A 72,089-nucleotide genomic window follows, 5' to 3' on the forward strand; every position below is an offset into this window, starting at 1 on the left:
ACTAAGGTCCACGTCTGTGTGGGAGAAGTTGAATTTTCCAGCAAGACAACGCTGTGATGCACACTTCTCGACTAGCACGAGAATACTTTTCTTCACATAATATTGAATTTTTAGATCATCCAGCATGTTCTCCGAACCTCAATCCTATTGAAAATCTTTGGGGATGGATGGCAAAAGAAGTGTTCAAGGATGGAACTCAGTATGATTCGATAAAAGAACTTTCTGATTCAGTTTTCAATACATAGGATAAAATTCCTCCGCAACTGATAAAAAACTTAGTCGCAAGTATGCCGAAGAGAATGTTTTAAGTAATTCGTAATAATAGAAGCTATACTAAATACTGAGACCCTTTTTAGTAATTTATAATTGCCTTTTGTTAGATGAATTATCAGTGGTCTTATCATTTTGACCAGGTGAAAATGTTTGTTTTTTTAACAAATAATTATTAGATCAGGGTTAAGGTTTCAAATGAAGCAGATTTCATTTTTTTTTCATCATATTTTCCCTTTTGGCAATATTTCGACCATTTTTTTGATTAAAAATTCGATAATATGCGTAAACATTTACTTTCTTAAGTGGCCTTATAATTTTGACCAGGACGGTATATATATATATATATATATATATATATATATATATATATATATATATATATATATATATAATTATTTACGATAATAATTAAATACCCACAGATACTAGTGTTTAATACTTTCGGGAATCTTTAGTGAAGGGTCTCACGATTAACACCAGTCAATAGATTCGAACCCGGTAACACACGCCATCTCTGGATCGATTAGCAAAGACCGTATCCATTCGGCTACAATCAACCGCGAGAAGTTACGTTGAATTAAAACATTTTAGTATTACTTGTTTTTAACATCAGTCATAGTGATCTAATCGTTATACGATAATCTCTGCATAAGAGCTAAATTGACCGACTTAATTTAACTGAAAGTGCTCAACGATAAGAAACGAGTTTCTTATATATATATATATATATATATATATATATATATATATATATATATATATATATATATATGAAGTTTAGGTAGTTAATGGCGGAGAGGAAAAAGAATATTCTTCACTATTAATAATCAATGTATGGGAAGTAGAGAAGTTTGAATGAACAGTCGAATGTATCGGTATCTCATAAACTGGTGAAATGATTGCCCCATGGACAGGTCTCTATTTCCGTAGATTTATTGAAAACTGTATTGTTTTAGTCGACAGGATGACATATTTTCATTTTAGAAAAATAGACACAGTCAAAATTGTTTTCTCCTTATATACTGCCATCTGATTAACAAAAATCAACATATTTGCTTCAGGTCATTTTTTAGATAGAAAAGTTTAAGTGAACGTCGATGACCAAAAGAAATCTCAGTAAATGAAAGTCACGGAAACCCTGATCGGCCAAACTTCAAAGAGGAAAGACATTTTCTGGTGTATCGTTTTCAATGGATTTTTATTTTTGGGGGACTTTAAATTAAAATGTTTATGCAAACAATCCTCACAATCTGGACCAACTAAAGGAGAACGTTACTAACGCTATCAGGAGAATAACCAGAGAAGATCTTCAGGAAGTATCTGCAAACGTTGCTAAACATGCTCAGAAATGCATAGATGTGAACGGGAAACACTTCCAGAATCTGTTATAATGCTGCAAATAATTTAAACAATGCTAAAGACAATTTAAACAATAAAAGAATGTTCCTTCTCTCTACATTTTTCTGGGCTAATTTTCGTGGGCCACCCTGTATAATTATTACTAATAGAGATTTATTATCTTTCCGTCTGAATTCTTAACTAATATTTTTATTACTCGATCGGAAACTAAAACAGTACTATTAATATCTTTCACTGTGCAATTCGGGATGGGTGTGTAGTAGTAGTAGTAGTAGTCAGGTCATGTCATATGCTACTGGTACCATGTAACCTAGTACTACCTGCCTCATGGTCGGGTCACCGGCGACTAAACTGCTTCCCCCACCAGACTTGTTTGGTGAGGAGGGCGGCTAGTCTCCCTGGAGGATTAAAAACAAGACCTTCCAAAGGGCAAATGAACTCTTTTTTCTGGGTCAACGGCCAACTAGCACCGTGTATATTTGTGTGTGTGTATATGTGTATTTGGGTCGAGAGAGCTCCCGTAAGCCGTGGTGAAGGCAACCTTTCTAGGAGAAGCAAATCTCTGAATTAAAAAACAATAAAGCGGGAGACCAGTACCCGCATTAATCTGGTCTGCAGTTTAATTTGTTGCTGGCTATCTTGCTCTTGCTTGTTGCTGGATCTCAACATTTTGAACCGAGAGAGAGACTTAGCTGTCGTACAAAGCTAAGACTCTGTAACATCATCTTTGTATAGATACTCCCTCAGGCATTTGGGCTCATGGATTTTAAATGTCTGAGGGAGTGGCACTCGTCTGACAAGACGTTGCAATCATCAGTAGTAGTAGTATTGTTGAGATATCAGGATACTATCCTTTTCTTTTTTGTGTGGAATGTTCTAGAGTGATTATATCATCCCACTAAGGATGTCCTACTCTATTTGCGGGGATGCTTAGTGTAGTATCTGTTTTGTTATCATCAGATCCTAATCCCAAGGATTATTTCATACATTTTGGGAGTTAGTTAGACATATGTTTTCATTACACTATCCTTCCAGCAATTATATTGGTCATTTGGGTGGATAGTGTAGAATATATTTGCTCATCATGTGGAACTCTGTTCCGTCTGCCTGCTTCCCACCTGACTACAACTTGGATGTCTTCAAGTCCAACGCTAACAAATTCCTAATGAACCACCCCCTTAAGTAAACACTTCATCAAATCTCCACACTAACGTAATGTACTTGCAATAACCCTTATCCCTGAGTGGCTTCCGGGCCTTGATAAGTGGTGACCACTGTGTAAAAAGAAAAAAAATAGGCATATGTACGAATGGCTTGAAAAAGTACCTTCCTCCCTTTTGTATAGTTTAAAAGGTTGAAAATCCTGCAGGAATATCTATCTATCTATCTATCTATCTATCTATCTATATATATATATATATATATATATATATATATATATATATATTAGGTTGACAAATAGATTCTTACGTAATTTATAATTTGGATTTCAAATGATGTATTTTCATAAAAGTTTTTGTTATGATACCTTTTACTTTATTCATCGTTGTAAAGAGCGTTTTGCGTTTTATCTAATCGTTTCAATTAAAATAACTGTTTTCATTTCAGAACGTTGAATACAAGATGGAAACAAAGCAAATTCACACAACTTTATTATTTCAATTAAAGTTAGGCCGAAAAGCTGCTACAACAGCTGGCTATATAAACGAAGCGTTTGGTGCAGGCACCAACTACTAAACGCACTGCACAATGGTGGTTTAAGAAATTTCGTAACTGCGACGACAGTCTTGAATATGATGAGCGTAGTGTTCTGCCAGCGGATGTTGACCACGATTACGTTAGTCGAAGCTAATCCACGCACAACTGTTCGAGAAATTACTTCTTATCAGACCTAACGTATACAACAATTTCCAGCCACGTGGGAGAGATTGGAAAGACAAAACAAAACAAAAAAACTTAATAAATGGGTGTCTCATGAATTAAATGTCTACCAAAAGAAACGCCGTCATGAGATGTCATCTTTCTTTCTTTTAATCGATAAGAACAATCTGTTTCTCGACCCGGTTGTGACTTGCGATGGAAAGTGGGTTATTTACGATAACCAGTGACGTTCAGCTCAGTGGTTAGACGCTAACGAAGCTCTACGATATGGTGACTGTTTGGTGGTTTACGAGTTGTCTCATCCATTAGAGTTTTTTTTTTGAATGCAGGCGAAACCATTACAGCAGAGAAGTACTGAGAAGAAATAGGTGAAATGCATCAGAAACTGACAAGAACACCTAGCATTAGTTGAGAGAAAAAGTCCAATTCTGATCGCACGTTGCTAAACTGATCCTGCAGAAATTGAACGAATTGGCCTACGAAACTCTTTATTATCCGCCATACTTTCCAGACCGACTAAAACTTTTCAAGAATCTCGAAAACCTTCTTGCGCGTGAAATGCTTTAAAAACCTAAGCGATATAAAAAAAAAACGCCTTCAGCGACTTCATCGCCACCAAAAAACAAACTTTTTACGTTACTGGCATAAATCCACTTGTTTTGTGGTGGCAAAATTACTTATTTTGATCAACAATTATCTTTTGAGCCGAAATATATTAATCTAAATTTACAAGTTACAAACCGCAATGTGTTTCTTTGAACCCAATATATATATATATATATATATATATATATATATATATATATATATATATATATATGTGTGTGTGTGTGTGTGTGTGTATGTGTGTGTGTGTGTGTGTTACCTTGATTTTCTGTCAATTTTCTCTCTGGCTCTCGGTGTTAAAAACCGTTTATACAAAACTGCTCTGTAAATCTTTCGTTTACAGACTTGAACCGCGATATATACGTAATTCGGACCCGTAGAAAATAGCAGGTGAAAATAGCTGCTTAGTAATTAAGTTTGGTAAAATTGGAAACTGGCGAGCGTAAGTTAACTTTAAGAGCTTTCCTACGCATACTCAAGTTTAAGATGGCACGCCCCTCGCTCGATAGCTCGTCAATCCCAAGGTCATTTTCCGTGAACATATTGACCATTGTCTCACATTATTATGGCCGTATCGTTGTAGTTACTCACAATAGCGGCCATCTAGACGATCACACCACTCCACAAGTATAAAAACCTAATAAAAATACACCGAAACAAAAGAGAACACGAACTCCAACACTTTCTGATATCTCTCTCTTTCTCACCCCCTCTCCCTCTCCCTCTCACTGCGTGTGTGTATGTGATGCCATTGATTATCTAAATACTAAATTCCATACGAACGTTCTGTCGAGGCTGTGTTTGTATGTTGCTGTCAGTTCATTTCGTCTCCTTGCTCATAAAACCCATTGTTAATCCTAAACATATCTTAGGTCGCTAGATCGATACTTTTGTTACAGTCTGACCAACGATCCCTCCTTTTCCAGAACCTTCTCAAATTTTTTTAAAATTCTATCTTGATAAGTCTATTTAACTTTACATTCTGTTGCTTCTGCTGTCCGTGTCACTGAATTGCGACCGCACTTTGGTCCTCCATTGTCTGTGTAACGAACATATTTTGATCAATTTTCTACTGATAAACCCTATTTTAGCGTTTAGATACCCATCTGTTATGGGCTGAGATAGTAACGAATAAAAATGGAAATCTAGAACTTTTAGAGCTTATATATATATATATATATATATATATATATATATATATATATATATATATATATTAGCAAAAGTACTCGTCTTTGACTGGGTTCAAAACCAGCCTACAGAAAATGGACTCTGATTTATGAAAGTATGATAGTTTATGAAAAGGAAGGGTTGTAAAGAGATAGTTTCCAATTTGGGGGTATCAACACCAAAGCAAAATATGATGAAAGTAAAAACAAAATAGATAAAACCCATAATTTATTATACCATACCTGTTCACACTGCAACATTCTTTGTTAAACTTTGTGACATATTTCCATTCTATGGAGGTCAGGTGCGAACGAACACCCCATAATTTTATTATACCATATTTCTTCAAACTGAAACATAATTATCAAAGTATAGTTACGCAGATAGATATGAAAATTCTTTATGAAAGTTTGTGCCTATTTCCATTCTATGGAGGCCAGGCGCGAACGCAGACCCCACAATTTTATTACATCATCCCTATTTAAGTTAAAACATACTTATCAAAGTATTCTTATGTACATCTATATCAAAAATACTTGTAAACGTTTTTTTTATTTTTAAATTTTTTATTTCCATACTTTGTAGACCAGGCGCGAACGCAGACCCCACAATGTCAATGAACCACTATTCTGCCAGATCAAACATACCCATTCCTGTGTTTCGATACATATTCTATCATTGTATGTAATCAGCTTTATATTATAATATATATATATATATATATATATATATATATATATATATATATATATATATATATATATATAAATACTTCATTTACTCACATAAAATTACGAAAGTGTAAATTTATGCGTAAACCTTAAGTATTTACTTCAAGAGTGCTCTACACGTAGGTAGAGCAGTTCGTAATTTATAAAATATATATGGCGATTAAGTTGCACTGAATATTCCGCGTTTCATCCACTCTAGGATTCTTCAAGCTTATTCGAGAATTTTGTGGTTTGTCTCGCGTTTTTATATACGCACCTTCTATTGAGATTTTGTTAGCCAATCAGATTTCTAGTATCTACCGCGCCCTTCCTAATCAGCCAATGAGCAGACACTTACAGGACAAATGCATACTTGCCCTCCGGTTGACCCGTTCCTTTCTCAGTTCGTGTATATATATATATATATATATATATATATATATATACATGCACATAAAGTTATGAACAGTACATACAACCTGAGCAAAGCTGGCCTGAATTGCTAGTACATCTATAAAAGTGAAAATTACTCTGTGTGTGTGTGTGTGTGTGTGTGTGTGTGTGTCTGTGTACATTTCCCTACAAAAAAAACTGTCAATTTTCAGTCTGCACTCGAGATTTGACATACGGAGTACTGAGATTTGGGAAAACATAATTAGTTTTCGGACAAAAAAATTGACTTTCAAGTGGTGATGGTTCAACGATTTGACCTTTTGAAAACTCTACCAAACTCCTCCGTCAATTTTCGGTCTAAACACTTGGAATTTTAGATATAGGTTTCTTTGACATGGATCTAACTATTTAATTCGATTTGAGACCCAAAAAATAAATGTTAAGGGGTCAAAATTTGGGGCAAATTTAAAAAGAATTGACGTCTACGGCCTCTACCAATTTACTCCGCCAAATTTTGGTCTAAACATTTGAAATTTTACATAAAGTGTATTCAGAGACAGGACAAGCCTTTTAATTAATTTAGGTCGAAAATTTGATCTTCCGAGGGGTCAAAGTTTGAAGAATTTGACTTTTGTGGTGTCTAGCAAACTACTCAGCTAATTTTGTGTCTAAATATTTGAAATTTTTACATAACGGGTAATCAGACATGCGGCAAGCATTTTAATCAGTTTTGGGGCGAATATCTAACTGAAAAAAGATCAAAGTTGAAAGTGTTAACCTTTGCAGATTCTAGCAAATTCCTCCACCAATTTTGGGTCTAAAGACTTGACATTTTATATTAGGTAACTTAGACTTTGTATTTTGATTTGGGACTAAAAGCATATATACTAAGAGGTAAAAATAAGGATCAAAGTTTAAAAAAAAACAATTGACCTCTGCGGTCTCTTCGAAGTTACTCAGACAAATTTTGGTCTAAACATTTGAAATTTTAAATAAAACGTATTCACACGTAGGGCATGTTATGCACCGTACATACGGATCGAGCAAAGCCGGCTGAGCTGCTAGTATATATTGTTTGGCTGTGGAATTTATTATATATATATATATATATATATTACTTTTAGTCAGACGAAACATTGAAATTTACGAAACTCATTGTTTATTACTTAAATAGTGCTGTCTGTTGTTTTAATAATACTTATTTGAATTTTAAACAAGAGAAGATGTTATTAAACCTTTATACGCCTGCACTACATCTATGCTTTTACCACATAGATACATATACATAGATCAGTTACCAAGGTGATACTGATAAACTATTCAATCGCAACAACTTTTTTTATTTATTAGCAGACAAACAACACTAAAGCAGGTGCTTTTTATTTGACATACATTGAATACTAGTGGCAACATCCAACGTTAGCATTAAATAAAATAAAAGTATATTGTTTACGATAAACCGTTTTACATACATTTCGATAAAAATATAAAGGTGAAACTAAAAACATGTATACTTTAGTGGATTTGTATTGGTCTTGTAAGCATACGCACACAAATTTAGGTATGTTTATATATTTGTATGTATAAGATTCATTTCTAAACTTGTAAATCGTCTGCTCATTCTTCGGCTAACATTCACATCTGTGGTGACTTCAATGCCTACAATGTGGAATGGCTGACCCACTCAAACAAGACTGATGATGAGGGGAGGTTTTGTCATAACTTCTTCATTGCCTATGACCTTACTCAGATTGTTCACGAACCCACCCGTGTGACCAATACTTCCGGTCAGTATGCAAGCTTTCTAGACCTTTTTCTCACAACTTCCCTTGGGGTATGTTCATGTTCCGTTCTATCTCCTCTGGGATCTACCGATCACTCGGTTGTATCAGTTAAGATAAAAATGAAATGCAACAAGTCTTCAGACGTAGCTCTCCACCGTACAGTATATCGATACTCTATGGCTGACTGGGATAGTCTCTGCATTCCATGTTTAAAAATGATATGTCCTCTATAGTATCAGACCCGACCGAATGATTAATTGTAGGTATAGACCGATTCATACTATCGAAAAAATTCCTAACAACCAGTCATGTGCTGCTGCCAACGCACCCAGAAATTACTTTTTCCATAGCTACCAACGTAATAGATTTACTAAGACTAAAACTGCTTTCAGGACTGCCAGCAACCACTGTAAAATAGTAAGAAAAAATGCAAGAGAGCTATAAGCTCAGTCGGTTAAATCCAAAGTAGCTGAGCAGCGGCTTGGTTCCAACCAGTTTTGGCAAATAGAAAACAGGATCCTGAACAGAAGCGTGTATTTTATCGCAACCATCATCAATGGACCTGAGGCCATCTCGTCAGCATCAGACAAAGCCAAACTATTTTCTCAGAACTTTGCAGCTAATACTACCCTACGCGACCAAGCCCATCAACTCCGCGTAGTTTATTCTATAACAGACAACACACTATGCAACGTACAGATATCTGTGCGTGATGTCGCCAAGCTAATCAAGTAATTCCAGTAAAGTAACTGGCCCTGACGGCATTGCACCCATACATACAAAACTGTTTAATCGTTGTCTTAAGGAGAATTGCTTCCCAACACTATGGAAAACCTCATCAGTATGAAGAATTCAGGTGACAGGTCATCTCCCTCTCAGTACAGACCAATAAGTCTCCTGTGTGCCATGAGTAAGCTGCTGGAATCCATATTAAATAAAAAAATAGTCAACCCCCTCAGCAGAAATAAACTTCTTAGTGACATGCAATATGGTTTCCGTTCTGCCAAATCTAAAGCAGATGTGCTAACGGTTATATCTCATAGGATTAGTGAATTTCTCTTCAAAGGCTTCCTTTCTAGGGCAATTGCTCTTGACATATCAAAGGCCCTCGATAAGGTATAGCATAAGGGTCTACTTCACAAGATTTCCAGCTACGGTATAACTGAAAATGTTTTCTCAATTTTTTAAATCATTTCTCTCTGATAGGCTCAAAAGAGTAGTGGTTGATGGGCAGAAATCAGAAGCCCACAGTATTAATGCTGGTGTTCCGCAAAGGCAATCCTGGGCTCAACTCTCTTCCTGATGTACATCAATGATCTCCCAAAACACATACTAAAATCATTCGTTGACATCTATGCTGGTGACACGACCATCTATGGCAACACATCTAAGGCCGTAAATGACAAAGTTCTCTCCGATTCTCTGATCTTGAGTGCGTGGTACAATGGGGGAAGAGGTGGCTGGTTACTTTTAATGCATCTAAAACCAAGCTTCTATCTTAATATCATCAACGCTCTGATCCCTATCTGGCATCGCTTGAAATGGATGGCTCTCGTCTTGGGGAGGCTCCATGTTTTGACAAGCTTCTGAGATTGACGTTTACTCCTGATTTTAAATGGAACACGTACATCAAATCTAATTCCAAGGTCGCTGGAAAAATGGTGGGATCCTTCTACCGCTCGAGTAGATATCTAACTCCCGATGCAATTCTCTATGTATATAAACGCCAAGTAGTCAAAGAATGGAGTACTGCTGCCCTATCTGGGTAGGAGCTGCTAAAAACAGTCAATCCTGCCTTGACAGAGTACAAAATAAACTTCGTAGCCTAGTAGGGGGATGCCCTTTTCTCTTCTCTGCAACCTCTCTTCCACAGAAGGGACGTTGCGAGCCTGTCATTGGTTTATCGTTATTTCCATGGGAAGTGCTCGTCTGAGCTCCAATCTCTGGTCCCCCTCGCCAATCTTTCACGAAAAACACCCGTCTAGCTGAAAGCACTGTCAGTAATTTTCCCCATTCTTTATCTGTGCCTAAATCAAAACGTAGATTCCATGAACAAAGCTTCTTTCTTAGAAGTACACGCCCGTGGAATTCTCTTCCGTTTGCCTGATACTCACCTACCTACAACTTGGATGTCTTCAAGTTCAACATAAACAAATTCCTGATAAACCGCCCCCTTAAGTAAGACACTTTATCAGATCTCCATTACTTACGATTAATACGATCTTGTCCCATTGGGTACTGTACACGCAATAATCCTTATCCCCGAGTGGCCCCCGGGCCTTGATAAGTGGTGATTCCATGTAAAAAAAAATATTATTTAGGATCCTGGAAAACATATACTAAAACTAAGCGTAGGTAATGTGCGATGTATTGCGTTTAATTTCGTGAAAGGCGGAAAAGAGGGGTTGAAACCCGGTCTTGAACATTCAGATAGCTTCGATTTTTGTAAAATTTTGACAATATGCATTCGACATCAAATAATAAATATTTCCCAAATACCAGTACCTTCTGAGAATTTTAAATATGGACGCGATCTTTTATTTGAAAATTCAAATATTACAGATTAGTATTAAATTGAGGCAATACTCACCAGATTCGCATGATTAAAATCTGCTTCCTAAATTCTACTATTTTTTACATTTTTCCAAAATATAGAATGAACTTTGATCAAACATAGTAGGGAGTAGATTAAGGGTAATAGAATTCTATCTCGATTTAAATCTTCATAAGTGTACAAAAAGTCATGCAAAACTGAGCTGATTAGAGAATACATTTTTATCACAATATATGTGTGTGTGTGTGTGTACGTGTGTGTGCGTGCGTGTGCGTGTGTGTATGTGTGTGTGCGCGTGTGTGTGCGTGTGTGTGCGTGTGTGTGTGTGCGTTTGTGTGCGTGTGCATGTGTGTGTGTGCGTGTGTGCGCGTGTGTGTGCGTGTGTGTGTGCGTGTGTGTGTGCGCGTGCGTGTGTGCGTGCGTGCGTGTGTGTGTGCGTGCGTGTGTGTGCGTGTGTGTGCGTGTGTGTGTCGGGCGGTACCCGTTGTATCAAGTAATTTCCTAGATGTAACTCGGGCGATTATTAAAGAGTGCTCAATGCAGGACAGAGCTGGTATATAGTCTGTTTATTGTACAAACATCATTGGTCACATACATGTTTCAGTGGAGTCCCAATTCCGGGACAACATTTAATCGGACTAAAAAAGAATTGATACTGAAACGGGTATCAAGACCAAATTGGTTTTTATAATTTATTCATATATTTATTTATCATATTTGGTTGCGATCGACATTTCGGGGAAAATTAGGGAGCCTGCTAAGTGAATGTGAGCAGTAAGGCTTTTTGGAGCTGTTGTGGGAGAAGGAAGGATGCTGTTTCTCTTGTTTGAGTCGTAATTAGTAGGGAGGTAATAAGTGATGCTTTAGATTGGCGGTTATTTATTGCCTTTTATTAAAAATTTCCCATATCCTAAGTTTGTTTTTATGGTTGTATATCTTTTATTGAAACCCGTTTCGATATCAATTCTATTTTAGTCTGATAAAGTGTTGTCCCTGAATTGGGACTCCACTGAAACATGTATGCACATATGTAACGAATAATTTTTGTACAATAAATAGATTTTAACAATATGCCAATATCAATATCAATACAACCACACACACACACACACACACACACACACACACACACACACACACACGCATATATATATATATATATATGTATATATAGACGGAGAGAGAGAGAGAGAGAGAGAGAGAGAGAGAGAGAGAGAGAGAGATTTATAAGGCTATTTGTCTCTCTGTCTGTCTCCATATTTTCAAATTGAATCTTTTACGAACCGTTCTTTTATGGGTCTTTAGCCGGTAAAAATAGTTTTAAGGGGTCAAAATTAGGTGAACATTGAAAGGAAACATTATACATTTTGTACATTCAAATTAGTTTATTTTTAATGTTTAATTTTTATACAGTTCATATACATATCATGTTGGCTACTACAGTTTTGGTTTCGATTCTGACTGATGGAACCCCTCCATACTTTTTGTTTTACTTTTGAAATCACGAATTTATAATAATATATACTGAATCTGGGCAAATTAAAATATTATTAAAGCGTATTTTATGCCCAGGCAAAGCCGGGAGCTTCCCGTTTATATATATATATATATATATATATATATATATATATATATATATATATACTCGTACAAGGTGGAACAATAAAATTGTCCCCCTAAAATAAAAAACAAGACTAAAGCTTTATTTTAAAACTTTTATGAGAAAAAATCAATTCAGGTAACTTAATTATATATTAAAAATTACATCGGTTCAATGTAGCCGCCTTCAGCCTCGATACGGGTCCGAAACTGGGAGCATGAAATTTTCACAAGCGAATTCCGGCGATCAAGCTGGCTTTGGTGTTGTTGGAGGTCATGTTCATGATGTTCTCCACGTATGCACAAACAATGTAGTCAAGAGTGTTCAGGTCGAGGGAGAAGGGGGAGGCAGTGAGAAAAGTGAGCCGGAGCACTCCTTCTGAAGCCAGGCCATTGGCTCTTTAGACTTATGGGCCAGCGATAGGTCCTGCCACATCCACGGTATGCCGACGGTCACTTAATTGTACCAGAGAATCATCACATTATTCAGCACATCCAGGTACACATTAGTGTTGACTTTCAAGCCGACTTTCAAAATGTGAAATGGCATGATGTGGTCCGCACTTGAAGCCAGGCCAAAGGCCATAACTGTGGCCGGAAAGTTTGTTTCCATGACCCTGAGAACGTCCATGCAACTTGGATTTTCATTTTGAGAGTGCTGGCAATCTGTTGTCATAACTTTGATCCGTAGAGAGCATGAGTTGTACAACGGCGCATCTCGAACCTTGCTTGTAGAACATTGTGTAATATTCAGACACGATAGAAGCCTTCTATCGGTGTTGGGATTTGTACATAACTGACCAATTAGTAGATGGTCTGCAACAAAAAAAGAAAACCGTATTCATCAAACGGAAATGGAACGATTTCGTGGTTTCTAGGGCGACAATTTTATTGTTCCAGCCTGTATATATATATATATATATATATATATATATATATATATATATATATATATATATATATATACAGGGGTTGGGGAAAATAATGGAAAAACTTGTGAATTTTACATTAATTAATATGTGTTTTAAACCTATAAAATAAAAGAAAATTGCCAAAATATTGGTTTAATGTTTTCAGCAAGATACGAGTCATCTGACATGATCCCAGGAATGGCTACAAGCTCCCTGAGAAGAAATATAAAGTGCTGGTGCATATTTACTTAAATAGTGAGAATTATCATTAAACCAAAGTTTACTTAACTATAACCATGTGCCACCCTATTGTAGAACACCTAGAACTATGCATGCGTGTGTATGCATATATACACACGCACAGGCACACACATTTACACACATACACAAACACAGACAGACACACAGACAGACAGACACACACACATATATATATATATATATATATATATATATAATCTGACGTTGCTATTTTTCAAAGGTAAGGTAACCAGTGAAATAAAACGAGGTTAATACAAGAGTGCTTAATACCGAAGAAGAGCAAGTTACACTTTCAATTTGTCTTTACATAGGTAGTAATGTGTTGCTACACAGTCATGAGCATGTTTCTGTCGTCTAGTATTAAGTAACTAGAGATCTCTTCAAGCAACAACCCTTATATTCAAAAGCAGAATTCTTAATAAAGAACCTAATTTCATTAAGAATTCCGCTTTTGAATATAAGCGTTGTTGCATTACTGCTTATGTAAAAGCAAATTGAAAGTATATATATGTATGTATATATGTATACACTAGCGGCCAAAAAATCTTGGACGGTTTAGTTTTTTTCATTTTCTCTTAACTGGTGATCTCAAGACAATTTTATTCAGGCGTCTCGATGCTGTTTTACGAGACGCTTTGACGTCATGATAGGCATGTAGTCCATGAGAAATGCTAGCAGCTGTTTGAAACCTATCGTTCAGTGCCATCTTCTTAATCAATCGATCTTGTCTAGAAGAAGTTATTAGAGGTCCGTCATTTTTCTTTGGTGGTAGAATTTTCCTAGTATTCTTTTATAACTCTCCCAACGATACTTTTCAGCAGTTTCAAGTCATCAGCTACCTTCCGTATTACATGGTTTTCCCCATAAAGTTTTATAATTGATTTTTTGACGGAAGCATCAATCTTAGGTGTCATCATAATGGTAGAACCGACTGCAATGACTACAAAGTGGCGTAATCGACTTATTCGTCATTTTGGTGCATAGAAAATGGAACAACTGACTACACAATAAATTATTTTGTTGCTTTGTCCCACGGTTTTGGCCACTTCAATTAAAAAATTAAAATGCTCATAATGTTTTTCTTACTTTTTATAATGAAGCGTAATTAATACAGTGTATCAACATAAGGGATATTTTAAACGTGTGTAAGTTTAGTTGTGATTTTCTCCGAATGTTCTGGAGAAATTAAAAAAAAACAAAAAAACTGTCACAGATTTTTGGCAGCTAGTGTATGCATATATATATATATATATATATATATATATATATATATAAGTGAAAGTGTCTGTGTGTGTGTGTGAGTGTGCGTGTGTGTGCGTGTCTGTGTACATTTCCCTACACAATAACTCTGTCAATTTTTAGTCTACAGACTCGAAATTTTATATACAGGGTACTGAGAATTTGGGAAAATCGATGTGATCGGTTTTTAGCTAGAAATTTGGCGATTAAGGGGTCAAATTCAACGATTTGATCTTTGAGAACTCTACCTAACTCCTAACTCCTCCGACAATTTTGTGTCTATACACTTTAAAATTTAGATATAGGTTAATACCTTTAATAATAATTTAATTTTTAACAATAAATTTTAAAGGGTCATAATAGGGGTCAAAGTTTTTAAAAAATGACCGCTTTTTTTTTTTGCTCAACATACACCTCCAAATACCCGGGCAACGCCGGGCACCCATGCTAGTATATATATATATATATATATATATATATATATATATATATATATATATATATATATATATATATATATATATTATTGAGCAACAAAGATTTTTCATTTATTAAAGGAAATATATACATTCGCGGAAAGTATATCGCTAATAGCTGGCAAAATCGTAAAAATCTATATTGAATATAAACAGCTAAAAAAAAAAAACCTCAAACAAATACAAAAGAAACAAAACCAACGCTTTCCCCTAAGAAAAAATCCTAAGCAAATTAAATCTGACTTAATGTATCGCAAACATAACAACAAAAGAGAAAAGAGTTATCCAACATTGCAGCGCTCGGAGGGTTCGCTCGGTGAGTAAAGATTTCAACGAAACAAAAATCAGAGTAAGGAAATTAAAAAAGATGCGATATTTTTGCAACTCGAGAATACCGAACAAGCGGAGAAAAGTAAAAGAAAAGAAAAACAACATATTGTAAAAAAAAAATAAATAAAAAGCATGTGAAATGGAAATATCAAAAAGGCGAACTGATGAAATATGATAGGAAAAGTGAAACGAAACGAGCACCAAAAAAAGGAAGCAATTAATCATAGGATGAGCAGTAAATATGCATCGTGAAATAAGCGGGCAAATATTGATTGCTAAAGATGTCGAAAGAACGCTAACCCGAAACGCAACACTACAAACGAATTCTTGTTAGTAAATACTGAACCAAAATTTTACAAGTATACTCCCAGGGAAAGTTGCGTGATTGGCTTAATGGTTACATTTGCGTAGTGTATAATAAGATATTGTATTATTTGGTTCATTCGAATTAGTAATCTCAACCTGAACCTTGTTTTTAAAAACTTCGGTCGATATAACCTTCGGCCCTTTTTAAGTGCATTTTGTTGAACTCAGTAATCTTTATGTTCAACTTAGGAATCTGTTTTGGCTTTTGATTGAAACGCGTTATTTCATTCAATGGCATAGCGTGCTCTGATCCAGTCAACCTCGATCGGAGATATCTTAGATAAGTCTTATTTCTATTCTTTTTATCGCTTGCACTGAAGAATAAATATTCATATTTCGGAAGGATGGAATACTGTTGCCATATCTGGACAGGAGCTGCTAAAAACAGCCTATCCTGCCGTACACAATAGACTTCGTGGCTTAGTGGGGAATGCCCTTTTCTCTACCCTGCAACCTCTCTCCCACAGAAGAGACGTTGCGAGCCTATGCTGGTTTTATCGTTATTTCCATGGCAGGTGCTCGCTGAACTCCAATCTCTGGTCCCCCCCTCGCCAATCTTTCACGAAAAACACCCTTCTAGCTGAAACCACTGTGAAAAATTTCCCCCACTCTATATCTGTGCCTAAATCAAAACGTGGATTCCATGAACAAAGCTTCTTTCTTAGAACTGAACGCTTGTGGAACTCTGTTCCGTCTGCCTGCTTCCCACCGGACTACAACTTGGATGTCTTCAAGTCCAACGTTAACAAATTCCTAATGAACCGCCCCCTTAAGTAAACACTTCATCAAATCTCCACACTAACGTAATGTACTTGCAATAACCCTTATCCCTGAGTGGCTTCCGGGCCTTGATAAGTGGTGATCACTGTGTAAAAAAAAAAGTATATCGGTTGGAAGTAATTCTTAATTAACAATTGATCCGTTGCGCCAAAGGTGTAAGAAACTTCGATCGTCAGTAAGGACGACACTTAAAATCCCATTAAGAATCATGTATATCAGGTTAAGGCTGACGAACCAAGAACAAGCTAACCCCGTAAATTAAATTAAATATTTTTGGCGACATTCCGTATCGATTCTCAATTTTGGCAAAACGATTCTCGAGTTCAACTAGTGATAGGACACTTGAAAAAGGTTACATTGGCTGAAACGTTGTGAGGTAAACATTAAAAAAATCCGAATAATGCAGATTAACGATATTCATTTAGAAAAATTCCGAACCATAATATGAAATAAGCTATGTGATCATTCAAGCAATAAAAACGGCTTTGTTAATACTAAATACCATGGGTGTATTATTATTATTATTATTATTATTATTATTATTATTATTATTATTATTATTATTGGCGGCTTAAGAGGAGCTTTCGCACAGGCCACCAGAGATCTTCCCTTGATAATCACCTGTGTTGTTCCTGGAAGCTGAGTAACAACAAGTCTCCCTAGGTTTCCAGTTCTCTCCACCTCTTTCGGTAAAATTTGCAAATGGTTTTGCGTTATCACAACAACCGCATACCATTGATTACTCGCTGGTAGCGACAATTGGTCTTCACTGAAATTTGAGAGGCAATGAGCCTCCCTAAGTTCCAAGTTCTCTTCGCGCTTGTTCAGCGGAGGTCTAGTCTCTCCTCGGCCTTTCTATCTTCCTTGACCGTTCTCGGCTATTTATTATCCTTTCTTTTTTTAGGGCGGGGGGCAATGGAGGGGATGCGGGAGGGGATGGCGAACTTATGGATATGCAGCTTTAATGTTCTTGATTCCATGTAACGCTTCTTCATGTTTTGTTTCTGTTGCAGTTTGTCTAGCCCGCTCATGTGGCTCATGTGTCTTCGCATTCAATGGTTTTCCTTTATATTTGAGCTGTGTTCATTATTGTAATTCCTTGTATCTTTCTAGACATTCCTCTGATTCCAATTTCAGCGATTCTTTTTTCAAAGTGTTTCGCAATTGTTTCGAGTGTTCCTACTATTATAGATATTATCCTGATTTTCTTCTTCATCCATATCCATTACAGCTCTCTGGCTAGCTCTGTGTATTTGCTCCGTTTTTCCTTTCTTTGATATCACCCTGCGGTCAGCTGGAACAGCAAAGTCTACGAATGTACAGGATTTTTATTAATGTTATTGTTGGCACAAAAGGAGCTTTTACACAGGTCAAGGTTTGTAATATTCATTATTATTTCGTCAGTTATCTTTTTAAAACAATTTTTTTAACTCTCTTCAAATAAGCGTTTCTTGAGTTGTGACACTCTTCCAATTGATAGCGAAATTATCGTCTGCTTAATCGGCGACGCTCGGTTATATCCGGCTGTTGACGTCATGCGTCGGACAAAGCCGAGCAAATGCTGAGTTACGTCTGGTTCGTTAAATGCACAAGTACCAAGATCTCTCCTTGAGAACAACTTTTGGGGTTCCCTGGAAGCTGAGTGACTACAAGTCTCCCCAGATTTTTAGTACTCTTCACCTTTTTTCGATAAGATTGGCAAATGAATTTGGATTATCGAAACAGCCGCTATTGGTTTCCACTGGAATTCGAGCGGTAATAAGCCTCTCCAAGGTCTTTGTTCTCTTGGCTCGTCAACCGAAGGTCTGTTCAGCACTCTCTCCTCGATCTTTCCATGCTCCACGACCCTTTCGGCTATTTGGAATCATTCTTTTTTGGGGGGCGGTGATTAGGTAATGGGAGGAGATGGGGAGGAGATAGTGAGCTTATATGTATGCAGCTTCATTGTTCTTGGTTCCATATATCGTTTCATGTTTTGCCTCTGCAGCAGACCGTCTGGCCCGTGCATGTGTCTCGTGTATTAGTCTACATATTCTTCTGTTATTATTATAATTGTTATTATTGTTGTTTTCTTCTTATTATAATTGTTATTATTATAATTGTTATGTTATTGTTGTTTTGTAGTGGTTTTGTTATTGTTGTTTTGTTATTTTGTTATTGTTGCTTTGTTATTGTTTTTTTATTTTGCATTCACTAGGTTGGTTGGTTGTTTTTGTTTTACGGCGTATCAACCCTTTTCAGGTTATTTAATGCCGAATCCAAAGATTTTGAAGAAAAATGTTTTAATACAATATGTTTGCTGTTTTCAAGTCGGTTTCTATTTAACCCATAGTTGGGACCCTAACATGTACTACCACTCCGGGTCAGAGTGGACCTGGGAGCAATGGCGATTAAAGGGTGACTCCACACTCCCCAAAGCCCGCAAGCTGGGGCCTCACCACTGGATATACTGTAAGGTCATATCCAGGACCCATTTACTAGGATTACTCACACAGCCCATAATCAGATATCACTCACTGACAACTAGTGGTGTACTCTTGAGACCGGATGACAACACGTCTCCCCAGATTTTCAGCACTCTTTACCTCTTTCGATACCATTTGCAAATGAATTTGCATCATAGCAACAGCTGTTTGCTATAAACTTCTCGCTGTCAATGACAATTGATCATAACTGAAAATTAGGTGGCGATAGTCGTCTTCACACTCACCCAGTAGAGGACTAGTTAGTACTTTCTATGTTTGGTCCTTCCATCCTCTCGACCCTTCGACTACTTGGTTTATGCCAGTTTTTGCGGGCACTAAAATACTTTTTGGTGAGATCTAATTTTACGCTTATGCAGTTTCAGATTTTTTGGTTCCATATATATTTTTATTTCTTTTGCAGTTTCTATATGACTGGTTAGCGTTTGTAGCTAATGTGCGTTTATCTCCGCATTCAAGGGTTTTTCTTAATATTTCAGCCGTTTTCATTATTGTTATCCGTTGTATCTTCTCAGCCATCGCTCTGATTCCAAACTCGTTTATTCCCTTTCCAAAGTTTATCGGAGATAGTTCTCAATGCTTCTACAATTATTTGTGTTATCATGAATTTCCACATCTTCCGTATCCCTTTCAGCTCTTTTGCTATTTTCGTGTATTTGCTTCGTTGCCCAATCTCCTGGATATTCACCTTGCGGTTTGCTGAAACGGCAATATTTACGATCTGCCACGGCTTTTCCTTTTTATTTACTATCATGACATTTTGCTTTGATTGGTTTATCTCTTTGTACATTTTATGATTTCTGCTTGTTTGCGCGTGTAGCATTTACCTGAGTGTTCAAGATGCAGTTGTTTTCATAGTTCCCAGTGTACTATCTTTCTCGTCTAGTCATATTCTTATATTTTTTTTGGCGGGGGGACTAATTTTCTGCTTGTTATTTTTAATGCATCTAAAAACAAGCTTTTATCTTTACATCATCAACGCTCTGGTCCCCATCTGGCATAAATTGAAATGAATGGCTCTCGTCTTGGGGAGGTCTCATGTTTTGACAAGCTTCTGGGCTTGACCTTTACTCCTGATCTTAAGTGGAACACATACATTATATCCATTGCCAAGGCCGCTGAAAAAATGGTGGGATCCTTCTATCGATCCAGTAGATATCTCACTGTTGATGCAATTCTCTATCTATATAAGAGCCAGAGACGTCCAAGGATGGAGTACTGTTGCCACATCTGGGCAGGAGCTGCTAGAAAGGACTTATCCTGCCTTGATAGAGTTCAAAATAGACTCTGTAGCCTTGTGGGGGATGTTCTTTTCTCTTCCCTGCAACCTCTTTCTCACAGAAGAGATGTTGCGAGTTTGTCTCTGCTTTATCGTTATTTTCATGGCAGGTGCTCGGCTGAGCTCCATTCTATGCCCCCCTCGCAAACTTTCCCAAGAAACACCCGTCTAGCAGAAAATACTATCAGCAGTTTCCCCCACTCTTTATCTGTGCATAATCCTAAGCGTAGATTCCATGAGCAAAGCTTCTTTCTTAGAACTGCACGCCTATGGAATTGTCTTCCGTTTTTCTGCTTTCCAGCTGACTACAATATGGTTGTCTTCAAGTCTAACGTAAACAAGTTTTTGATGAGCCGTTCCATATAAGTTAACAAATTTACCGAATCTCCATTACTAACGGTTACTATATTGGCCAATTTCTACTGGACACTCCTTAACCCTTATCCTCGAGTTGCATCTTGGCCTTGATAAGTGGTGATGCCTATGTAAAAAAAATATGTAGTTTATTGTTTCGTTCCTTTGTTCACAGAGTATGTGTTTGTTTTTGTGCTTTGTTGATTTTTACTTTAATATAGTTTATTTTAATTGCGGTTTCCTGCGTGGCTGTTATTAGTGAATCAATGTATCTACTTGAGCAACCTTTTTTGAAGCAATGTTTTAGCGTTTTCGTGAGCTTAATCACAACAGCATGAGTTTTTTTACATTGTAGACGTGCAAGGTCAGCAGTTCTAAGACTATCCTTGCTAGAAATTTTCGAACTAATTACCCTTCACTGCGTAATCAAAAAACAAGATACACCCCAAACTTATGTAGTAACACAAATCAATGTAATCAAAACCTGCTAAAGATAAATGCAAAAAGGGTTCGATAAAATTGCCTCCATGCCAGGATCTGTGAGACTATCTATCAACAAAAGCATACAACCACACATTGTATGCACTTAAAATAACTCTAATTGCCCTGGAATAGAGCACACAAAATGGAATTTTATAAGGATTCAAAAACATTATCATCAAGAAACGTGACAGGACCAACAGACTGATTTTTTAACTCAGCATACTCACCAAACAGATGGCAATCTAAGAATTTGTTTAGACCCAAGGCATCTGAATGCAGCGCTGAAAAGACCACAATATGCAATTCCTACGATAGAAGAGACTACGCACAATTTTACATGTGCAAGCTATTTTCTAAACGATACTAAAGCTGATTATTGGTCTATACACCAGGATAGCAGATCTCAACTACTAAAGACATTCTAATCTTCTCATGGTAGGTACTTCTTTCAGAGATTACCCTTTGGATCGGGTGTATCACAGACCATTTTTCAAATGAAGGTGCATCAAATACGTATACAAGTTGATTGCACTATAGAAATCCCTGACGACATTGTTGTCTATAGCAAAATAGATTAATACACGATGATATTCGACACATACATATGCAAGTAGTTGTTGATAAGTGTCTTTTGTTTAATTATGTAATCCTAGACTCAGAAAAACTACAAGGAATTACAAAACATGCCTTGAACAACTTGTAAAAAAAGGTTACAAAAATTCCTAGGCCTTATCTCATACTTATCACTGTTAGTTCTTTACCTGGCTGACAGGACATATCCACTAGAACTGCTAAAGGACGCATTCTTCCTTTAGGGAGAATACTATAATGAATGTTTTAATGTTTTGAACAACTGAAACCAAAATTCGTAAATACTCGACACTAACATATTTTAACAAAAAAACAAACAAACAAAAAAAACAGTACTACAAACCGATCCAACATTGACAGACTTAGAGGTGCATTAATGGCCCCTCAAATATTGCATATGCATTAAAATCTTAAACAGACACCGAGAAGCGCTGCGCAGGCATAGAAAGAGAAGTTATTGCAATTGTATTTGGTGTTCAAAGATTTAATACAAACACATATGTACGTGAATTAAAAGTAGTTACTGATAACAAGGCACTTGCCCTTATACCACAGAAACTACTGACAAGTGCACATCTTAGACTATTACGGATGATAATCAAGCTACACGGATAGCAAATACAAAAAAGTCCATACAGGTACAGAAAATGAACATAGCTAATACTACGAGCTGTTAATCTAGCAGCAAAAAACGACGGACCTAAATGGAGTGAGATTGAAGTGTAAACGTCTGAATAAGATAAAGGAATCAAAAGCGGATGCAACCACAAGAAATAACAACAGGATTGCCAGACTGAATATCGCCAGGAATACGGTCATACAGAAATAAACTATCTCTTAGTAATAGTATCGCCATAGAGATGGCAATGTTTTATTATCCCTAAAATTCAACTAATATTTAGACCAGCTGAATTACAGTGTTGAAAGTGTTGTTGAAAAACACGTCTCCACGCCAGAGATACCGTACGCTGGGAGAAAATTAATGCTGATGATCAAGAAAGGTTAAATATTCCAGAAAAAGGCTTCCAGCATAGGAAAAGAAAATCTTGCAGCCACATGAGATCTCTAGGAGCATAGGAAGCTATTGGCACTGATTTTTGTCAATGTAATAATTATGAATAATTACTGATTACAACAGTAACTTTTCAATCATTCAAAAAATGATTGGCTTGATTACAAATAAGTTAGTCATAATAGCAAGGAAAGAGATTCTCTCTTAGGATAGTAATCCTACCAGTTATCAGTGACAATCGACTACAATATTCAAGTAAATTGTTCAAAGAATTTGCTTAACAATGGCAGCTTGATTCCATCACATAACATAAGCTCCAAATTTGAAGGAGTTGATGATTTTAATGAGCGATACATCTATACAGTCAAGTGAACATGAACTAAAGCAAAGCAAGAAGAAACCCTTAAAGTAGCAATGCTATGCCTACAAAGAACCCCAATCAATCACAAACTTCCAAGCCCAGCTGAACTTTTAAACAATCGCATTGTGGAAACGAACATCATTGAAAAACCTTCAAACCGAAGATTTCCTAACCCTGATTATATTTATGAACAACTAGAACATAGACAGGATACGTAGAAACTGTATCATGCTTACAGCTACGAAAAGAGTATATTAAATTATTTGGACTCTCGAGTGATATGGTTCTATGTTAATTAACTGTGTCTGTGTCGGATATATACTCCAGAGTCAAAACAATGAAAAGAATATTCTCTTATAATAGACCTAATCGTGACAAAACTGCTTATCATTTACTAGTACTTGCCCCTAGACTATACGTACCTACCCATGGAACCAGTAACGTCTCTAAGTAAATGTACATAAAGAAGATCGTCCATCCTTCAATTACCAGATCTTCAAAAAGACGAAACCGTGTTAAAATAAAAGAAGGTTCGTGTTAGTGATCACATCACCTCATCACAAATTGGTACGTATTTACATTGACAATATCTCACAACAATTAACCACAACATAATCAATGTATAACTCAATAAGAATTGCTTGTTAAATATACAAGCCAACAAATATAAGCAAAACGGGGTTGATGCACTTATTGATTCATGCTGAAATAATAACGTTATTATTTAAAACGATATTCTTAACATGGGGAGTGGAGGGTATTATGTACCCATTCTCAACTGTAACCATACAATTGAATAAAAAAACATATCATAAAACTTTAATTAAACTTGGAAATACGATTTAAAAATAGCGCGGATCAGTAAGTGTCTTAGCTCCAGCAAAACATATGCTAATATACATGACAGTTATTTGAACAATGTTTCCTTTTTTATCTAGTAAAAGTGATATAGTAATATCATCGAACTATTTTCTACGCGCAATAACTCTTACACTTGGCGTAGAAATAATGTAAACCGATTTTAAAAGTTGAGTCATAGGTTAAACAACATCCGCGTCTTATGCATATATGTTAAAAAATAATGAATCATATAACAATGTCTATGTTACAGTTTACTACGCTTCGATAAAACAATATTATTATATGTGGGATCTTAATCTCGACTGACGATTTTTTGGTCTTCATCTTAGCAAAACAGTTTTATTCTATTTTTCTATTTTAGTGTCGCTAGAAAAAGGTCACGCTTTAATCTAATAAGTCCTACAATGTAACTGTGAATAAAAACGGTTTTCAAAGATAGGATTTTAATTTTGTCATAACGAGGAAAGGCTTAAATAAACCAATTTTCAATACGTTGCGATGCCATTCGTTGTTTTTTCTAACCAAGCCGTGCCCCTTGCTAATTCTTAAATGGATGTGCACCTTAATTATATGGGTCTCTTGACGACATTTATATAATAGTAGGAGAATGAGGAGGAGAATGGTTCCCTTGTATGTTGACTGACTAATTTTTGTTCTAAATATCTTATCAATAGATATTTATATATATTTGAATTATTTAAACGTTGTAAAAGACTGAACGGAAATCTAGTAATTTAGAGAAAAACTGAAATAATAAATTAGCTCTAACTTGAGATACCATTCGTTATTGTTTGAGTCATGTCGTGCCTCTTGCTGACGTCTTAAATGGCTGGGCATCTTATATATTTAGGTCGCTTGAATATATTTGGGTGCGCAGAGGTGTGAAATGCAACGAAAGTACAGGATCTTACACCGATCACAAGTAAGAGGGAAGTCTAAACCGCGTATTTGTAAAACAAATCGGTAAAATTTTGTTAAACTTTCAAAACACATCGACGTAGCACAAATGGATTATATACACTGCTTCGCTAAATGATTGCATCTCATGGTGGTCAGACATGCAAATAATCCAGGCTGAGATCGAACCCTAATTGTTTTGACAACAGTTAAGCGACACATCCTTTATGAGATAAGAACCAGTTTACTAACAAAGACACACGCACATATGTGTGTTAGGAGAGAGAGAGAGAGAGAGAGAGAGAGAGAGAGAGAGAGAGAGAGAGAGAGAGAGAGAGAGAGTTCGTGTAGTAATATTATTTCGTGATGCAGGTATCTTTACGGATTCCAGTATCTTATTACTTTATATACGTTTCCGTGAACGTTTATCCCTTCTACAAATTAGAATGATTTCGCCGCTAAAGTAAATTTTCGGCGTCTCGTTCTTTGAGTTCAACAGGGGTTGCTACGTGTGTATCTATAAGGCTTGGTTTTTCAACCTCGAAGACGTGACTCGAATTGTCTACACAGGAAGACTTAAAAGAGTTCAGCCATTACGTGGATTCTGAAATCCAAAACCTGTGAGCGAAGCCATCCAAGGCTTGATAATGTCTCGAACGAGGCAAGGTGGAATATTCTGGAAAATGTTATTGATGAACGATGCCCCAAATCGTCAATGTTTTTGGCGTCGGTAAAGTTACTAATAGGATAGACGTGAGTCAGTCTATTCGCTGGACATTTCTCGTTTAGTTTGGAAAATGTTTGGCTTCATCTGAACCCATGTTTATTCTGGAGATAATGTTTGTGTCTATTTTTTTGTTTTAGTCTAATATAAACGCGAGGATAATATATAACAGCAAAACAATAAGTAAACTCTTTTCTCTCAATCTTTCAATGTTTCCTTTAATTTCATGTGCACACACAGGAATTAAATATGAACATTTCTTTTCTTGCTTAAACAAACATTGTCTGAGTATCCATATTCGAGTATTATAATTAGGTCATCAAATAATAATGTAAGTTTATATATTAGCTTTTATTTCGTTTGTATATTTCATAAAATGATTAATTGTTTAATAACGTTGACTGGATCTCATGGCATAGTTATAACTAGGGCTATGACAACGGCATATTCTTGTCATTGTTCTGACTCTCGAGTATATATTCGACACAGTTAAACACAGTTAATCAACTGAGTACCACATCACTCTATATAAAAGCATATAAGATACCAACAGATGCACACTTGAGAGTCAAAACAATGAAAAGAATATGCTGTTGTCATAATCCTGGTTATAACGCAAGATGATATAATAAACTTTTCGATCGTGTCACTTGGCGATTTTTTTATTTTAATATTGCTGCAGAAGTGCTAATGTTTAAAAAGTGTGATCTTACTGACAGATAATTTATTGCCCGAATATTACGATAGTATCGGACCATCTGATATGTTCTAGTAGGATTTTATTTCTCAGGTATTTAATAGAAAATTTTAATGTCCAAAGAGATTTCATACTATTAATATATGATTAGCAGAATACCCGTCGCATGATGAGTAATTGATTTATTGAACAGAAAATATTGACATAAAGTTTTATAACTCCTTGGCCTAACGTTCACAGGAAACATGAGTTGGAACAATTACATTGAAGGCATTGCCAGGGCCGCTGCAAGAAAGGTGGGCTCTCTCTACCGTGCTAGACAACTACTAACACCCGAAAGTATCCTGTACCTCTATAAGGCCACCATTCGCCCATGTATGGAGTATTGCTGTCACATTTGGGCTGGTGCATCTGCTACTAGTCTCTCGCTCCTTGACAAGGTTCAAAAGAGAGTCGCAAACCTGATAGGCCCTGAACTGGCATCTAAGCTTCAGCCTCTGTCCCATCGCCGAAATGTTGCATCCCTCTGCCTTTTCTACAAGCATTTTAGTGGTGAATGCTCTGACGAACTGCACTCACTTGTGCCCCCACGACGTGAGTACCCTCGACAAACCCGACAGGCTGCTAAATCCCACCCCCACACTGTAGAGATCCCTAGATGTAAAAGATCTTTTTACTCCAATAGTTTCTTCCCCAGAACCGCTAGACTCTGGAATTCCATTCCAGGTCCCTGCTTCCCCAACAGTACTGACGTGCAGAAGTTCAAGTGTAACGCGAACCGACATCTTGCTGCCTAAATCCCTACATAGTACCCCAGTAGTTGTTGCCCCTGATAGTAACCCCCTACACCAAAGTGGCAATTTGCCTTGTTTGGGGTGAAAATGTAATTAAAAAAAATAAATAAATAAAAATAAAAGTGAAAATCAGGATATAATGACACATTATCGCATATCTAAAATCTTCAGTTTAATTTTTACAACTTGTATTCTGGAAGAAAGTATGAAATTTCAGATTAAATTTTAAGGTGTTTTAGAAACAGAAATTCATGGAATCTTTTTTTTTTATTGATGTCGAATAAATTAAAAAAAAATTTAATAGAAAATGATAAATCCACTATGCCACATAAGCGCTCGTTAAATACTAGAAAAAATAGAAATTTGAGAAATATTTTTAAAACATTTTATCAAATAAAGATAATTACCTACGAAAATAAAAGATAACTGATCTTTCACGAACGAGTCCACTTTATACTTAGCTATGTGCATGAAATCAATAAAAACTTAAAATAACCCAAATCATGACACATATGCATAACAACTGTGTTACAAAATTCATAATCATAGCTTGTTAATTTTAAGATTTAATTACAATCGTGTATGTAGAAACACACACACACACACACACACACACACGCGCGTGCACGCGCGCGCACACACACACACATATATATATATATAGTTCTTATCATTTTTCTAGTTGGTATTGGGTCACACATTGCACCATGGATTTTTAAAAAAATATAAACTCTAACCCCAAGTCTAACCCTAACTCTTTAAATGGAATTGTTTGTATCTCTCATACACTTGATTATTCTTGTATACTTTCCAAGTAGTTTTTGAAATTAATTGTTCTGAGTCTTCTAATTATTGGAGTGATAGAAATCTTCCTAAGAGTTCTATTTCTTGTCATGTCATACGTAAGACCTTTGTAGTGCATTATCTAATAAAACCTAAGTATTTAGTTATATATATATATATATATATATATATATATATTACACAGTGATCACCACTTATCAAGGCCCGGAAGCCACTCAGGGATAAGGGTTATTGCAAGTACATTACGTTAGTGTGGCGATTTGATGAAGTGTTTACTTAAGGGGGCGGTTCATCAGGAACTTGTTAACGTTGGACTTGAAGACATCCAAGTTGTAGCCCGTTCGGAAGCAGGCAGACGGAATATATATATATATATATATATGTGTGTGTGTGTGTGTGTGTGTTCATATTTGGTCATATATAACTTTATAAAAGTTTTAAAAACATTAATTGATACGTCACAGTTGGAAGCCGTTAAGAATAAAAGTATCCAATGAACATTTGAGATATCCAGTGTTCTATAATGTTTAACATATGTGCGTAGCTGAAGCAAACGTATGGGATGACCTGACATCAGTTAAGCGACGCATGTAAAATCTTTCTAAATCAAAACAGGTCCTGATATTTTCGTAAACGGACTTTTAAAATAATGTTAACGTGCATATTTGCAGCATACTTGACAGGCAGCTCAATCAACCAATACTGACGTCATCAGAAACAATCTTAGTAAATTTCATTATTAATCAGCATCAATCACAACGAAAACGATTCGCCATAAACTGACTGATGTATTTAATAGCAGCGCCTAACGAAGAAATATATCTATTCACAAAAACAACTATTATTGTAAATGAAGAATATCATTGTTCAGGATTTTTTCCCACCAACTTACAGTCTTCTGTATTTAGTCCCGATCCGTCGTGTTTGAAAAGAAACATTCTTGACAAGTTTTCCTTGACTCATATCGGCCGCCAATCATAAAATGCTGCAGGATCTTAATCAGCTGGAGCAATGATTACGCTATATGCTTGGTGGGACAGACCTTTCACACAATTCAATTATTTTATCTTGTCCGGGGTTTGTATTTAGTCCATAGCGTCAATTTCGATCGACAGAGCGTTTTTAGATGGATTTTTGTATACCGCGCGATTGCCTTCTTGCTGATTACAATCTACATTTTTCTTTCAAATATAATGTTAGCAAATTTTTTCACCATGAACAGTCGAACGCATCCATATAATTTACCAATAATATTCTGTCATTTATTGATCAGTAATAATTTCCATCTCACTTACGCTTATCCTTGACTAGTTGTTGGCCTTGTTGGTGTTCATAGAGAAAACACGATTTCAACGAACAAAACTGGAGAATTCATCAATTTGATTAACGAATTTCTCCTTGTAAACATCAAAATTGGTAGTAGGATAATATCGAGCAAGTTCCATGAAACGAAAATTATTATCTTTTTTTTCAAACTATGAAATACGACGCAGTACTTTGCATAAAGTCATATCCACAAATTAATTTTGCGTCTCATATGCCGAGTGTTAGGCCTGGTTAAATTAAGAAGGCGCCGGTCAGGATTCGCCATGCGGACTGAAGCTCTACTTCATCCTTCGAAGATATATCCTTTCTTGTCACTAGGCATTTTGAAATAAGACAAGGTGATCCCTAGTGAACAACTATACTTTGATTCCGACATTAGTGAGGTACCCCAGTCACTTACTAAGGAAGACGTAGACAAAAAACTAACGCTCATGACGACAGAGATGACTAATAATTATTTTTGCGAAACCGGAAGCCGAGTTAAGGAAGAGTTTTGAATGAACTATAATTATTTAATGTTTGTTGTTCAATTATTTTAATGTTTGCTGTTTAATGTTTCTTGTTGCATTCCTGAAATGCTGTTGACGTTAGACATTTTCCCATTTTGATTGCTAGTTATAATCCTTGTTTGTTAGATGTTTGTTTATTTGTGCCCCATATTCTTCCCTTCCTTGGTACTGTCACCAATATAATCTCCGACCTTCTTCAGTTGCGTCTTTTGGAATTTGGAAACATTTAAGTCTAATTTGATAAACCTTTCGGAATTGTAATGCTCAGAAAAATGCCAAAGAACTAATTAGTAATTAACGCCTCTATCAATTGAATCACATGCTGACAAGAAAATTGAACGTTCAAAGCAAAAGAAATATAAGTAATAACTACTACTCTGATAAGTGTGAGAGGATGAGGTCAATCTACCAACATTGATTAAAGAATGGGTTCAGTTCGAAATTCCGTATAGGTTTTCATATTAGACATAAATAACCTCAACACGAATTACCCGAATAAAGTTGAGCGTTTCATCGGCTAAAACATTGTGGGAAATAACACTCATGATGCAAATAGCAATCCGATAACTCCAAATAATCTAAATTATCATCATCTAAACAATTATGAAGGATAAGAAAAATACTGGAACCCAAACTTTTACTCTTATTGGTACCGTATGATAATCTATAGCTGTGTCCTGGCGAAATAGGTGTAAAACAAACGTCGGTTTTTAAAGTAAGAAAATCCAGCTCCCTAAAATGTAGCACAACAGTTAATACACATATAAACATTGCTCAAGTTTAGCAAAACATCTTTTTCACTGAACGAGGTTACTAAGAATGCTACACTTTGATCCGGACCTAAGAGTTGACGTTTAGCAGGAGTTATAAACTAACTCCATGAATACAAAGCCTATTCACGTCGTGTTAAATGATGGCTTTCTTCATGATATCGACCAAACTCTATGAAGAATCATTAATAAAAAAATAAACTTTACTTCAATAACAAATTTATTAAGGAAAATAAATCAATATTTTAAACTTTAATAATTTTTCAGCTTTCTAAAGTATTTATTAAATTGTTTCATTTTTTTTTTATTCACTAAATTAAAATCCCAAGAGGAATGTCCTCTTTGTTGTTAGAATATCGAAACAACTAAATTTATGAGACATTTTCTACTCAGGAAATTAGCATTCTTTCAATAGAGGAATATTGATTTTCTATTATGTTAGACCAATTGCTTTTTACTGTGCGTTAAAATGCGAGATTTAGTTATTGGGGCTTGCGATTTGAGAGTTCAAGAGAATAATTTCGTGGATTTCATTTCTAAAATTGAAAGGTCACAAATTAGGATTTGATTTGTCAGGAATAAAATGTGGACAGTATACAAAATATAAAATTCAAAAGGTAGAAACTGCAAAAATATTCGAAATAGACGTATTTGATGAGAAATAAACGGACATTAACAGCACCTGAGAATATGATTTTTATTCCATTAAAAAACATAGAAAAGCTGAAGATGTGAAAAGTTTTAGGTGTCCACAACTATGTTGTATCTAAATATAAAAGTCAAAGTTTGTATGTGCTAAAGCAACTGATATATCCATACTCATATTTATTTGTTCTTGAAAATCCACTCTAATTTTTCTTGACATCTTGAACATTTCCTCTTCTATCATACTCTGAGCACTCAATTTTCTCAATTAAAATAAAAACGAAGTCAATTACCACATACCTTCTACAGCAGGTGGTATCGATGCTCGAGATCTGAAATATTTCTGAATTCCATATTAAAAATATTGTATTCTGCATCGCATGCATATATAATTAATCAGTTAATCGTATTAAAAGAGTAAACAACGTGTGAATGATACACCTGTAAATCTGTATTTCCTTCAGAAAGACAGTTATTTTTATCGCTTCTAACAGCATAGGGCTCTGAAACCTGTACACAATTACTAAAAAACACGCGAAATGTCCTGTACCACATCCATTTTATCCAGAGTAATTGAACAAATTAGTGGTTCCCATGAGATTTGGCAAATAACACATAGAATAATCAACAGATGTAATGCACTTATTCCAACCATCATGAATACAGACCAGTGTAAGTATTATTTTTTTAGTCACGTTCTCTCATAACAAGGCATATCGCCACTTGAACGTAAGGAGCTACAATTAGGGATCATGCCTAAGAACGATAAATAAAATGTTGGTTTACGTTATATTTAAACTGCTGCATATCAGTAAAATCAGGGAAGCAGACAGCAGGAAAGGAATTCCAAAGTGTAGATATTCAAGGGAGGAAACTATTAGAGTAGAAAGCTTTCTGGCATTCTGGGACCTCGGGGGTGAGATTTTGTTGCTCAGCTGTGAAGAAGTAAGATTTTGTTGCTAAACGGGTTTGTCGGGGATATATACGTCTAGGGAGCACAGGATGATATGCATCTGATAAAACAAAAAAATAACAACAACAAAAATGAAACAAAATTACATTTTTATGATTAGAGTCATTCACCTCCTGATTACATTAAATACTTTAAAACGACATTCATATTTCTGTGTTTAGGACAAACTAATATAACATTTTGATAACTGCATGACAAATACATTAGAACTCTAATACTTACAATAGAGTCTAACCGTTTCTTTAAGTAATATGTTTCTCATTACATTTAGAAAACGCTTTTCAGTCTACACAGTATATAAAAATACAATAAATCAAACTCCTGCGTCTCAGAGACCTTTCTGTCTCGTGTATTACAACTAAGTTGTTTAGATTTGTGATGCATTAGAACTTTGTCAAACATCCCCCCCAAAAAACACTATACATAGTTACCAACAATATGGCTTATCTCCAGCAAAATCAACACTTGACATGTGGACAGTAATATCGCACATGACAAGTAAACTTGTATATTTAATTAGTTTAAGTTTCCATTTTAGTCGTGAATTTATGATATGACTATTTATATTCTGGATTTGAATGAATCATTCAAATGTTTCGGCCGATGTTACCCTTGACCTTGTTCAAATGTACTTTGTCAACTTGTAACAATCATGTTTTATATTGTTCGTTCCGGAAAACACCGAGTAACTTGAACGATTATTATGAAGGTCGTTGTTCATATTTGTAAAATTAAATGCTGGAAAATATTTTCCGAGACGAATTAGGTATTTACAGATAAAATATTTATGTTAGAAATCAGGAATGGTAAATTCGGAATGTTAGAACAAATAGGAACGTTAGCTTAATAAACATAATACGTAGCAAACGTGTATCAGATAAATTGCCTCATGTGTTGCTTGAGTTTATTACGTAATTAGACAGAGGGATAGTTCAGACATACACCTAGAAACAGTGAGTGAGGGAGAGAGAGAGCGAGAGAGAGAGAGAGAGAGAGAGAGAGAGAGAGAGAGAGAGAGAAAGAAAGAAAACAGTCACCTGGATAAGGTTAAAGACGAGCTCGCGTTTGATGGTTAGAGAACAGTCTCGGAGACATTAGACAAGCAAGATAGTAATAAGCAACCCCCAAGAAAGGAACGGCGTGCCACTCGGGAATAACGAGTCGCAAGAAATCATAAATGTTAAATGTGGAAACAAATTGGTTGTCTGAGGAAGAAAATGTCTTACGTTTTCATGAGCATATTCGAAAAACATGTCGATGGCTGCCACAAAATGTATGTCCTTCCTTTGTCTGGGCAGCAAGACAAATATGTTATTGGTCCCGGTTGCCAATGACTGTTGTTAAAGGTATTTATGTCTGTTGTTATATGTTCATACACATTAGTATATCGACGCCTACCTACACTCACAACTGGAAGAAAATTATAGAAACTAGACGATCACAAATGCTAAAAAAATGTTGTATATATATATATATATATATATATATATATATATATATATACGAGCAAACAGTTAATAAAACGTGTTAAAACACTTTGAAATGAGTTTAAAACATTTATTTTATTATATATATATATATATATATATAGACAGCAAACATTGCTAGACGATTATAGAGACACTGTCATAAATACATATATATATATATTATATATATATATATATATATATATTATATATCTATAATAATTATAGACGATCACAGCACATTACTTATACAACGGTTATATACATTCAATATATAACATCAGGAATCTATAGGGAATTTTCGAGAAGAAATATTTAATCATCTGATTAATACAGTGTGCAGAAGTCGTAAGTAATTCGCAATAGTATTTTGGTGTCACCCTCATTGAAACTTACACTTTCAACCTCCAGAAGAGCGTCATTTATAACTGAATTTTGCTTAATACATTTTCTATTGCATGAATGGTACATGGCGCAAAGAAAACAAATACTAGTATGCTTTAGTTCAAGTGTTGACACCTTGAGAAATCATCTTTATCTGACAAAACAGTCCGGAATATTCATTTCACAACTCTTTTTATGCCCGGACAGTTTTGTTTGTATTTTCTCATTATCGTTTGATTATGGAGATGGAGCATCTATATATCTAAAGAGGAAACGACAGTATTTAAAAATATTGTACTATTTTTATTAGCTTAATTTAGTATAGATGACGTAATGTAGTATATAATGAAATAGTATAGATTGATTACTCTTGCATGCTATGTATATGGTAATGCATATACAAAAATTACATGCATCATTAATATTAATATAAATTTAGGGCGCATACATTTTTAAAATTTTATTTTCATCCCAATCAAGGCACAGTGCCACTTTGATATAGGGGGCTAATATCGGGGAAAGTAGTTGCAGGGATACTATGTAGAGAATCAAGCAGCAAGATGTCTATTCACATTACTCTTGAACTTCTGCATATCAGTACAGTTGAGAAAGCATGAACACTGAAGGGTGTTCCAGAGTCTAGCAGTTATGGGGAAGAAACTAATACAGTAGAAGGCCTTCTTACACCTAGCGATCTATACGGTGTAGGAGTGGATTTGACTGCTTGTCGAGTGTGCCGGGGGAATTTACGTTGAGGGGGGTACATCCACTACTAAAATACTTGTAAAACAGGCAGACGATGGAACAGAGGTTGAAACTTGGATGACAGTACAGGTTGGCGATTATCTTTTGAACCCTGCCAAGGAGTGAAAGACTAGTAGCAGGTGCACCAGCCGAAATGTGACAACAATACTCTATACATGGGCGAATGGTGGCCTTGTAGAGGTACAGGATACCTTTCTAGCACGGTAGAGAGAGCTCACCTTCCTTGCAACGGCCCTGTAGAATCTGTGTTGTTATCATGACACTGTCGTTATTTTTGTTACCTCCTCCATTGAATGTAGTATGGTGTCAGTTCAGTTTTCATAAGACAATCCTAGCACGAACAGCATGCATTATTTTATCTATTTTTCATAAAAATAGTGTCGCTTTGAAAATTTCCAACATTTTTTTTAATCGTTTCTCAATGTTTTTCATGAGGTCGTCAAAGTTTAGTATAATACGAGTATTTTGTTTTTATTATTTTTATTCAACACAAAGAAATAGCATTGCTACTAAGAATTAGGGACCATTTAAGTAAGGATACCTTAAGTAAAGATTTGAGCAGTGAGATGTTCGTTCAAGTTAAGTATTTCTATGGTATCATTACCAAGGAAGCAGTAGATAAAGAGAGAATGTCCAAATCTAGCAGTTCGACGAATATAAAAAACATTAGATAGTGTATTATCTGTGGTGTTAAATTAAGACATAATCCCTAAGCTTCTTTGGAAGGAAGTTTAGTGTATTATTCTGCGTTGGAATACCACCTGGCTATGTATCTTGTCTTGATAGTACAATGTAGTATATGTGCATTGGTCCTGATACATTCCTTCCAGACATTATCTTATTTAGATAGTAGTTATTATAGTATATATTATTGTGCTTCATAATCCCATACTTCCAGGCTAGTTCTGACATGTCGCTTATGCTAATCATTTAATGTCTATTAAATCTTAATTGTCGAATAAAAAAGAGCATACACCGGAGCGTCTGAAAGAGAAAGAGAGAGTGAGAGAGAGGAATAAAGGGAGAGAGAAAGTGAGAGAAAGGAAATGACTGAGAGGAAAGAATGATTCAAATCACAAAATGTATTTGATTGAGTTTAGGTATGATTACATGAAAACATCATCACATGAAATGAAAATACATTATTACAAACTTAATCAATATTTGGAGGTACGAATGGCTCGATATACGTACATTATAAGAAAATATACTTATCACAATATTGTATTGCATTGTAGTGCAATTACAGATATTCAGATGTGTACCTAACTAGTTCCTAACGTCTGGCTTTATTTTGCAATTCTAAACACCCACAACTTACTCGTATTACAAAAATAAACAATAATACATTACTAAATGAAGACATGAAATTATTTGTTTTGCTAATAAATTCTTGATTAAATTTAAAACATGATAAACTTAATGCAACTTGTAAAACAGTTACTCGGTTTGATATACTTTGAAATTAATCCGTGTTTTCTGCTTCTCTGACTAGACTAACTTGCAGAAGTATAAATGTAATGTATATGGGCATCTCACTGCTCAACCTCTAACAATCTCTTTATAGATATGATACCAAATAATATTACGTTACGTGTAAGTGACAGTATGACTTTTATAATGTTAAAAGGAATAAAGACAAACAATTAAAATTAAAATTCGTATTTGTGAAATTGATTACAATTGCTTAACTTGCTTTGTTTTAGAGCTTAGTCATTGATTACTGCTTAATGCTGATACTAATGAAATAGTATGGCTTCTTCTCGTGTCACGTATAAGAATATTTCCATTTTTGAGACCCATATTAATGTAAAATGTTAGAAACCAATTAAATACAATTCTAATTACAGGGTAATGCTGTAAAATTATAGTAACTTGCATATATAAGAACATTTAATTATCATAAATATATGTATACGTGTATATATATATATATATATATATATATATATATTTGTAGTAATCGACATACAGAGAAACTCATCAGTGCCGCTAGACTAGCACCTCTCCCAAACCGAGGATCGAACCGTCGTGTTGACAGTCGGCAGTTCTACTCCTCGACCACGGAAGCGATGCCCGCAACTAGTCTGTCCGAATGTATATTTAAATAAATATCCGTCCGCTACTTTTAAAGTGCTCAAACGCTTGTTTGTAAACAAACCGCGAGCTTCGCATTTTTCAGCCAAATTAGGTAGCGAATGAGATTATTTACGACAGTGCTCAACCCAAAGAGGGGGGCTTTTTAAAATATATTTGTAGTCATCTACATACAGTCCTGTTTCGTTGTATCACAACTCATCAGTGAAATTACTAGTTTAATTAAAATACAGGAAATAGAAAGTGCTCGTTGTAATTTAGATATATAATAAGCTCGATAGTTAAATGTCCTAGAGCTAATTCAATATTAAGTAATGTGATTTATAATTTAAAATTTAAAAATTAAAAAAAAATTTAAAATTTAAAAATCAAATTTTTATTAAATTAAAAATCAGTTTCATAAGAAGGAACAACAACAAAATCAATTATCTGTACGATCGTTTCGGAAATTCGTGCTTTTTATTGTGGTATACATGAAGTTATCACATTACTTAATATATATATATATATATATGTATACATATATATACATACATATATATGTATATATATACATACATATATATGTATATATACATATATACATGTATATTATATATATATTTATATATATATGTATATTATATATATATAAATATATATATATATATATATATATATATATATATATATATATATATATATATATATAATATGATCTCCATTTCCATCGGTTTGTTTTATTTCGGGGATATCTTGAAAAGTCAAAATAAAAGGATATAATATAAAATATGACACATTCTAATTTTTTACAAATTTCATCAAACGATTCTTCCAAATATGACATATTAGTCTGATGATCCTTTATACCATTATAAAAAATATCCTGATCCCCTCTCTCTCTCTCTCTCTCTCTCTCTCTCTCTCTCTCTCTCTATATATATATATATATATATATATATATATATAATCACATATATATTTTATTTGTTTTATATAAACATTTCGGTATCACTACACAGTCATGAATATGTTTCGGTCAGCTAGCTATAAATACCTGGAGAGAACATCAAAAGACGTTGTTTTTCAATCTATATATATATGTATATATATATATATATATATATATATATATATATATATATACAAACATGCACACACACACACACATATATATATATATATATATACAAATAAACTATATATATATAGTTTATTTGTTTTTATATAAACATTTAAGTATCAGTAAAGAGTCATGAATATGTTTAGGTCAGTTAGCTAGAAATAACTGGATACCACATCAGAAGTCGTTGTTTTTTTCCAAAGGTTCATTCTTTAATGTCGTATAATGATATCCCTAGTTATTTATAACTAGTTGACTGAAACATAATCTTGACGGTGTAGCGACGCATGCATAAAAACAAATAAAGATATACGAGGCTTTACTTCGTATTTAGCATTCTTGTATAAACCTCGTTAAATTCATTAGATATTTTACCTTAATGCAACTTGTACAACATATATATATATATATATATATATATATATATATATATATATATATAATTTGGGGTTGTTATTTACAAAGGTAAGGTAACTAGTGAAATATAACGAAGTTAATACAAGTGCTCAGTACCGAAGAAGAACAAGTTATATTTTTAATTTGTTTTTACGTGATTCCCTGAAGCGGTCTCTAGTTACTAAATACTAGAGGATCGAAACATGCTCATGACTATGTAGTAACACATTAATATTTATGTAAAAACAAATATATATATATATATATATATATATATATATATAGTATTGATTAATAAAGCATTCTCTGACATAACTTCCGGAATACTTCATTCAATATAGAGATACAAGATAGATACTGTTCTGCCATAAATTGACACTGTCAGACAGAGATATGCAGTCTCACGACTGATATATATGTCTATTAACTCTTGTCAGTAATTCCGTATATCATTTATGTTTCGAAATTTTTAGATGAGGATTAATAATTTGTATTCATTTTTATTATTATTTTTATTGGGACCACTTGTCTGATCTTGGTTTTTTGCACTCTTTCTGTTGAACCTAGGAATCTCTATCGAATTTCAAACAGAATCCTTTATTTTACCAGCAGCTTGTTTTCATTCTATTATCAATGGCCGATTTTTAGTATAAATGAATAATACAATTACAAATTACTTTAGATTGTACCCGGCCATGGCTGAGTGAATAAGTACCCCAGTGAATTCAATAAAGGCATCCATTGGATATTTCGTACGCATTTTTGAGTTCGAAAGAAAACTTCTCGAGTTCAACGAGATTCATCTGAGAGAAGGTCGGAGGTTACATCGCCGAAGCACTGTGAAAATAACATGTAAGAAGTTACATCGGCCGAAACATTATGAGAAAATAAAATCTAAAATGCGAACAGTATTTCGACTAATCGAAACAATACAATTTATCAATCCTCCTCTAACACTCTGTATCATTTTATAGCAATAGCTAACTTTTTTTTTTAACTGTGTAACTGGTGCTACCAGATCAGGCTGTCTAAAGATATTGATTTCCGTAGACGAAACGCACCTAACATTGATGCTTTTTGTTTGTTTTTGTATTTCCTTTTGCAAAACTTTATTATGGTCTACAGAACCAAAACCAAAAATAACAACCCACCTTTCCCCCCTATTCTTTCTTCCCCTTTTTCTCTTTTTCTTTCGATACCCCCCAACTTCCTGACTGGTTTCCTATTATAAAATGTACCAAACATTAATGCTGTAACCCTTTTCCCCTCTTCTACTGCAAAGCTCATGTTTTGTAAGGCAGAGAACAAAAACGATAAAATCCACTATAAAACAACCAAACCAAACACTAGAAACTAGCGATCGAAGATACAGAGAGTTTGGAGAATACAAACATTCTACAAAAAAACTGGATGCAAGATCAACACTATTTCCAAAAGAAATGGATTCGGCATTAAATAAGCCGAAAAGGGTTGATATTCCGTAAAACAACCAAACCAAACCAATCAAGTTGTTAAACAACCAACTCATATATTGATCACTAGAACCAGAACCGTGACGCTAGCATTAATATTGAACCCTGTACAGCAAACATAAAACTTGCTGTAAAATTCTACATAACCAGCGCAGTAATGAAAACACCATCCCCCCCCAAAAAAAAAGGAAAAAATGGAAACGGTAAAAAAATATAAATTTAAAAAAAAATGGAAATATATATAAAAGAAGAAAGAAAAGTTGCTAAGCTAAGTCTAGTAGATAGAGGAGAAATTCCAATAGTCGTTCAAGACAAGTGAAAATAGCCTAATCGGGAGGAAGGAGACAATCGAACGCTAGTTGAACAACCATTGTTCGTCTGTATCTCATGAATGCACGATAACCACTTGAATCGTCCCCTCTTCCTTCTGGTTAATCTGCTTCTCCTCCGCTCATGGATTATACATTATTCTTTTATTAATTCTATGTCATTATATTATATTTTTATGATCACGCCTCTATTTGATCATTTATATTTTTTCCCCAATAAGAATACTTATTTTTGTCTACTTCATACGATCCTATTGTCTGTTTATCAGGAATTCTTTCTATAGCTGTCAAGTTCTCAAGATATGGCGTTTTTTTCCAAGTCAATTTAAAAATAGAGAAAAAAAAAGAATATGCATTTCTATATTATGATATACAAGGCTGTACATTTCAGTGCTGTTTTTCTAGAAACTGCTTACTCATGAATGCTTCTTGTCAATGAGCTATATAATAACTAGTAGGGAGACACGGGTTTTCTCATGATTGAATGATAATCAACGAGTGTTTCATACTGCCATAGTTTTATTGTCATCGATATCCTTGAAATCACTCATTTGTTATTCAAATCGATGGATTGCTTACTCTAGGTAGTAACCCACCGAAGTGTATCGGGAGGAAGCTTAACATATCCCCCACCGTGAATTAGTCCACAATACATTATAGTGTACATTGCACTGTAGAGAACCTGCTGTTGATTTTATAAAATTATTTTTCATATATAATTGCTTGAATTAAAGATTAAAATACAGTATTATGCTTCAATTGTGCTCTTATAAGAGACATTTATTTCAAACGCTCCCCTGTCATATCAAAGAATCCACTGTTGATTATATATGCCTGGCCTTACTACTTGAATTTAAGTTTAAACTGAAATAGTCAAGTATCATGATGAAATTGTGCTAAAAACGGAAACATTCATTTCGAACGCGCCCCTGTCATATCAAAGTACCTACTGTTGATTTCATATGCTGGGCCTTTTGGCTTGTGTGGTTATAAGAATTTTCAACTGCATTTGTGATATAAGGGTGTATAAGGTGTTAATAAGTAAAAAATTGCCGGCGCCTTTTTTCATTGATTTTTTTTTCGATTATCGATTATCGATACTTACCGATAGGATTCTGTCACGAAACCCATCTAATATCACAGTCAGAGACAGAAAGTACCTTCATGTGAAATTCATAACAATTATCCAAGCGGTTTTCAAGTCCATAGGGAACGAGCTCAAACACACAGACACACACAAAGGTATTTTGTATGATAGTGTACGTGTATATATATATATATATATATATGTATATGTATATATATATATATATATATATATATATATATATATATATATATATATATATGCGGTCGCTTCAGAAAGTTTCCGAACTTTTTCGTATGGCCAGTTTATTGATAGTACACATATGAAACTCTGGTGCCCTATGAAGTAATCTCCCTCGATTGCAATGCTCTTGTATCTTTTCAACAAATTCTGGAAGGCTTCATGGAAGTTCTTTGTATATGAGCGTATCAATAACCCTCGTCGCTGTCTCTTTTACATCCTACGACAGCCTCTACGGTTTTCCTTGAGCTGAGTGAATAACGAAAGGTCTAAACTATAGGGACGATGAGGGACTGTCTTGATGCTCATGTTGGTCCAATAGTCTGTGATCTTTTCTGAGCAATCTCGGTACAAACTTCATAAACATTTTTTGCATCTATTGTATTTTGTGTATAGTTCTCATGCTGACATAAAACTGTGCTCTTATTGTCTATATAGACACACGGCACTTACCGAAGAAATTCCGATACAAAACCCAAGAACACTGCCAGGAGCATAAAGTATCATCGTGTGAAATTTCATAAAAATCGGTCCAGCTGTTTTATATTCCATAGAGAACAAACTCACCCACACACACACTCTCTCACACACACACACACACTCACACACATACACTCTCACGCCCACACTTACACACGCACACACACTCACACAAAGACACACACATGCCGTTTACATAATTATAGAGAAAGAGATGACACTAAGTCATTTCATGTTTGTATATAGGTTATTAAATTTCATACTGAGAATATTGATATAATGATTGCTGGCAAGTAATTAAAGTAAATTTTTGAACTCATTTAGTTTACGACGCAATCTCCGGTAAGTTCGATCCGGCATTTTCCAACAACTTAAATAAATATAAACAGCTGGTAGATGCCGAAGATCGCGAAAGTATTGATCCAAAACGCGGCGTTCACCTTTCTTCTCTTCTATGTTAGGGATAAATCATTATTAGGAATGCCATTCTTAACATGATAAAAGAAGTGGTTTCACGCTGATATCGCTCGTTTAAAGTCATTTTCGATTTTAAAAAGATTGGTTGATATAATGAATTTCACGTGTTCATTGACATTTCTTTTTCTGACAGCTGATTGGCGTACAGCTTCGAAATCTTTTGGCTGTTTGCATACCCCCGCCGAAAATGCCACCGTGAGCTTGCTGGAGTAACAGGTAGATTTGAGAATAATACGTAGATTAACCTTCTTATAAATTAATCGAAACATTTTGTTTCTAATAATCTAGTATGATATCAAGCCTTCAGCTGAAATCTTTCGTCTTTCTTTTCTTACTTATTTAAAAACATCCACATCCACTTTATCTGAGAGGGTTATAAAAGTAGTCATTACCAGGCAGAAGTCATAAGCACGTCCTATTGATGCCAGTGTGCTTCAGGGTTCCATTATTCTTTTCGATCTTCACAAGAGATCACTCAAATCACATTTTAAGATCATTCATTCGCATGTATGCGGATTATACATGCATTTATGACAAAACTTCTTATTTGTTCCCTTTCGACCTAAAGCACGTTACGCAGTGGGGAAAAGTGTTTAGTTATTTTAATAGATCTACTTTTGTCACTAATGTTCCGATTCTTGCTTAATTCCAATTACAATGAATTTCCCTCTCCTTGACGAAGATCTCCTATATCAATAAGCTACTAAAGATAACTTTTACAATAGATATTAAAATTCTTACTAAAGTCGCTAGAAAAACGGTTAGATCATTTTACCGTCCCGGAAAATACTTCAATTTTGACGCAACACGCAACACGTTTTAAAGTCAAATACATTCTAAATTGAGTCCTGTTGACATATCAGGTTAGGTTATGCTCAGAGCAACTTTTCATGCTTTGATGAAATAAAACACATACTTCAGAAATCACTAGGTTATACCCTCCTTCTTTTCCTACAGTCTCTTACTCATAGAAGAACAATTGTTTGTGTTTTTAATTTATTTGTAATTGCTCAACATGCGAATTTCAGGTGCTTCATGTGCTCTCTGCTTATCTCGGAATTGTTTCGAGTCATCGTATAATTCTCCTTGCCACTCGACTCAAACAGTGCCGATTCGGTAGAAGTGTGGTTGAGGAATTGTGTAACATTTTCCCCACAATTACACGTGCAACCATCCTTACAGAGGGTATTCATTCTCTTTCGAAGGTAGATGGAGGCGTGTTGCCTAACTAATCCACGTGAAAGATTCACAATAAAAATATGTTAACCTGCAACTGCTGTAAAGAGTTGTCTGTTTTCCTCTGTGTTCCTAAAACAAAACAAGGTTTATAAGGAAATGTTCTTTCCAAGAAATACCCGTTTGTCGACCAGAATTGCACAGGACTGCTTTCAAGGGTGCAGTACAGCATGGTCATTTTTAAATCTAGTTTTAGCAAATTAAAATATAAATTAAATAATAACATTCCGCTCAGTTTACTAATTTTCACTAACTGTCCACTTGGCAAACTGATTAACCTATACCGCAGGGTGGGTTTTGAAAGGCTGTGTCTTATTAGAACATACAAACAAAAAATGCTTAGAAATTTGTTGCTGAGATATAAAAGATACAGAAGAAAAAAGATATCATCGAGGTTGTAGAATTGTTATTCCGGAAATCAGATCAATAAAGTAAATTAAAACTTTCGCTACGCTGAACAGCAGTGGATTCCGAACAGACAGTAACCTAACCTCAATTACAAGCTAACAGTATTCTGTTGTACTGCGAGAGCAGTGCACTATAGGACATATCTATCTATCTATCTATCTATCTATCTATCTATCTGTTTCTTTCACTCCTTGTCTTAGCCCGCTCTCTCTATATATAAAACATAATAATAAAACTTGATAATCTCTTCGATATATATATATATATATATATATATATATTCATCTGTAATTTATGTTAAGCTTATGTGTAGCCAAATAATGTCCGTATATATATAAATTATAAAAAAAGAATGAGATGCAGGTAAAATATTTTCCCATGTTTTTCCACATTAGGAAAATGGACTCCATTTTGTTCGTTGTTAAAAGGTTTTTATTCTATACGTCTGACGAAAGCCTGTCCTTGTGAATATTTTAAAACGACATAATGTTTGAATTTGTCCGAATAGTCTTGAAACAATTGTAACTTACAATGAAATACACTATTTGTTGCTATCAATCTATTCCTTCATGTCTTGATTTTGTTAAACAATATATATATATATATATATATATATATATATATATATATATACTGCGTGTCAAATTATTAACGAGATAACATTTTTTTACCAGTTCCAGAAACTTACCGGTAGTTTCGTATCAAAAGAAACGTTGACAATGCTGAGCTGCGCTTACTGTGGAACTTTCGTACTATTTTGCGCAATGTAAACAACTTGCCATCGTAATTGCTGAATCTACGGTATTTGAGGTGTGTCAAATTATTAACAAGACAGTTTGTTTAGTCAATAAAATGGGTTGTAAAGGTGGATTGAGTAGTTCTAAAAAGAGTCCTATTACAGAATAGTTAGCAAAAGTTAAAACTACCCTCGAAATATCGAAAATGATAGGAAGGTACCATCAAACTTTGAAAAACTTTGTCAAGGACCCTACAAAGTTACGTAAGAGAGCTGATAAAGGTAAATCTAGAGTAGTTTCAAGCCGTTCTCTACTCAAAACTTAATGTGAAGTTGTTAAGAAGCCTGGGCAGACAAGTCTAGAAGACTTTGACCAAGGCGGATTGAAGAATGTCTCAAAAAGTACTCGATGTCGCCTTCTGAAATAAGTGGCAAAGTCTGTTAAGCCGTGACAATGGCTCCATTAAAGCAACATCACATACAAAACCGATAGAAATGGGCAGAAGACAACATGAAAACGGATTTTTCCAACTTTGTTCACGGATGAAGTGCGTGACACTCTTGATGGCCCAGATGACTGGAGCAAGGGATGGATCCTAGATGGATGAAATCGTCATCAGCGTTTAAGGCGCCAACAAGGTGGTGGTGGGATAATGATTTGGGCTGGGATTATTATCGGAGAGTCCCAGAAGGCGTAAAAATGACACCAAATACTTATATAGCTTTTCTGAAGTAACACTTTGTACCATAGCTGAAGAAGCAAAGGTTGACGTTCAGAAGAACCATTATTTTTATGCAGGATAACGCTCCCTCGCATGCAGCAAACAAAGGCAAATAGTATTTGCAACAACTGGGGTTCTCTGGGCGACGGAAGATTGAGTGGCCTGCAATTCTATAGAGGAGGCATAAATGAGAAAGTCTTAATGGCGCAAAGGTCCGTAAAAACTGATGGAATGAAAGAAAAATACAAACGCAAAAAATATCAAACGGCGAATCAACTTCAAACGGCAAGAGACGCTCCCCACATTGGAAGAAATTTGAAAGTGAAAATAAAGTTAGAAAAAGAAAAACCTCAATTTTTTAACAACGTAAACCGTCGGTCAGTGAGGAGGAATAAGAAGAGAAAAAAATCCATGGCTGAATTTTATTGATGATAACGTTGGTAAACCCACTTTTTTTTGTTGGCTATTTTTGCCACACTTTTCATTTATCGTTTGAATTATATACTCATCTGAACTACTGACATTGTTTAAAATGCGTACGTTTAAAATCAAACCACATATTACGTCCTTTGTTACGATAGCGAGTGCGGAGTCTTTCTTGTTTTCTTCCTACTCTTCCTGATAATTGCTTCTGATTGACGACATATCAACCTGCTGAGTGAACTTTCTTTCTTTCAACAACGACGTCTCCCGACACATTCGAAGTTGCCGGATACGTACATCATCTTCTACTGTCTTTTTACCTAACGACGTAGAGTCCAATCAAAAAGCTGTTATTTTGTGTGTGTAACCGTATAGCTAAATACGTGTCATAACCTGTAGAACTTTCTTGTAACCACTGGTCGTAATTATTCTTACCTTTTACTATTAGTTCCAATGCATACATATATATATAGCTACACCAGAACTTTAACTATTTGAGGTCCTGTATATGACCTTAAACTATATCTGATTTTGAGGTCCCAGCTTGCGAGCTTTGGGGAGTGAGAAGCCATCCCTTAATTGCCATTGCTCCCATGTCTACTCTGACTCGGAGTGGTAGTACTTGTTAAAGCCCCAACTATTGGTTAAATAGAAACCAACTTAAAAAAAAACAAAAACAAATATATTATATTAAAAAAAAAATTCTTCAAAATAACTTGATTTGGCATTAAATAACCCAAACGTGTTGATATGCCGTAAAACAAAAACAACCAACCAACCAACTTAAACATTTGATTCAATACTTTGCCATTTTTATATTAAACTGTTATAAAATATGCGTAAGCGTAGTTGGTAAGAATACTTACTGAAAATGTGCTAAAATAGGAATTCTATTTTACGAAGAAAATAGCAAAAAAATAGAAAATAAAAGTTTATTATTTATTCATAGGCAATTCAATAATCTATTGTAACACCATTATAACTTATTTTTATCAAAACATTCCTTATGATGATGGACAAGCGTCTTACAAAGACCCAAAAAATGTTTTGTTTCATTACCTCCCCCGAAAAAAGCTTCTTACTATTTATTATTTGTTAGTTTTCCATGCAGTTATTGAAAAACACCCATGAGTTACCGATAATATTCCAATCTGTATTTGAACATAAGCCACTATAAAATTCTTATAGTGTTTTATTACATTAATTTTAAACATACGTTGGATACACATTGTTTGACACATTAATTTAGTTAAAATCCGTTTGTAAGCCCATTTAATATGAACGTTTACATGCAGAATGTGTCATATTATTGGCATTTTCATCTTACACAGGTGCAAAGAAATATCTCAGTTGACTGTTTCACGTTTTTACTTATTTCCGTAATGATCGTGTTTTATGACCCAATAAACAATAGTCAGATTCCCATTTACATTAGCCGAGAAGTAACCTCGAAACTTAAAATATCAACCAACATCGTTTACAGTTGAAATTATTATTTCAGTTTGAGAGATTCACCCTTTATTTGCTAAACAAAAATCACATTGCGATGATCAAAAAATTTCTTTGTCTTGCACGACGAAACTAAAGATGGCCTTATTTGGACGATATCTGGCCAAGGAGAGACAGGTTTTAACACATTCACTCTGTTAGAACGATGTTTTTTCTTGGCCTGCAACGATGAAGTTCCTCTTTCTCGCTGCATTATTAATGATCTCTGAAGTATAGATGTTGAAATGAGATTGGTTAAATTATAATGTGTGTCATAGTTGCGCGTCTTTATTTATTACTGATATCATGCATTTTTTTTCTATTCAGTCCTTGTTTAAACTATGATTTCTTTCTTCCATCATTCAAAGTTTTTAATAGTGTGGGCATTTCTATATCTTCATATTAATTTGAATATCTCCTGCAATAAATAGTTCCAATATTGTTTAGCATCACTTGTAATTTCATTATCATCAAGAATTCGTAGCTTTAATGGAAGCTGTGCACTTTCGTCCTCATCATATTTGTTAAAACGTTACAACATAGAGGGTGATGTTGTTTAAGCTAGCTACAAGTGTAGTAAGATATCAAAACCATTCTAGAACAACATACACTATTTCTTGGCTGATTGTTCGTCATGTGTCTTATACCAGTATTATTTTCTGCAAGAGAAAATAGTATTTAAACTGGTAGCTAATTTGTTGGAAAAGGTCCAAGATCCGGTAGTTCACTGTCGTCAGGGGTTGCAAAGAATGCTCTCTGCGCCCCTAACCAATGGGGACAAGTAACAGATCAAAAGAAAAAGGAATCAAAACTCTAGCCTCACTCGCGTAAACTTACTCAGCGAAGTGACAAGAGAAGAAGAAGAAGAAGAAGAAGAAGAAGAAGAAAAAAAAAGAACAATTAATGGGAATGGTTGTAGGTTGCCTTTTATAACCAATAGGAACAAGCCTCCCACCACTCCCTTAGTCTATTTAGGCAGTGAGACAGATCTGTTCATTCCCCCCCGACGGACAGCAACACCCATCCGTAAGTAGCCTCCATTTTTTTTCTACAAATTAGCAAAGCAAAAATTTGGAGGCGGATACCATGTCTAGCATCATATTGTCTTCATTCTTTTCTAATGAAACACAGTTTTATTCTCGTAATAAAGAAAGAATTCTGGCGAGTGTTAAGGTCAATATTCACATTTCCGAAAAAAAAATCGGTGGTCATATCTCAAGAACCCCTTGACCCTGCGATGTGTAACAGGTGCCTTTTATTGTCTCTCATGTGTAGCAAATTTTAAAATTAAATGCGTGTCGGACATGGTTTAATCTTTTAATGACACGGAATGATTAAAATGCTAAGCATTATTAAAACATTCACACATTCAAATAAACAAAACTACTTACATAATACTAAAACTTTGAAAAGCTTGTTCAATTGCTTCTTTACACGTTGTTTGTAATAGATGATGAGAGGAAGAGAAAATAAAGCGAGAACATGTAAAGAAAAGAAATAATGGGTGAGAACAATGTAAAGTTAATGGAATAATAGGTCGACGGAAACAAATAAATGACGATATTGTAGCTGAATCTAGTAAACGATCGGATATTTAGTCAGTCACCATGGCAACAAGAAATTTCATTAGATGACGTGCATAGAAATCTATTCAGCTGTATGGAACACTAATCTAATCTCGAACCTAACCCATCGAGATTGGGGACAGTTATTATGCATGTGCTGGAGATACCCTACTCATATTGTTCCAATGAAAATGCATTAGGCATTACCATCAGTATACGTCGTACTCTTGTCGTTCCTGTCTCTATGTGTGGCAAGAAAAGATGTGCCTCGAGCGGAACCGCAAATCATTTTAGTTAAAGTAGCAATGGTGTATCTGCACCATTCCTTTACCTGTAGCAAATATTGTCAGACTTCACAGTTAACTGTTGAGCCTTATTGCTCGGGAGTATAACCCGAAATGCCGTAAGTTCATGAATATATGCAACGAACGAATAATAGAATGGCACTGTATATTAACCACAGAACCCTGAACCAGCCTTTGTGAGTGAAAGAATACATCAATTAATACCTACATCAACAGCAGCAGCGTTTTTAACAGTGTTCATAAAATGTTAAATTACAAAAAAATGATACGTTTATTATAAACTAGTTGGATTATGTTTTGCCATTTTTGAAGTGAAGATTGTAACTTCGTATGATCTGAATTCTTAAGACTATTTTCATTTTGAGTGTTATTTGCACAACGTTTTGTTCAAGGTAACCTATTATCTTCTTCAGCTCATTTTGTCAAACGGGGATATCTTTCGACAAATATATGTGGCGTAGCGAATGAATTACGATTAAAAAATCTGGTTCTAAGTGTCGTCAAAGCTAAAGGTTCAATCCCCAGTGCATGAGACACAAAATACTCGGTTGCAAATTGGTTAAAAATTATACTTGATCATGACTGATGGAACGAGTGTATTCTAGCTCCGTGTCTTAAATAAAGAGTTTCGTTCAAAATTTTATAAAGATTCCGGAATGTTAGAGTTACATCTGCGGAAATGTGAGAATAACACTCAATATGAGAAAATAAGTTCGAATAATCTAAACTAGCAGAACCTGTGGAAATTTCATGATTGGACAGGGGTTGTGAAGCCTGAGGAAAGGGCATAGGATTACCTGCATATTATCAGGTTGAAGAACAGTATTTGTTAAAAGCACCTGAGTGGGCGAATGACCAATTGACTAACCTCACTGACCTCTGGGACACCGCCATATACCCGACTTAGGCTACCAAAAGCTATGGGAGGAGTAAGACGAATAGATTTGAGTGAAATACAGGCCCGATTAAACGGTCTGGAGAATACAGAAGCTAAGGATGGGCTTCATAAGGTAGTGGTTACAGGAGCACGAGTGAGCATGCTAGTAACGATAATTGTGCTGTTGTTGGTGGTTGTATGGTGCGAGAAGAGAGCGAATATGGGAAGAGAGAAAGGTGATAAGCATCTCGGGCTGATTGCACGGACGGCGGAAGGGATCCTTGTGGTTCTGGAAGATGCAGTTGCTGATACTGATGAAAACGAAGTGCAACCCAAGAACTTCCCTGATGCTGAAATCCAGAGGAACTGAAGAGGACTTGAAGATCTTCTTTTCTTTTTATTTCTTTTCTTTTCTCTTTGTTTTATCTAGAATTCTTCCAGGGCGCTGAGCTGAGAACCGTCGAAAGTCCCAACGAAACTTTGAATGGCCGTCTATTGAGGTGAGAAGAAGTCATCAGAGAAAGAAAATCTTACAAGATGCTTATAAAGAAGACTTGAACTGTGAAATAAAAGGTGAAGGTTCAACTATAACTGCTTAACGTGAGAAGATTCCCCTAGCTCAATAAAAAGCGGGTCCTTTGATAACCCTGATTAGGGTTGCATACCCTGTATTACGAGACTGTGCTATTGAGAGCAGCGAAGCGGAAAAAAACCCTTGTAAATTGTGACTGTGACTCTGTGAGAAAATTTGTTTTGAACTATGATAAGATTGATGAGAAGAAATTAGAAAAAGGGGAATAACTCTTATAAAGCCTTGAAGAAAGTTGAGCAATGTTATTTGAAAAAAAGGGGACAAAACTTTTAAACAAGGGAAGTAACTCTTACGAGTAATTGATAAACTTAATGCATTTTATGGAGTGACACTTTTTTAAATGATGATTATCTTATCTTTGAATTATTTATGTAGATAAAAAAGAATATATAATCAAGGAAGAAAAAATTGCATGTGGAAAAAAAAGAAATTATATTAGCCCTGACGAACTTTGAACTTTTTCCATTTTTGATGATTTTACTTTGAACTTTTACATTTTTGATGATTTTACGAACTTTTTTGAATTAACTTTCTTATGAACTTTTGAATGAAAAAGGGGGAGAACCCTGCATAAAAAGGGTAGATATGGGATTGTGTGTATGTTGTCCTGTTGACGCATAATTTGAGGATGGAGAGAGGGGTCGGTGGAAAAAAAATCTGACGGCGAACTGTAAAAAGGGATGGAGTGGTGTGTTAGGGAATTAGACTCCATTGGTTCTCCGAAGCAATATAGTCTAATGGGGGCGAATGTAACGTAATCCGCCATTGAGGAGCCTTAGAACTACGCTGAGGTAGCTTTGTATTTTCGGGTGACGCCAGATAACCTAAGGATTAAAGATAGAGAAGATAAATATAGATATATTTTAATTAACTGTCAAAATGGATACTTTTTTGTTGGAAGACCTGAGATATTTTTTTATTTGGGAAAAATCCAACAACAGGAAATGCGAAGATGTTAGACGAACATATTGTACTGGCTGAGTGATGGTTGATGACCTCGAGGTTATGGGATTTTTTGTCTTGAATGGGGTCTCAGATCATTGGGGCTTAGCGTGATTTGATTAGCTGGGGAGACTTCCACCCCACCCACATCGGGTCGATGCGCTCTAAAATTAAATAGATTGCTTGTTGAATTCGGGAGAACAGGTCGTATAAACCCGCCGTTCCCTGGAGAGGGGCCCTCTTCCCACCTCATCCATCCGTCTGTCGCTGTCTGTGAAGAGATTTGAGACTTCGAAAAGAACTTACAAAATCTGAATGAGAATTGTAAAAACATTTTTGTACATAATTTTGTGAAAATTAAGCTTCTGTAGATAGCCTACAATTATTTATCTTTCTTCCTGCCTGTCGCTTCGATATTCGCTTTCAGCATACCAGATTTCATGCAACAACCTCAGAGAAGTCTAGAAAACACGAGCCAAGGATTCTAGAGAAATAAGTGTCCTTAACCACCTTCTCGAGTGAGGCGTTACATTTTACATATGTATAACCACTTATCAAAGCCCATAGGCCGCCCGAGGATAACAGTTAAAGAGTGTACAGTAGTTGATTGGACAATATAGTAATCGTTAGTAATGGAAATTCGGTAAATTTGTTAACTTAAGTGGAATGGCTCATCAAGAACTTGTTTACGTTGGGCTTGAAGACAACCATATTGTAGTCAGCTGAGAAGCAGGAAAACGGAAGACATTTCCATAGGCGTGCAGTTTTAAGAAATAAGTTTTATTAATGGACTCTACGTTTAGAGTTAGGCACAATGTTAATTAAATGACCGAAACATAGATTAATGTAAACTGAATTGTGAGTATAATAAAGGTAAGCATACGTAAATTGCATGTTGCTTCACCATTGTTCAAACATCAGGGATTGAACTTTCGTTTCTTCGAACTCCTGAAATGCAGATGGCAGGAAGGTCTTTCTTAATATTTCAACAGTATTCAACCATAATAACTGCGTCGCAGCGACCATGATACCTGGTCTCTATCTCTTTCAGGGCCTGAACGCAGTTTCCTAAGAACTGATGTATATGTAAAAATGGGTGGTGCATCATGACGCTCATATAGCCTTTGCGACTTCTGAAAACAGTAAGCCTGTTGTTGACATTATTTGCGTAGTTTGTGGCCTTATATTCCAAGGAAGATTTTTACAAATGTCTTCCACACTTCAGTTCGAATTGGTTTATTGAGTTTCGACTTCTGAATATCTGATGACCAGCCTGATCTGAGGACCGTCAATGATGTCAGCTTTTAACTTCTTCATGGTCAATCCTGAAAAAGCCTGGCACAAGTAAGTGAGGCAGTCACCAGAGCCTTTCGGAACTGCTTGATTAAGACGAGCTTGATCAGCAGTGATAGGAAGACCATTCTGTCTTTATATAGCGGAGAGTAGTTGATGGCCTTCATTTCTTTGCATGGCAGAAATTCCTCCCGAAAAGGCCAGTCGTGTATGCTGGTCACTAATTTTTCGAAAATGTCGAGGTTTTATGGCTTCAAACTGATATTTTTTTCGCATAATCGCCCAGAACTCTCGGAGTCTATACTTCTTGTAATTAAAATATTGATTTCCATTCAAAAGAATTATTCGACATAGAATTTTACTCTTAGCAACTTCTCAAATGCTCCATACATGCGTACACGTCAACAAAACGTAAAGAAGATGCAGCCATTGCTCAAAAACTTGACGTGTTTTTGGATTCGTCGTAAATCAGCGATAAAACGCAGGCAACAAATTTTTCATTGAGCAATGTAATTTATATTGTTACTACACTATTAAAATATAAACGACAAAACGGCTTATCTATTAGTATGCGCGAAGTGTTAGGAGTCTAGAATTTTGTCGATCTGGAATTGTGATTTAGAAATTAAATCTCTCTATTAAACAAAAATAAATTAAATGGCTTCTAGCTAATATTTATATGAGGCATACCAGTAATCATCATTCTGTGGCACTCTAATGTACGTTGGAACAGTAGTTGTGAACTACGGCGCTTAATATTTACAATGCACACACGTTTAGCTAGTAAATCGTCTAGTACTTATATAAAATCTTTAGAAGGTATTTTATCTTTAGTTAAATAATATGCAATCGGAAAAAGTATACAATAGTATACATGTGTGTTTATCACACTCCAAATAAAATGTGTAGTTCTCGCTTGTTAATTTCCTAACCTTTCAAAATGTATAAGAAATAGACTAAATGCATTTTGAAGCTATATTATACATGTGCGCATTATACAGGCATAAATGAAGTATATGGATAACTTATTATCATTCTGATGTACGTACGTAATGTAATACAGGGTGTAACGATAAAATTGTCATAAAGAAAGCAACACTACAGCTTTATTCTAAAACTTTTATTGAAAAAAATCAATTTAGATAACTTGATTACGTAGTGGAGCTGACATCTATTCAATGTAGCTGCCTTCAGCCTCAATCGCCGCCTTGATATTTGTCAGGAATTAGGTAGCATGCCTTTTCCACAAGCACCGGTTCAGGTCGGGAGATAAGGGGGCACTGAGAGAAGGGGAAAAGGTCGTAGCACGCCTTTTGAGGCCAAACCTTTTTTAACTTGTCGGCGGATGTGGAGTCCTGCGACTACACATCAGTGACCACGTGATTGCACTGGGTATCACCACACTCTTCAGCACATCCAGGTAAATTAATGTGCTGACTTTCCAGCCGACTTTGAAGACGAGAGGTTTCATGATGTTGCCCTCACTTGAAACAAAACTAAAGACCATGACCTGATGCGTTGCCCTCAAGCGTTGAACTGTTCGGATTTGCATTTTGAGTGTGCGGCAATGTTCCTGTTGTGATAATTTGGATCGATAAACAGCATAAGTTGTACACCGGCACATCTCCGATCTTGCTCGTTGAAAATTGAGTCACATTCAGATATGATAGAAGGCTCCTATCGCTATTAAAATTCATACACAACTGACCAAACAAGTCGATGATCTGCAATAAAAAAGACAACCGGTTTTCATAAAACGGAAATGGAATCATTTCGTCTTTTCTATGACGACAATTTTATCATTCTACTCTGTAGTAATTTTTTCCGTTACTACGGAATTGGATAGTGAAACAGTTTATAAGAAAAAAATGAAACCCGAGGTTTATAACGATTTGATGTTCATTAGGTCCTTCAGTTTCACCTATAAATATGTCTTTTCTGATAAGCCGAATATATAACGCTACTTTGTACCGTGTCATACTAGAATTGTGATATAGAATAGATATATTGATATTAGGAATACAATAAAAGTTAGTTGATAAAAATATCGGTATTGCAAACTTGTATATACTTTGTATGGCTTCAATTGCTGGCCGTCGGCAAAGGAAGCAAAGACTTAAACTTGTATGGATTACTTTTTGTTGGGTGTATATTTACTTAGTTCATGTGTGTGTATTTTATCTTGTTCAAAGTAAGGATAAGATTATTCGATTTCCGTTCGCTAATGACAAATATAGAGAAAAATACGTTCTTTTCTTTTATTATATTTATGATTTGAAATTATAGAAATTAAAGCATAAATAGAGAAATAAACATGTTTTTTTACAGGTGTCCATTGGGGTCGTAATAGATTCACGGGTAACAAAGACGTGTGGGAACATTGTGAATTACTATACATTTAAGCGGCATAAACTTACACTCATTGTATTGTGTTTATAACCCTTATTTCAAGTCAATGCCGAAAACACTCCTCAGTCACACTCTTAATATTGAAAAATGTAAAAAAAAAGACAAATAAAAAGATAATATGTGGTTAGTAGCTAGTTACAGAACAACTTAGGATTTCTCATGCAATCCCTAGCAACGTCAGGTATTCTGGCTAGTATGAAATAAAATTAAAAAAAAAGTAACTGACATTGACATTGAAAATTTGTTCGGTATTTCGCTTTTATTCAATAACACAATTCTTTGTCTGAAACGAACGAAGACAACATAACATGAGTCGAGCAATTTACGAATAAAAATGTTGCCATGGTAACTATTTTTTTGGTAACTTGATAAACTGAATCCATTTTGTCTGAGCAGGTTGAGTTTTAAACATCATATATATATATATATATATATATATATATATATATATATATATATATATATATATATATGTGTGTGTGTGTGTGTGTGTGTGTGTATGAATAAAAAATCAATACGAAAAATACAGAAATGTTTATATCTTTTCTGTATTTATTTCCTATGTGTTGACGATCCTTCTTAATGAAGCCAGAGATGGCTTCTGTCGCCGGGTTCAGAATTATCGACTAGTTTTAATCGTGACACCCTACACTGATGATTCGCAAAAGGATGAAACACTAGTGTCTGTAGGTATTTAATAATTATTGTTGTAAATAATTATGTTAGCCCCTTTAAGAAACTCGTTTCCTATCGTTGACCACTTTTAGTTGAATTTAAGAAGTCGGTCAATTTAGCTCTTATGCGCAGATCTTCATATAATGACTAGATCACTGATTGACTTTAAAAAAATTGAATGAAATAAACGTTTAAAATTCAACAACATCTCTTGCGGTTAATGGTAACCGAATGAATATGGCCCTTGCTAATGAAGCCAGAGATAGCTTCTGTCACCGGGTTAAGATCTACGACTAGTGTTAATAGGGACACCTTGCGCTGAAGATTCCCGAAAAGATGAAACACTAGTGTCTATAGGTATTTAATAATTAATTTCGTATATATATATTAATTTCGTATATATATATATATATATATATATATATAGATAGAGAGAGAGAGAGAGAGAGAGAGAGAGAGAGAGAGATAGATAGATAGATAGATAGACAGATAATAAAGCTGGGTATCTGTGTGTTTGTCTCTCTGTATACGAATAGGCTTGTATATGGCTTACTCTTATAAAAGGCTGTCCACATACAATGATAGAAGAGATATCAAGAACCGCAAATGGGTATGTTACATTTTTAAGTTGTGATTTATTTCCATTATGGGGTCTGCGGGCGCGCCCGCCCCAAAGTATAGAAATAAGAAAATGAAAGTAACTTTTACAAGAATATTTTTTATATAGATGCGCATGAGAATACTTTGATAAGTATGTTTCCGCTCGAACAGGCATGGTATAATAAAATTGCAGTGTCTGCGTTCGCACCTGGCCTCCATATAATAATTTTATTTTAAATGGCGATTCATTTAATATTATTAAATAAATAAAGCAATTAGATAATGTGGTAGATGCTGTAGATCAAAGTAAAAAACGAGGTTGATTTGATGATTTATATTTGAAAATTATGAGAGGCAAGAATTACCTCAGCTGAAAAGGAATTGTTCTCCTCTGACTGACGAGAGCAGAGCAGATACTGAATTTTTAATTATTCATTCGAAAATAAAATAAAAATACCCTTTTCTTTGATAGATACTACACTTGAAGTTATTTATTAACAAATAAAACACATTTTACTAATAGCTATTTTTAATGATTTGTCGAACATTTCAAACGCAAAGAAATGGAATTTCTTTGCTTTTCGTAGATATTTTAATATTTATATATTTTTGTATTTATATATTTTTATATTTATATATTTTTATGTTTATATATTTTTGTATTTATATATTTTTATATTTATATATTTTTGTATTAATATATTTTATATTTATATATTTTTATGTTTATATATTTTTGTATTTATATATTTTTATATTTATATATTTTTGTATTAATATATTTTTGTATTTATATATTTTTATATTTATATATTTTTATATTTATATATATTTATATTTATATATTTTTGTATTTATATATTTTTGTATTTATATATTTTTATATTTATATATTTTTGTATTTATATATTTTTATATTTATATATTCTTGTATTTATATATTTTTGTATTTATATATTTTTATATTCATATATTTTTATATTTATATATATTTATATATTTTGTATTTATATATTTTTGTATTTATATATTTTCATATTTATATATTTTTATATTTATATATTTTTATATTTATATATTTTTATATTTATATATTTTTATATTTATATATGTATATATTTATATATTTTTATATTTATATATGTATATATTTTTATATTTATATATTTTTGTATTTATATATTTTTGTATTTATATATTTGTGTATTTATATATTTTTGCATTTATATATTTTTATATTTATATATTTTTATATTTATATATTTTGTATTTATATATTTTTGTATTTATATATTTGTGTATTTATATATTTATATATTTTTATATTTATATATTTTTGTATTTATATATTTTCATATATTTTTATATTTATATATTTTTGTATTTATATATTTTTGTATTTATTTAATTTTGTATTTATATATTTTTATATTTATATATTTTTGTATTTATATATTTTTATATTTATATATTTTTATATTTATATATTTTTGTATTTATATATTTTTATATTTATATATTTTTATATTTATATATTTTTATATTTATATATTTTTATATTTATATATTTTTGTATTTATTTAATTTTGTATTTATATATTTTTATATTTATATATTTTTGTATTTATATATTTTCATATTTATATATTTTTATATTTATATATTTTCGTATTTATATATTTTTGTATTTATATATTTTTATATTTATATATTTATATATTTTTATATTTATATATTTTTATATTTATATATTTTTATATTTATATAATTAGTATTTATATATTTTTATATTTATATGTTTTTGTATTTATATATTTTTATATTTATATATATTTTTTATTTATATATTTTTATATTTATATATTTAGTATTTATATATTTTTATATTTATATATTTTTGTATTTATATATTTTTATATTCATATATATTTTTATATTTATATATATTTTTGTATTTATATATTTTCATATTTATATATTTTTATATTTATATATTTTTGTATTTATTTAATTTTATATTTATTTATTTTATATTTATTTATTTTATATTTATTTATTTTTATATTTATATATTTTGTATTTATCATACATTGATCGAATTTAAATTTAATTCATGAATAAAAATATATTGTTTGGTTATGGTCCTTTTATTACATCTCGGTAGACCCCAAATCATTTTTAATAGATGTGCATGTATTAGAATTATGATTTTATGTAAACACCCCGTTTTACGTTCAGCATTAATTTTCAACATTTGTTGGCTCTTTATTGCTGAGGTGATTTGCATATGAGGCGAGAATTAACCGAGGTTGAGAGAGAGAAAGAGAGAAATAAAGAGAAAGAGAAAGAGAAAGAGAGATATGGTTTTCTAGACAGTAGTTTGTAGAGATTTGGATGTTCAATTTATTTAAAAAGAGTTAGCACCTGCTTTTTTATTTAGTTTTCCGGTTTACTTAAGATTGGTGCTGAATTGCTTTTTTTAGTTCGCGTCTGGATATTCTTTTACCGTGTTTTCCACCATGAGTTAAAACCACGATTGAATCTTTGAGTTATTATATTGCATGGAATTCAATTATATCTAAATAGAGTTTCTTGCTTAAATGCTTTATTTTCTTGTTTGTTATATTTTTAATTTGAAATTGTCATATTCCAGCATAACTTTTTGGTTAGACCTCCTAACTACTTTCCACAATCTAAATGGAAATAAAAACTGTATTTTTCAACCACAACTCATTTTGTTTTTACCTTTTCCCAATCTCCTTTCATCTGTAAAAATACAATCTCACACAATTCATCCAAGACCTCACGATTAAATCAAAATATTGACTGATTGGAATTTAATAAATCCAATAACATTGACATCAATAATAAGATAAATATTCCTTTACATACTTCTATTTACAATTTTCTCAAATACCTTATTTATATTAGTACTAATCATATATTTGATATAAATCATGAGGTTGCTTGCACGGCAACTGACAAGGCTAATCTGCTTGCCAGTCGGTTTGCCTCAAACTCCACACTGAACTCGGTACACCACTCACTCCCTGATTTTCCTCTGCGAACAGACGCCACACTTGACGACTTGAAAATCACCCCTTCTCAGGTACATGCTATTATAAAAAACCTAGACACCTCTAAAGCATGTGGACCAGATCTCATCCCGGCTGTGCTATTAAAAAAATGCTCTGCCGAGGTTGCTCCAGTTCTGTCCAAACTTTACAATAAATGCCTTAACGAATCTTGTTTTCCCGACTGCTGGAAAACCGCCTCTGTGGTACCAGTCTTCAAGAATTCTGGTGAAAGAACTGACCCACTAAATTATCGCCCCATTAGCCTCCTCCCGCTTTTCGCCAAAATATTTGAGTCCTTAGTTAATAAAGCCCTAGTCCAGCACCTAACAGCTGCTAAACTCTTGACTGACAAACAATATGGATTCAGGCAAGCCCGTTCAACAGCAGATATCTTAACTGTAGTTTCTGAACGTATATACCGTTCATTGGATAAAACAGGGGAGGGTAGAGCGGTGGCCCTTGATATATCTAAGGCTTTTGACAGGGTATGGCACGATGGTCTTCTAAGGAAAATTAGATCATATGGAATCACTGGAAGAATTCATAACGTAATTAAATCCTTCTTAAGTAATAGAAAAATCAAAGTTGTCCTCGACGGACGTACATCCAAACAATATGACATAAATGCGGGAGTGCCTCAGGGGTCTATCCTTGGACCTCTATTGTTCCTGATATTCATAAATGACCTCCCTGATAATATTGTTTCGGAGATGGGTATATTTGCCGATGACACCACTCTCTATAACAGATATGAGGGGAAAACAAATGAACACATATCCAAGAAAATGGCAGAAACACTAGAGGATGACCTCCAATCCGTAGTGGAATGGGGACAAAAATGGTTGGTCTCATTCAATGCTGCTAAGACTAAGCTTGTTTCCTTCAATAACTACAAGAAACCTTCTCTACCACCAATAGCAATGGCCAAGAACACATTGCCTGAAAGTACTTCTTTTAAACTCCTCGGCCTAACGTTTACAGGGAATATGAACTGGAATAGATACATTGAGAGCATTGCCAAGGCTGCTGCAAGGAAGGTTGGCTCCCTCTACCGTGCTAGAAAACTACTTACGCCTGCCAGTATCCTATACCTCTATAAGGCAACCATTCGCCCATGTATGGAGTACTGTTGTCACATCTGGGCTGGTGCATCTGCTGCTTGTCTCTCGCTCCTGGACAGGGTTCAAAAAAGAGTCGCAAACCTGATAGGTCCTGAACTGTCATCTGGGCTTCAACCTCTGTCCCATCGACGAGATGTTGCATCCCTCTGCCTGTTCTACAAATACTTTAATGGTGAATGCTCTGACGAACTGCAAACACTTGTACCTCCCCGACGTAACTACCCCCGACAAACCCGACAAGCTACTAAGTCTCATCCCTTTACAGTGGAGATCCCTAGGTGCAAGAAAGCCTTTTACTCCAATAGTTTCTTCCCCAGAACTGCGGGTCTTTGGAACTCCCTTCCGGGATTCTGCTTTCCCAACTGCAATGATATGCAGAAGTTCAAGTGTAATGTTAACAAACATCTTTCTACTCTTCTCCCTTCATAATGACCCCGCTAATTAATTCCCTAATAGTAGCCCCCTGCTTCAAAGTGGCACTGTGCCTTGTTTGGGGTGAAAATTGAATAAAAAAAAAAAAAAAAAAAAAAATTGATCCAGGCACTCTAACTAATACTATCTTTATCCACGATTATTATAATTGATAAGTTTGTTATATTATCACTTCATAATTTATGTACTATACATAAGACGTTTTCCAACGTATCCACTTATTCCTGCAGTAATTTATTCATTCAATATTTTAAAATTTTATCAAAGATCTATCGTATTTAACACATCCATCTATTATTTAACTATTTCGTAGAGTATCTAACCTGATGATATATAGCAATTTTCAACGTATATTGGATTACTTAATTTTTCTATTAATTTTACTCCAGCATACTACCTTCTATATTATTTTTCTCTATTAAATATTTTTTATATATTTTATTCGCTTTTAACTAGCCGAAATTGAAATTATTGAAATTTAACTTTAATTTTTAAATTTACATGTCACTTAATCTTAATAATATTCAGACAATCTTCCCCTTATTACGCATTCTGTTGCCTACCTCTCACAAAGATTTCCTTCTCCCTCTTGTCCTGAACCATTTTTTAAACGCTTCATATAAAACCATCGTCTGGCGAAAGCCGATATAACGTTTTCCTTTTCATTCTCTATTCCCCCTACCTAGACGTTCCCTTAAAATAACTATGTACTGAACATATCTATTAATACGATATTATCCTTTTTCCTGTCATTTTATTAGAAGATGAGAACATTAACAAAATAAATAAAAGAGCTTATTGTTTGTTGAAAGTCTTTATTTTTTTTATTTTATTCATAAAATACAACAAATTTCACCTGTATTCATCAGAGCTATCTTTGGTAATTGGAATTTTCATTTTGACCAGATGGATTTTACCCTATGAAAAGAGAGTTTTTCTACTGACTTTACATTACAAAAATGGGACTTAATACAGAAAAATTCTACGTTCGCAAATGGACATTGCCTTTCACTATGGATACTTGATTGAACATAATTGGATTTTACATAGAATGTGGAAATCATCAACCAGTTTTGAACATAAAAAACAGTATTCTTTTCTATTCCAGCACTACTATTCTAATCGGATACCTGAACTTTATATTCTTTTTTTTTGTGTGTCAATCCATTTCCCTTCCTATGTCATTTGAAAGATATTATTATTTTATATATTTCCAATGTATGCGCTAAATAGCAAAATCTTACCAACCCAGAACAAATAATTTTCTAACGACTTTCCTCTAAGGAGATGAGCATACATCGATAATCCATTGATTAAGTAAATTACTTTAAATGTTGTATTTCTTGTACAAACTATAATTTTTGTGTTTTGAAAATTATAATTTCTGAAAGAAATGTTCATATAAACCTGTAATTTTAAATTTGCTCTATCTAATATATTGAGCAATTTCATTTGGTTGGGATTATCTTATATAAAAATATTACCTTTCAAAAATAGTTTGTAAGATTTGAAACCACAAGATTGACTGATATATGATCTATTTCAACTCGTTATTTTGAATGTTTTAAAATTTATTTTTTGTTACTTAAATGTCCTAATTTCAAATTTCGAATATATTAACGCTGTTTGAAAATGTCATCTCTGAATATCTGACCACCATAGACTATATATATATATATATATATATATATATATATATATATATATATATATATATATATATATATTAATATATTACTATACTTTTGGAGAGAAAAACAACTATATTAGCCATAATATAATCACCAAATATGACTGAATGAAAGAACGGTAAAATAGCATATACCCAAACCATTTTTTTTTTTGCCACGAGGGCATCGGTCAATCTTTCATCCGACACTTCTATACTTGAGATAAAGTTAGTATGGGAAGTGTGTGGAACAACTTTTCTATATGAATTAAACGCGAAATGAGTACTCACTTTTTGGCCAGTCTCCCCTCCCTATAAATAACTGAATGGTCAAAAAGTGGGTTCTAATTTTATGTTAAATTTATATAGAAAAATAATTCCGCACCCGTCCATAGAAGCAGGTATTAATATAATCGAAACGGAAACTGCGTCGTATTTAAACATCATATTCGTTCTTAACGAAACCCAAGCCCTCTGAGTGCTCAGTACACCGTTTTAGTTCAAAGTAATATTTACATTTTTATACGCAAATCCCAAACGTGATACAAGCTTTCTATCATGTCTGAAAGTGACACAATGTTCAACAAGCGAGATCGGAGATGCGCCGTTGTACAACTTTTGCTCTCTGCCGATCCAAGTTATGACAACAGCACCCTTAAAATGCGTCGCTGAATTCCCACAAATAACAGAAACGTGCCCATAGTAATGAAAACAAAGTTTCCCCACACGGTTATTGCCTTTGGTGTGGTTTCAAGTGAGGGCCACACCATGCCACCTCAGATCTTCAAAGTCGGCTTGAAAGTCAACACCAAATGGATATTCTGAAAAGTGTGATGATGCCCTGGAACAACCAGATGGCCACGGACAGATCCTAGGTGTGGCAGTAGGACTCGGTGTTGACCAACAAGTTCAAAGAGACCCAGGCTTGGCTTCAGAAGGAGTGTTCCAACTTTATACCCTTCTCTCAATGAGCCCCACTTGCCCTGACCACATCCCGCTGGATTATTTCGTTTGATAATACGTCGAGAACATCACGAACAGGACCTCTCACAACACCAAAGCCAGCCTGATCACCGCCATTCGGCGAGTATTCACCGAGTATTCGCTGATTATTCGCCGAGCTCCCGCTGGCGCTTGTAGTAAAGGCAATTCCGATCCCGTATCCAAGCAATGGTTGAAGCTGAAAGCGGCTACTTTGCATAGATGTCAAGTTATCTAGATTGATTCTTTTCAATAAAAGTTTTAAAATAAAGCTGTAGTGTTGTTTTCGTCATGTTGACACTTTTATCGTTCCACCCGGTATATGAGAATTTGCAAACAAAAATCAAGGCGCACTTCGTAGTTTAAATGGTTCGAAATTCGTTGTAAATACTGAAAGCAACACAACGTTATTCATTCGTTTTTAAAGTAACTAATAAAAGATTAAAGTAGCTGAAGAAGTTTGAGAAGAAAACGAAATATATTGTGGTGGATTCAATTCATTAGTTCAATATAAATATGTTCAATATAAACACATGTTAAGTTGTGTTGGTTCATTTGTGAGAAATGAGAATGTGTGTGCTTGTAACGTTACACATATTATCACATGTATTAACATGTAGACATCTGGGACGCAACACGTTGTAGACTCAGTCGCAAATAAGACAGAGAATCGGAAATAACTTCAACTCCTATTTAAGATTTAAAGGAAATATCTTTATTCTTCATTCCCCCACCATGCGTGACTTCTCGTTACGTCTGTGATGTTATTCACACCTCTAACATGATCCTCTTTACGTATGTAACATGGTCGTCGGTCTGTGCATTCTGTTACACACTTAATGACGATATATTGAAGTGATATTATTTTTTTTACAAGATTTCTCAGAGAAAACTGATCGTTTATTTAACATTTAGTCTTGAACATGTAGTATTTTTTAAACTGATTTTTACTTTCTTCAATTAGTTAGTTGAGAAATGTCTTTTGAATTAAGTTATTTTCGAATTCAGATTGGATCCCCCGATGCCCACATTAAAAAACTGACGTTGTATATAATCCTGCCATTGTGAATATGTAAATAAATAGTACCTGAATTAATTATGAATATTTTTTTTTATTCTGAAGGCAATTATTGCTGCCCCAAATGACGCGACATTAACTACAAAGTTTATACAAGTGTCTCAGTTCACTAAGAGACACAGGATACTAAACAGGCCGCCAGAGAGACAGCGAAGGCTTAAGGCATTGTTGTTTCTCTGAATCCAAGCAATTAAGAAAGAACGTCGAAGATTTGTATCGAACGATGCGGATTACTGTCAAATCACTAATCTAGCGTCTTATACTTTCTCGTCGTCATTACTCTCGAACTATTAAACAGTCTTTTAGAATAACCCTAAACCAGACCGGAGTATTTCTTCCTAAGATGTTGTCGACCGCGTTAAGGGGACATCTTTTCGCCGTTCAATATTGAAATCCTTTTTGACATGAACGCTTCACTGATAAATTTCGCAATAGGATCGAGAAGCGTTTAACTGATTACAAATTAAGCGACGTTTAAATGCAAAAAAAAAAAAAAAATACAGGTTTTACAAGTATAATAAAACACTAGTTTACAATAGGTAAAATTTAATGGATCGCATATTTAAAAATATAAAATAAATGAAATGTTTAATGTAGATTATTTGTCCAAGTTAGAATATACGCTTTATTATATAGATTCGAAGAATAATTAGCCCAGGAACAGTAAAATGAACTCGACATTTTATGCCAATTTTATGTGTGTTTATTAAGTGCAAAAATAATCATATGGATTATGTCTAGAATCCTTATTCCAGTTCTGAGTAAAATCCATTTCTTGACTTAGATTTAAAGCAAATTCTAAAATTGAAACGCTTAACCAAAGCAGTCTGCAAATGAAATTGAAATTCATGGAACCTAGCTTCACTGATACGTATGTCTCTTTTTTTACATGGTAGTCACCACTTATCAAGGCCCGGAAGCCACTCGGGGATAAGGATTATTGTGTGTACAGTAACCAATGGGATAATACCGAGGTAATCGTTAGTAATTGAGATTTGATAAAGTGTCCTGTTTAAGGTTTATCAGGAATTTGTTTATGTTGAACTTGAAGACATTTACTAAATTTAATGCAAATTAGAAATATTTACATTTTTAGGTGAGTAGTTGTGCCCATGTTACGAGCTCTAAACTCTGAAAATGTTCCAAATAAACTAAAAATTGAGGATTATTTATTAATCAACATCTAATATGACACAAAAGTCGGAGTTTCTAATTTATCGCGGAGGGAGTTCACTCCTATTGATCCCTTTGCAGAAAATGAAATATAATCTATCCTACCCACATCTGCATCTAACACTTTGTTTCTAAAATTCAAAATAATCAATCTAGTTTAGGAGTGAATCTTATACATAGCAATATGGAAACTAATACACAAAACTATCTATCTTTATATATATATATATATATAAATACACATATATAGATGTGTTTATACATGTGTTTTTATACATGTTTAGTGTATCTGTTAGTATGTTATTTGATTGGAAAGCTTTGTTTTTTAAATCTAAGAAAAAAAAACAAAAAAACACAAGGCACATTAGTTGATTGAAAAGTGAAAATTGTACATAATCAACTCAAATTAAATATTTAAAAATTATATTAAATCTGGTCAAGGGCTATGTAATGAAAACAAGGCAAGAGATTCCGGCTAGTAATGTTTTATTCAATTAACTATCCTACTACTCGTCTACTTGACAAGCGGAAATGTAATCTTTTATAGCTTGTATTATCAAAGAGGAGATAATCCATATTCACAACATTTTTCCCCCAAAAATTTCTCACTAATAGGGGAGAAAGTCCCTTAAATATTCAAGCACCCTACGACCTAGCAGTAGCCGCCTTGACAGTCCATGATTCGGTGTCGAAGTATCCAAAAGGCAAGGTGTGAACCTGTGGGCTCTAAAATACCTCACTCCGAAATGTTTCCTTCTCAAAGGAGCAGGCCGTTATGCGTCAGCGTCAGCCTCTGGATGAACACGTGTTTTCGGTACTAGTCCTACATCTGTTAGGGATTCAAGTGTTGACCAATCTGAAGTGTCTGACGGAGTCCCAACGGAGAGAGTGTCAGGAGCAATTTCAGTGCCATGATCTTCCAAAGGGGCTCCAGTGTTAGATGGAGTTGTCTGTCCTCAGGGGAAGCCCACGGTTCTGATACATTTCCGGCAGGTGCTAGGTCTCTGACAGATACATTGGACTCTCTACCATCTGCATGTCGTACTAGAACCTACTGGGGGTTCGCCAATACGATATTTGGCTATTTCATCTATCATTTCATCTAGTGGGAAGACGTCCAAAAGAGTAAACCTATTTATTGATTGAGAATGATCTATAACCATTCATTTTTATGGGTTTTGAAAGTGGTTATAATTACCTGAGCCTTTCAGGGTTATTTGCTAGGTTTTATTATACTCTCCTTGACTAGGCTTCTTATCTCAGAATCAATGAAGATTTTATTGTTATAAGAAAAACGTCTGCTTTTCACTGCTATGTGTTTGCAGTTTGATTTTCGAAAAGTGAGGGGTACTGAATATTTGCTGTCGCCAATCCGCAAATTTTCAATGCGGGCATTGAACCGCCAAACGGAATTTCAATCTGTGAGTGTTGCTGCAAAAAAATCGTGTGCCAGTATTATTTCGCAAAAAAGGTTTTTCGTTACGGATAATTTAGTGGTTTTATAGAAGACGGCATTAAATAGTAAGTCCACTAAACAATAACCACTTACTTCTGCAGACAATGATGCGTATGATATTGTTACCCTGCTGGGGGAGAGGACAAAATACAAGTTGTTGGTCTTTATCAAGCTTTCTTTAATAAACTTTTCTGAGCTCTCGGTATCAAGCAAAATATTCGTAGAGACTCCAGTTAGTTTCATTTTAACAATAGGTTTTGAAAGGCAGTCAAGGGAGGCGGTAAAGTTGCAAATATCTTTGACAAGCGGCTTTGTATAGGGTTCAGAAGATTGCATACCTTTGAAAAATGACTACGAGTATCTCTGGCAGGACATCAAACTCATATGTGTTTAGATAAGACGAACAAATAGCAGGTGTCCCTTTTTAAAGCGGCAGTGACCGATTGTTCTTGAAGCTTCGTCGGACTATTGTCATAAGGGGGGCAGTAGGAACAGGTGGGTTATGTTCGGCCCCATTGTGTCGAGTTGTGAATAAGAACTAAACTAATGTATAGCACATTCCAAGGTATATGCTTGCTCGTTTGCTAAGTGTAAGGGTCATATTCTCAAGAAGAAGTTATCTTACCTTAATATTACGTAAGCTGGTGATGAAGGTGTCCAATATTTGTTGCTCTTGGGCCTCTAATGCCATTATTGGGCAGAAGTTACAATTTGCCTAGTGTCCGAAAACTCTTAAGGAAATGGTCCAATGATTCGCATAGCACAGTTATTAGTCTTTCTCTACATAGGAACCACCCAGAGTTATGCATTTCTCCCATCGTGTGATGCAGATCTGGAGACCGTTTTTGTAGAACACCCCAGGTTGGTCCTCCAACCACGACGTGACTTCAGAAAACAAGGCTGCATCATCTGGGAAACTCTTTCCTTTCAAAAACAACTTCATGGCTGGAAAGAGGTGCAAGTCAGATGTGCAAGGTAAGAAGAGTAGGAAGGATGGGGAAGGATTTCATAACCACACGCCCGTGATTCTCATCTGGCGACATGCGAGTTGTGGATCGGAGCGTTGTCCTGCAAGAGGAGAGTAAATTTGCTGATCTTGTCCCGTCTCTTGAATTAGATAGCTTCGCTTAATTTCCTCAAAAGTGAAGCAGGCTCCTGTAATTGTGGTACCCTTTTCCAGGAAATCTGTCATCACTATTCCGTCCTGGTCCCAGAAGACCTGTGTAATCAGTCTTAAAAAAACTTTGACTCATCTTCTTGGCACATCTCCAAATTCATCCTCGAGCACTCGACGCGTTCTCGCTTCTGGAATGGTGTGAGCAAGTTGGATTACATAGGGGACGGTTTATCAAGAACTTTTTAACATTGGACTTGAAGAGAATCAGATTGTAGTCACCTGGGAAGCAGGCCAAAGGAAGAGAGCTCCACAGGCGTGCAGTTCTAAGAAAGAAGCTCTGCTCATGGAATCTATATTTGGGTCTTGGCACAGAGAAAGAGGGTGGGAAACTATTGGTAGTGGTTCTAGCTTGGCGAGTTTTTTCGTCAAAGTTTGGAGAGGTGTGTCCAGAGATTGAAGCTCAAACGAGACCCTGACATGTAAATAACGATATAGCAGAGATAGGCTCGCAACGTCTCTTCTGTGGGAAAGAGGTTGCATGGAAGAAAAAAGGGCATCCGCCACTAAGCTATAAAGTCTGCTTTGAACTCTATCAAGGCAGGACAAGTCCTTTCTAGCAGGTCCAGCCCAGATGTGGCAACATTACTCCATCATTCACAGCACCTGGCTTTTATATGGGTAGAGAATTGCATCAGAAGTGAGATATCTATTGGAGCGGTAGAAGGATCCTTTCATTTTCCCAGCGACTTTGGCAACGGATTTGATACATGTGTTCCATTTTAGATCGGGAGTAAAGGTCAAGCCCAGAAGCTTATCAAAACATTAAACCTTCCCAAGAGGAGAGCCATTCATTTCAATTGATACCAGATAGGCATCAGAACGTTGATGATGTAAGGATATAAGCTTGGTTTTAGATGCGTTAAAGGTAACCAGCCACCTCTTTCCCCATTGTTCCACGCGCTCAAGATCAGAAGAAAGAGAATCAGAGAGAACTTGCTCGTTTACGGTTTTTGATGAGCTACCATAGATGGTGGTGTCGTCAGCATAAATGTCTACGAATGATGTTAGGATGTGATTTGGAAGATCATTGCTTTAGATTAGGAAGAGAGTTGGCCCCAAGGTGGACCCCTGAGAGACCCTAGCGTTAATACCGAGAGCTTCTGATTTCTGTCCGAACAGAAATGATTTAATAATTGAGAATACATTTTCAGCTATACCATAGCTGGAGATCTTGTGAAGTAAACCTTTGTGCCATACCTTATCAAAGGCATTTGATATGTCAAGAGCAATTGCTCTGGAGAGAAAGCCTCCGTCGAGAGATTTACTAATCCTGTGAAATAAAACTGTAATCACGTCTGCTGTAGCTCTCGCAGAATAGAAACCATAGTGCATGCCACTAAGAAGGTTATTTTTGCTGATATGTTTGACTACTTCTCTATTTAACACAGATCCCGGTAATTTACTCATGATGTACATGGGACTTATTGGCCTGTACTGAGAGGGAGATAAACTATCACCTAAATTTTTATATACACGGCATACTGATGAGATTTTCCATGGGGTTGGGAAGCATTTCTCATTAAGACAACGCTTAAATATCTTTGTAAGTATTGGCGCTTGTCCGTGTTGAAGTTTTTTAAGCACTTTAATTGGAATTCCGCCAGGGACAGTCGCTTTACTGAAATCAACGTTTTTGGTTAGCTTGGCAACATCACGTAAAGATACTTTCAGTTTCACGAGAAATTGCTGGGTGTTGAATTAGCTGAAAAGTTAATGACAAAGTTTGGCTTTCTCTGATGCTGACGTGATTACCTCAGGTCCATTGATGATAGTTGGGATAGAACTTATGCTCCTGTTCAGGATTCTGTTTTCTATTTGCCAAAACTGATGGGAATCAAGCCGCTGCTCAGCTACTTTGGACTCGACGGACTGAGCGTACAACTCTCTCGCGTTCTTTTTACAGTGATTGCTAGCGGTCCTGAACGCGGCTTTAGTTTCAGTACAGTTATTACTTTGGAACCAATGGAAAAAGTGATTTCTGTGCGCAATGGCAGCAGCACATTCTGGAGAGAACCACGGCTGGCTTTAACGTTCTTTCTGAACTTTTTCGAGGGTATGAATCTTTCAATACCTACAATTAACCATTCTGCCAGGTCTGATACTATAGAGGACACATACGTTTTAAACATGGAACGCAGAGGTAGATCTGATATAAATGTACGGAAGATCTCCCGGTCAGTCATAGAGTATCGATATACTGGGGGGAGAGGTACATCAGGGAACCTATTATATTTAGTTTTTGTCTTAACTGATACAACAGAGTGGTCTGAAGATCCCAGTGGAGACAAAAGAGAAGATGAGCATAGCTCAGGGCAAGTTGTGAGAAAAAGGCCTAAGAAACGTGAGTACTGGCCGTCAGTGTCTTGCACACGGGTGGGTTCGTGGACAATCCGATTGATGTCATAGGCAAAGGAGAAATCGTGACAGAACCTCCCCTCGTCGTCAGTCTTGTTTAAGTGGGTTAACCATTCCACATTGTGAACACTGAAGTCTCCAAAGACGTGAATATATATGCATATATATGTGTGTCTATATATGTGTGTGTGTATATATGTATATTCGTGTGTATATATATATATATATATATATATATATATATATATAAGATAGATAAATAGATGAATAGCTATCCTACGTAGATGGAAACTTGAGCTCACACATATCATCTACATAACTATAGACTGACACGTGGATATAAAACACCGCGAAAATTAGATGTTCCAGATAATAAAATCTCTAAATGAAGACAGGAGTGGAATTCTCTGTTTCGTGCTAACTGTGGTCGAATTGGGTGATCGTACACACGCACAGAACGTTTCTCCATGTTTTATTATTTCGATGTAAATAAACTGTCGCAAATCAAATGAATATTGTTGCAGTGCGTCGATTATAAGAGAATCTGTTCGGCCTTGGCGAACCAAAAACAATATATGTCGTCGTTATTGTGCACAGTAAATCACTGACGCCGAGCTGACAAGTCGTGACTCCAGCTCACAACTGCTCAATGTCCGCATTCGAGGTACTTTGTTCCGTTGAGAGAACGGTTATGTTAGAACGTTGGAAATAGCGGAAGAGAGACATTAACCCCGCGGCGTTTCAAG

This window comes from Euprymna scolopes, chromosome 4 (genome assembly GCF_053919585.1).
Source record: "Euprymna scolopes isolate OS-2025 chromosome 4, ASM5391958v1, whole genome shotgun sequence".
Classification (NCBI taxonomy): Eukaryota; Metazoa; Mollusca; class Cephalopoda; order Sepiida; family Sepiolidae; genus Euprymna; species Euprymna scolopes.